The following is a 72,089-nucleotide window of genomic DNA, read 5'->3' as shown; positions in this document are numbered from 1 at the left end:
AAGAAGGTGGCATTCCTAGAAACAAACACCTTTGTTTCAGCAGGATAATAGAAATAATATCCGATTGAATTCTTCGGATACCCTACAAAATAACATAAGCTGGATCGACTATCCAACTTATCTCCCACTGTCTGCTTCACGTAAGCAGGACATCCCCAAATCCTTAAGTACGAATACTTAGGAGCTTTGCCATTCCATAACTCGTATGGTGTTTTGTCCACTGCTTTAGTGTGGACGTTGTTCAACAACAATACCGCCGTTTCAAGCGCATAGCCCCAAAACGAAGGTGGAAGCTCAGTGAAGCTCATCATGGATCGAACCATGTCCAACAAAGTTCGATTACGACGCTCCGATACACCATTAAGCTGTGGTGTCATAGGAGGAGTCCACTGAGATAGAATCCCATTCTCTTTTAGATAGTCTAAAAAAACGGTACTTAAGTATTCTCCACCTCGATCCGATCGAAGTGCTTTAATACTTTTACCTAGCTTATTTTCTACTTCAGCCTTGAATTCTTTGAACTTTTCAAATGCTTCATACTTATATTTCATTAAATATAAATACCCATACCTTGAATAATCATCAGTAAAGGTAATGAAGTAGGTGTGGCCATGTTGAGTCCCAACTCTAAATGGACCACAAACATCTGTATGGATCAAATCCAACAGATTTTGACTACGCTCAGGTTTCCCCTTAAAAGGAGTTTTAGTCATTTTTCCTTTTAGGCAGGATTCACAAGTAGGTAGAGAGTTAATATCAGACATATCAAACATGCCCTCTCCCACTAGCTTGTTCATCCTCCTTGAGGAAATATGACCTAGCCTAGCGTGCCAAAGGTTTGCCGGGTTTTTGCTATCGATTTTCCTTTTGTTTGTTGTTGCCGGTTTATCAGCATAATTTATTGGAACGTCTTTTAGTTTTAAGTTGTATAGATCGTTTTCAAGTTGTCCATTTCCAATCAAACATTCATTCTTGTAAATATTGCAAATCCCATTCACAAAATTGCAAGAATAACTATCTCTATCAAGCATAGAAACAGAAATAATGTTTTTAATCAAATCTGGAACAAATAAAACATCTATCAAAAACTTAAAATTGTTCTGCAAAAATGTCTCCTATAGCTTTGGATTTATCTCTGGAACCATTCCCGAGCCTTGACTGGGTCTCACCCATCCTTAGCCTATTACTTCTTGTCATCATTTGCAACTCATTGCAAATATGAGATCTACATCTGGTATCCAATACCCAAGAAGTAGTATTAAGAAAAACATTTTAATGTAAAACATACCCTTTGCAGTTCGCAACTGCTTGAGGTATTCCTTGCAGTTACGTTTCCAATGACCGGGTTTCTTGCAGTGATGGCAAACTTGTTTAGACTTGTCCAATTTTGCATGTAACATTTAGCCTTGAGATCATGGTCCAACCATTTCTCTAGTTCGGCCAACCTTTCGGCAGTTACATCAGCCGGGGCTGTTTTCGGAGAAGCCTTTTCTAACACTTTAGAAAATCTTTTCCGAACTTAGGACAATCTTAACTTATGGAATCATTCTGTATTGTTTGCGCCAATAAGTTTGTTTTGTTGGAGAATAGAAACATGTGGATTACTGAGATGAAACAGACAATTATCGATGATTGTTTAAGCAATTTACTAAGACATAAAATAGGCGAATTTAATTTTATGAATCTCACTCCCACTATTTTAACGATTTCACTACCCTCTAGTGAAAACGGGAAACTTTTTCCTTAGTGAGAACATGGAGTCCAATTGACAAACTTATGGTCCCGAATAACATCAGCCAACCATAATTCTCAAAAGGTAGAGCCCAATTGCTTCCAAAGCAACCCCCATGTGTTTACCTCATGTCCAATAAGGGCCCAATAATATGACGCCGTTTAAAGTGACATGTCAAGATGACCCATCAATATTAAGTTGTGATGGACGGTCGCCATGTGGATCCCCCAATAATATGAGCCGATTCCATGGGAGTTCCACCCAACTTACAACATTTGTCGATCCAATGTACAGCTTTCCGACGAACGGGCCCCCCCAATAATATGAGCCGGACCGTATCCGCGGGTAGCATCACATACATTGACCGTTGATGGAAGGTAGGAACATTTAAACAAATTCAAATTTCCTTTATTTATCTTGATATCAATTTTAAATCATATTTAAAATGAGGGATTTTTAATTATGAAAATTTGTCTCATCATTTTTCAATTTATTGTATGCTTGCCGGATTCATACAATTATGTCTAAAACATGCATACAATCATAATATCATATATTATATATAGGATGATCGATTCCATTTCTAATTGACTCGTGGTTGCCAATCACGGGTCTTAGTCCAATCCTAGGTAATATGCAGTATGCAATGCAATCCTATTACATTAGCTTCCAATTTACATTTCTTCGTCTTTATTGTCTGCTGGGCCCACCATCTTCAAATCTTGATCTCCCACTAAATCTAATGTATTTACAATAAATAGCAATGACAAGTAGGGGATACATTTTAGGGGTGGGAACGGGCCATAAACCAAGCCCACTTTTATTACATATGACATTCATATTGGGCCATAAACCAGGCCCATTAATAAAACCAACAACAATAAAACAAATGTAAATTCCTAACATACACCTACAAAATTGGTCATGGCAATCGATCATCCTTATCCAATAACATTTAATTCAAAATTAATTTATTGGATATCATGCATATGGCAATTTAAATTTAAACAGGATAAAATCATATTTTATATAAAATCATATTTTACATATAAAATCATATTTTACCTTTTATTAAATAAAATCATATTTTATCTACAGAATCTAATTTTATAGATAAAATCATATTTTACTTAATATATACATAAGATCAAATCTTATCATCAATTGTACCAAAAATAATTGATTTCAAAATTCAATTTAAGGATAAAATATTAAAATTTTCCAAAAATTCAAATTTATCCAAAAATCAATTTTAAAATTTTCGGACTCGAACAATTCGATCCGATACCTCGTGAACCAATCAAAAACAATTTTTGACCGGACCAAAAATAAAATTTTAACACATTAAAATTAATTTAAATAAAAAAAAAAATTTCCCGCGGGCCGCCCGGGACACTCCCGGGCCGGCCCGCACCCGTGGGCGCGGGCCGGGGCAGCCCGGCTGCCCCTTTAGGGCAGCGACAATCGCTGCCCTGGCGGCGCCGTGCGCTGCCCTGGGCTGCGCCGAGCGCTGCCCTGGCGGCGCTGAGCGCCGCCCCTGGGCGGCGACGTGCGCCCCCTTTGGGCGGCGCCGTGCGCCGCCGGGGGCAGCGACCGTCGCTGCCCCACCGGGCAGCGATCCAATCGTTGCCCCACCGGGCAGCGATCCAATCGCTGCCCGGGTTTTGCCCGAAAAAATTTTTTTTTTTTATTTAAAATATTTATTTTGTTTTTTAAAAAAAAACAAGACTCAAAAATTTTTGTACAATCGATTAATTTAATCGTTTGATCTGAGCAACCTAGCTCTGATACCACTGTTGGAAAACTGGCGTTCAGATCAATCACGATTGATACCCGGTGCAGCGGAAGTTTAAAAATTTTATTATGGAACAATTCCATAGTGTGGGTATCAACCGTTTAACGATTAAATTATAAGTGTGTGTAAAATTAAATAACTATTATTAAATTTTACCTTCAATCTCGAATCGAGATTCTGGACACCAACAGATTTAATCTGCTCTTGTTGTCTCTCCCTGGAACTGATGAATATTCTGTCCTTCAATCAGGTCCACGAATGGAGGTTTAATCCCTCTGATAGATTGCACTAGAAAATCTATCAGAAGTTTTCTACAAAGAGAATAAACGAATTTGATTCGCTATTCCAGACTGCAATTCAAAATCACAGACCGGAATTTCTCACGCAGAGAAGGGAGGGGGGCGGCCGAATTTCTTTTGAGAGAGAGCTAGGGTTTTCGATTTTCTGTCTCTCAAATTATGACCAGTTGTATGTAATTTCTATACTGCAATAACTTTTTTATAATGCAGGCCACTAACACCTTAGGGCCCATTAGTCATAAGTTGAGGCCCGACAAGCAAAGCCCGCATGTTCAGAAATTAATATAAAATTCATCGTGACTCCGATTGATGAACCGATTTCACCAATGTGCACATAAACCATTTCTGCACATTTTAAAGTCAAGATAAATTTTCCTGAATCCGAATTCAGTGGTTTCCAAAAATGTACATCCCTATGTCATTTTAGGAAATCCTACTCCCTTACTCTTATTTAAGAAGTCCAACTTCTTTATTCATTAAATTTAACTCTTTAAATTTAACTATCTCAACGGGGATTAAAACTCCATTACACTGTGTGACCCTCAATGGTTCAGGGATACAGCTAGCCGTGGGCTCACAACTCCTTGTGACTCGGAACAACGATTTCCGACTTGCCCAACGAATAAGCGCCTAGCAACATCGCCCCATGATTCCCTAGGTATCACTGATAGTGCCTACAAGAACCAGTAGATTTTGGTTAGCGTACAGTACGGTCCCTTCATCCATATATCCCGATCGAATCAACAACCATTGGTATATCGAGAGTCGCTCAAGATTCGATAACTATGCAATACATCTTGAAGATCAAATTAGTGACATCGCATGTGCTACTAAGAAACCATTTCTTAAATCACATCAAGTACTCTGGCCAGAGATTCGTCACACTAATATCTCCTCAGATCGCATAGGATATCCACACTCGCAAGTATGTGGTGAATCCTTGACAACAATGCATCGACTCCTATATGTGTTGTAACTGTACCCAATCCCGACACCTGATGACCCCCATAGAGTCGGTAAACGAGTCAAAGCACAGTACTAGCATATAGAGTCTCCATGATGTTTCAAGTAGTAAGGACTAATGGTGTACAACCAAAACCGCGGACTTTATCCACTCGATAAGTGATAACCACTTGGAAAGTCCGGATAGGGTAGTTCGATTATTCATCCTATGAATATCCATTTGCATGCTTCGAACATCTCCATGTTCCCTACCAATGAAACGTGGTACTCCGCATCGCAAATGCAAGTCTCAAACTCGAGCGATCCTTATCCTTATTATCGGACGGCTCAATCGACTAGGAATAGTTTAGAATATACAGTGACTATAAGATGTATTTCATGATAGACATCCCCATGTTCTACCACATCTTACATACACTATAGTATATTCAAGGTCTTTATCAAAACAACAATAGTATATCACAATATAACAATATGAAGAAAGATAAAGTCATTGCCATTAATAAAAGTGTAAATTATATTAAACAAAAGATTGTTTTTTACAAAGAGTCATCAAAGCCCATAGCCACAAGTTGGCTCACTGGGCACCCACTCTTTCAGAAAAACATAAAGTTATTGCATTTCATTCATTGGTTTGCATCATAAGTTACACGGGCAAGATCTATTCTACTACGCATTTCTTGGCACCAATTGATCATCCAAACACTTAGGGAGCCTTGACCATTGCAGACGTCATCCTCAAAGAATATGTTCTGCATCTCATCTCGCTCATTGAGAAGAATGAGAAGCCGAACTCCTGAAGATTTCAAAATGTCTCGAGAATTTTGAGTACCAAGCATGAACTTGCATCATCACATTCTTGCATGATTACGGCGACGCATTGCAGGAGACAATGGAGGAAGGTCAGCACGGCGAGGACAGCGTAGAGAAACAAGGAAATGCCATATCCTCATCCCTTGCTCGAAAACTCTCCTCATGTACAGATCCTTCCGGATCTCATACTCTTGCTCAACAGATAGAACATTGCTATTATTATTCATATTGGCCATTATCTTCTGATTGTTTTATCTTGTGGTTCTAATGTTTCATTTAGCTTTGTTTTTATAGGTACATTTCAAGAAAATGAAGGGACATCGATTGCGTCAACCTCACAACTGTCCAATCAATGCTTTTTATGGGCTGTTAAAACCAGTTCATATTCCATGTAGAAATTTGATCAGTCATGTAATTATTTCATAGACAGCATGTCCAATCACAATTATTTTTCTTTTATTTTCTGTGTGTATACATTATTTTGCTTCAAAATTTTCAAAATATCATCATTACCTTATGTCTACACATTTAATTTATTGTTCAATTTTTAGGTAATCTTTCTTCTGACTAATTGAATGTTTCATCCACATAAGGTGAAACGTTTATAACTTTCATCTGGTTCAACTTTATTTGATTTATTTAATCTTAGTTGGTCTTAAGTGTTGTTTAAACCTTTACTTTGAATTATTTGTGCTTACTTCACTTAGTTTCATCTACATATATGAACAATAACAAAAGATTTCAGCAAAATATTTCATTCCATAAACTTCGGGAGCTTACAAAATCCCACTGCACCTTACAAATACTTAACCTAGTCACCTAGAGTCTTTCTCATTGGACCCCAGACTCTCTTCCTCACATCAGCATCAAGACGCCACAGATTTAACCACTCTAGCAGGACCGGATCAATACGCCTACCCTTGAACTCACCTGAATTAATCAGATGAGTAAGGACCTTTACTTCCTTCCTGTATGTAGTGACCCTTACCCGGATCACCTACTAACAGAACTTTGGCATGCAATTAACTTAATTAAACAGATATCAGAATAAAACTGCGGAAACCATAAACATTATACAATCACAAGTAAAGGAATCTGTAATTTATCCAAATAATATACAACCAAATCGAATAGCTGTATCAACCTCAAAACAACAGAAGAGGGTGTCAAGAATCACAGAGTACGAGACGTGAGCATAAGACGATCAGTACGAGAGTATGAGTATACATGCATCCAAAGTGAACTCCCTATAAACTCGAGGTCAAGGATCAGATAACAGAGACAGACCGGGCCCTGGTATGTAGCACGTTGTGTCGTCGCTTCAGGAGGTGGCTCCCATACCATAATACAAGTGGATATGCCGGACCCAAATCGATGGAAGTCCAACCACTAACAGGATTGGGAAAAACCCTACTAACAGACATCTCGAAGGAGATAGCTCAGTATGCAAATGAATGCAGTATAAATCAATGACATATAAATCATGCAGTCACATAATACATGCATACTCAGTCAGGATATCTCGAACAGTACTTCCATACCTCAAAACAGTGCAAGCTCTACCAACTCTAGGTCCACGCCTATAGTCTGCTCTACACTGCCAAGTGATACTACCATCATTAAAGTGCTCTAAAAGCCTTAACTAAGTTATTGCATACTCCTAAATATTTATAGGAATCAAAAGCTATACCTTCGTCCGTCGTTAGCCCTTTGATGTCGATGCCTCAAGAACTTGGGCACAACTCTGCTACAACTATCGAAAACCTCGACAACACCCAGGTCAAGCCTAGGAAGGCTAGAACAACTCGAATACGACTAGATTAGAAAGGAAATGCGGAATTGGCAATTTGAAAATGAATTCTCGGCCTTCTATTTATAGACAACGATCGGAGCTTCCGATCCTCGATCGGAACGTCCGATCCTGCCATCGAAGCTTCCAAAGATCCTGATCTGCCACGTGTCAAAATATCACTTGTTGACTTCGGATAGGGGTGATCGGAGCTTCCGATCCTGATCAGAGCTTCCGATCTTGCCACACGCCATGTCTGACGTAATACCATCGGAGCTTCCGTTCCTGCATCGGAGCTTCCGATCCTGTTCGGAACTTCCGAACTCACCTTCGGAGCTTCCGAACTCTATCCAAGTAATTATGATTAATTTCTTAATTACTGATTTTGGTTACGGGCTACTACACTGTACATCAGAAAGGACACACCTTGATGAGTAAGAATCTCATCAACATTGATGGCACCCAGCAGCTCCATATATTTATCCTTGAGATCTTCCAGCTCGCAATCATCCTCATATTTGCGTGGAGGGAACGGAGCCTGGTGATAGATCCGGATCTACTCAACATTGAACCAGAGCCTCATCACCCATTTAAGGATGAACTCTTGCAACTCTTCTTTGAATTCTTCGATAGATAGATCAGAACTCATTTTCTCACTTATCATAATTTCTTTCTTTGAAAATGAGAAAGGCTACTTGGACCTTTCATCCGAGTGTCCTATTTATAAGGGATTTTTGTTTGTCGTTTTTCATTCCCGAGACTTTATTAAAATATTTTTTGTCGCGTGCTTGACATATCTCATCATCCGTATCTAATTTGAATTTGAATAGTTGCTTACGTCAATTGCCACGTATTTGGGATACTTAAACTTATCGGATTTACACTTCTTCAAACACTTGACATTTCTACTGAGCCCTAAATTCTTTTTTTTTTTTGCAAGAACAGACTACTCGCATTCGCCTCTTTGATTTTTTCAGGAATGAAATGACACCCATTACACAAAAAGTTCTTCTAGTTGATTTCCACTCCATATTTGATCTTACAGATCAAGGTATGGTGGACATGTTCAGAACAATTGAAGCAACTGGGCTGCGGAAATTTCTCGAAGGAGGGAAATCGCTCTACAAGCAGGCATTGCCCAAGTTCTTTCAGACAGCCAAATTTGAAGATGGTGTTATCTCTGCAACCTTGGGTGGAGAATTAGTCCAACTTACATCCGCCTTATTCACCACTTCATTCGATCTACCACGACAGGGATTAACTAATTTCTCGAAAATCTCTGCCAAAACGAAGCAACAGATGAAGAGAATGTACTACTTGATAGACAAACCAGTCTGCATTCCTTGCAAGAAGAAGGAATTGAAGATGGAATTCAGAATTTTGCACGACATTGTGGCAAAGTCTCTTCTGGCCAAAGCAGGTTCTTTTGATGCAATTACATCTGAAAAATTTGATGTTATGGTTGCTATCTCTGATGGTATTACTGTGAATTGGTCTGTCGTTTTGTTCAACATTCTATCTGCTATGATAACTGCTCCTACAGAGCAATCCCAAGGATTTGCAGTTCAGATCGGAGATATCTTGAATGATCTGAATGTCCATCTGGGACCCTCATCTTCACTTCATCCGCACAAGACTCTGAATGAGAGAGCAATTGAATTATACAGGGCTAAGCAATTAATAGTCTTCAAACGTGGTTCATCTCATTCAGATGAAATTGAAGACCTTACTCTTCCGGATGAAACCAAGCCACTATTAATCGAAGCAGCTAGAGAAGTCTCACCTCCCAAAAAGGCTATACCAAGGAGAAGTCTTCAGCAAAGAGAAAGGTAGTGTGACAACCCTAGTTCTAATCTCTCATTTAATCAAATCATCATAATTAATAGACACAAATCAAAGTCTAAACAAAATAATTTTTTATTTTTTTTTAAAATCAGAGCACCTCGCTCGATCGGTAAAAAGTTACCGATCGAGCGAGCACAAAGGCCCAACTCTCGGGTGCAACCAAATGGTGGCCTTGCTCGATCTGCAACAATTCACCGATCGAGCGAGCCACAATCTTCAAGTTTTTTGTCCCTGCAATAATGGCCTCGCTCGATCCGTGATAATTCACCGATCGAGCGAGAGCATTTTCCAGAAAAAGAACAGAAGAACTTTTGCTGTCAAAAACGAGTTCCTTCATGCATTTTTCATCCAATATCAACTCATACAAAACCTATTCAAATATCATAAGCCAACATGCATTCTCATATGATAAAGTTGATATAATTGAATCATCACAATGCCTTAAAATCATCTCAATATAAACTCATATAACATACAAGATTCATTGTTATAGAAAAGTCATTAAGCTACAACAACATGTTGTCTCAAGGATTTACACATCATCTCAAATCCTATAAACATCAACAAGACAACAACTTAATAACCAACAAGTCTTGATATAAGTAGCTACAACATGATCATTTTCTTGCAGCTAACATACTAGACAACTAAACTCGGATCACCACTCTAACTCTCACTCTCTGTTCTTCATGCTCGCTTCTGTCCTGATCCCGAACTACCTGTTGTCATGCACACATACAAACACAACAACAGCCGGATATCTTCGATGAGAAATACATTTCCCAGTATAAACAACATATAGCATGCTATCAAGTTCAAGTGTAATTACTATCATAATTAATTCATAAAGATATTCATGAACCACAATACATGCTATAATTCAAAGCATATAACAAAGCATGCTATATATCAAAGCGTAGCACAAAAACATGCTATGTTCAAAGCATAACATAGTCAGCCACACAAAGTCATCTATCAAATCTAAGTAGTGTCTTAGTCTTGACTCTACTTTTGTTTTTGTGTGACTTCTTGATCTTGATTCTTAGTCTTAACTCTAGACCAAGACTTGACTATTTTCTCAACTCTCATCTAGGGATCCCGGTTTGAATAAGAACGCAACAATCTCCCACCTACTCTCCCATTCGAGGTGGCGGTACGTTCTTATTCCCAAACTTTGGTCCACTATATCGATCTTTGGTCATAGGAGTCGATCTACTCCTACGCATATCGATACAAGTCCAAACATTCGGTAATTTGGCACATCTGCCTTCCTAAGACTTGGCACATCCGCCTTTAACTCTTTAAGATCTAGTGGCTTAACAAGATGCAACCAATTCTAGAAGCATTAATCTAAGCCACCTACAAGAGACAAGCTAATCTTGCAAGGAAAGGCAATAGACTTATCTAACTATGCCATCATCTATCTCATACAATTCATCTATCAATTAAACAATCAAGAACATATATCTATGGACTTGAAAATAAATCAATTCCAACAAGAAACAAATAAGTATGTGGTTTAGGGAAACTCAAGTCAATCTAACTCGAGTTATATATCCCGTGGTTCGATGTTGGTTTATACCTTTCTTGTCTTGGTTTCAAGCTCTTTAAAGCTATCAAACTCTGCTCCCAAATCTGTTCAATCCATATAACATACCCTTGTGTCAAAATCTGCTCAAACTTCAACCCAACTTCAAGGCAAAAAGGCTACAAACCTTGTTCTTTCTTCTACCGGTTTTCGAAGTCGGGATTCTCGATTTGACGTCTCTTGATTGTAAACTGAAATCACAGAATATTTATCAAGGAAACATCAGATTTAATTATGTTAATGGAAGCTCAAGTATACGAGACCCAAACAGTTTCAAATCCGAAACCGACGGAGTAACGGTACAAAACCGGTAACCGAAACTAACTTCTATCAACTCTAACATTCATATCAGCTTCAAATACATCTTATAACAGCTGAAGATCATCATATATCAGCATAATAAAAGGTTATAATTTCGAAATAAATGCTGGAAAATTCATAAGAATTGTATACGACATTCAATCTTCAATCCGATTGCGATATAACGATATCTAAAAGTTCAAGAACACACAACCATAATCACTTCTGATTCTGCCTCATAAAGTATTTTCGAATCAGACTAAATCTCATCAATACTTACATCAATAGATATCCCTTCTTGTGAGGAGTCCGGAACTCTTTTCGAAATTGAATTCAGACAACCGGAGCAAAAGTTATTAAAGATTGAAGATCAAGAATTTCACTTGGGAAGAAGGGTTCTCGATTTCTTGCTGAAGTTGCAGCTCCAATTCTGAAGAAATATGGTGAGTATACGTTTAAATTCATATTCAGACAAGTGTCCAAGTCACTTTTCTCATATTTTCACTGTGGCCCCTCAAGTCTTGCTTAATTGCAAATCGGTCCTCGGCAAATCTTTTTAATTCAATTTCAATCCTAAATAATTTAAGAATATTAGAATTTAATTCAAAACTCCAAAATTCTCAAATTAAATATACTCGGATTAAAATTAAATAATTTCCGGATTAACTCAATTAATTCCGGGCCTTACAATTCTCCCCCTCTAAGATCGGATTTCGTCCTCAAAATCTCTTGCAATTGATACGCACATAAGATTTAGAATAGGAGAAATACTGAATAAGAATTCAGATCATTCGAATAATTCAGAATAACACTGTCTCATATCAGATTCATCTTCTCAATATCTTCTTCAATTCTACGACGAATCCACTTATTCAAATCTGAGTTGCTTTTCTTCCTTATCAAATAGTCATATCATTTGCTCGACATAGATTAATGTCTTGTCAAACTCAATTCCATCTGACTGAAGTACATAAGCAGTCTCATTTTAATATGTCGCGAATATTAGATAGAAATGGAGGAAATAAAAGTCAACAGACGAGATTTCCTACTTCTTCAGAAGTGTCATCGGATTCAACAATTCTCGGAGATAATAGTCGTCGCTTGTTAAATCAAACAATACATTCGAAATCAAAGAATTTGCAAACATACTCAATCTCCCTGTTCAAAGCACAAAATCGGTGTCTAATCTGCGTATGTTTTGCTTCTCGATCATCAACTATCTTCATTCTGTTCTGAAAAAGCTTCTCGTTCTCTACCTTCATTGCGACACATAAAAAAAACAATCTGATAGTTGTTCCAGAAATTACCATCTCCAAGTGGAAAAATTAGGCAGCTAATACCAAATCAGGTATTAGGTTTCTGAGCATCTCCTCAACTTTTGAATAGTCAATTCAGACAATCTATCGATAAGAGGATGGTAGAATGGAATCACATACAACCAATTACTCAAAAATATCTGACAATCGATGCCACAGTCTATCAAATAAATCTAAAGTCTCTAACTCGATAATAGATTTTTAATACTTCCTGACATCTCATCATGTCATTAACTTCTTTTACAGCTATCTTCTCCTATCCGTAGCATAACCAATATTGCATATTCGTTTATTTGTCGAAATCTACTTAGGTAAATCGCAAACTCAAAACGATCAATAGCGCATCAGTACCATACAACTCAAAATAGTACTCTGACACATTAGATTTCAACATCTTTGCAACATCATCGAGTCATATCAATTCCAGAAGCAAACCCTTTTGGCAAATATGATATCACAATCTCATACCGATATAGATAGTTTTCAGAATAAAATTCAACGGCATTTAATCTTCTTTCGATTCTGAACTTCAAATATGTTCATAAAGCATTCAATTGATCTCGCTCAGTCTAATTAATTGACAGTTTAGGCTTTAGAACCAAGAATTCTATCACATCTGCATTCATTTCTCATCTGTTAGAATCGATAAATTCTGTAACTTCTCAAATCAATCAGCTAGTCAAGGCAAAAAATAGCAAGTCATCATTGTGGCCTTATTCAATTTTCTGATCATTAGCCCAAAATATCACTGATCTGTATTTCTTTCAATTCTTGCAGTTCTGTTGGTGCCATTCTAAAAGGTACTTTCGAATTCAATAAGATACCTGACATCAGTTACATATCGAAGTCAATCTCACAGACTGAAAGTAATCCAAGAATTTCATCTGGAACATATCAGTAATTACCTAACCATTGACAGATTAGTCAAATTTTGGACTAGCTTTCATCATATTTGTTGCATAATAAAGAATTCCCTTGCTCTATCTGCAATCATCGATTCACAAATAGATAGATAGATATCAAAGAAATTCAAAATTTCAAACTCTTATCGTAGAATTCCCATCCTTTTATCAATTCAGTTCTGAATCTCATACTTTTTGAATCAATCTACGACATCCTTTTACTTGGTTAACATATCTAAACCGATAATTCAGTCATAATCTTACAAATCAAGCACAATACAAACTCTATCTCTCACATTACCTTCAAACTGTAGTATACCTTTCCTGACAACTCTGACAGAAATAAGACCTCCACTCCTAAGTAAAGAGATCACAACTACAGAACATAATGGCTCAGAGGTAATGCAAGCAACATGACAAAGTGCTCAAACAGAACATATGCGAAGGATAGGTATCTCGCAATATAAAACTAGGCAATAGAACAATTACCTGCTAAACATCATCTGAAGTTTGTCTTTCTGATTGAGTCTCAGATTTCGAAGACTCCATACCTTGTGATCTTCGAGAGTCTCGTTGGGGACACACTCTTGCAAAATGGCCTGGCTGACGACATATGTTGCAATTACCAGAGACTCCTTGGCATTGCTCAGTCTGATGCCTTCCTCCACATCGATTACAATACACACCGGTATAATTGGAACTCACCTGTCTTCCACTAGAATTGGGGAAACTACTCTCTGTTTTCTTGAACTGTTTCCCTTGAGCTTTCAAAATTTTTTTCCTCCCTTTGTTGCTGCTACCGCTCTCATATCTGGGGAATGGAGATTAAAACTGAGCTGATTGTTGTGGCTGTAGTGGTGGCTGTGAGACAATCGATGTTCTTCGCTGTCTAAGTAATCCAGCCTCTGCTCCCTTTGCTTGATCAATCGCATCAGCAAAAGTATTCGGTCTTCCCGTGTTCACCAATGTAAACACATCAGAATTCAGTCCATTAATGAACTGATCAGCCATTGCCTCATCACTATCAGCAACATGTGGAGCAAAGCGTAGCAAGCTAGAAAACTTTGCAACATATTCTTCAACATTTAAATTCCCCTGATTCAGATTGGCAAATTCAGCACCCTTGTCTTTGCGATAAGATACTGGAAAGAAACATTGGTAAAACTCAGTTTTGAAGACTTTCGAGGTGATCACTTGACCTCGATGCTCCAAGGATCTCTTGGTTGTAAACCACCAACTCTTTGCAACTTCATGCAATTGATGGCCTATCAGTCTGACTCTCCGTTCATCACTGTAATCAAGAGAATCAAACAGCATTTCTATATCATCAAGCCAACTCTCACAAGATAATGAATTTTCCGTGCCCTTCAACGTTGGTGGTTTAAAAGACTGAAACCGTTTCAACAGTATTTCCATAGGTAAAGCTGTAACATTCATCAAATCATCGGATATAATGACCTGTTCTATTGTCGGTGCTTCTGGTGTTTGTGGCACTGTCGGGGCTACATTCACCTATTCTGGAAATGTCTGTGTGTCATTTTCCTGTTCAGGTTGAGGATTTTCCACTGTCTGTCTAGTAGTTGGTCGTCCTGGTTGTCGAGACATATCTGATTATCAACATGGTTAGGATACCATAATCATTAAATCTATCTCAGTCCTCCTCTGATCATCTTACCTCTGATCAAGACTCGGTTCTGATTAAATCGTAAATATATAATTGAGGTATTCAGATAGCACATGCTTCCAATCATCTCAGATAATCAGGTAGCATGTCGTAAACAACAGATCACATGCTTGTATCATGTCAGATAGTGCAATAAGCATGCGTCTTTAATCATTATAAATCGTACATTCAAATAAAATAAATACAACATCATGTAATAAAATACTTGAAAGTAAAACATGCTAACATTTATAAAATGTAATTCAAGCATGTAATAAATCATAGCATAATAAACAAGTAAGGAAGAAGACTCGATCTACCCCACTCGCTATATATCTTAGTCCAGAATTTTCTCGCTCTGATACCACATGTTGTGACGACCCGAGTTCTAATCTCTCATTTAATCAAATCATCATAATTAATAGGCACAAATAAAAGTCTAAACAAAATAAAAAAAATTTATTTTTTTTTTTAAAATCAGAGCACCTCGCTCGATCGGTAAAAAGTTACCGATCGAGCGAGCACAAAGGCCCAACTCTCGGGTGCAACCAAATGGTGGCCTCGCTCGATCTGCAACAATTCACCGATCGAGCGAGCCACAATCTTCAAGTTTTCTGTCCCTGCAATAATGGCCTCGCTCGATCCGTCATAATTCACCGATCGAGCGAGAGCACTTTCCAAAAAAAGAACAGAAGAACTTTTGCTGTCAAAAACGAGTTCCTTCATGCATTTTTCATCCAATATCAACTCATACAAAACCTATTCAAGTATCATAAGCCAACATGCATTCTCACATGATAAAGTTGATAGAATTGAATCATCACAATGCCTTAAAATCATCTCAATATAAACTCATATAACATACAAGATTCATTGTTATAGAAAAGACATTAAGCTACAACAACATGTTGTCTCAAGGATTTACACATCATCTCAAATCCTATAAACATCAACAAGACAACAACTTAATAACCAACAAGTCTTGATATAAGTAGCTACAACATGATCATTTTCTTGCAGCTAACATACTAGACAACTAAACTCGGATCACCACTCTAACTCTCACTCTCTGTTCTTCATGCTCGCTTCTGTCTTGATCCCGAACTACCTGTTGTCATGCACACATACAAACACAACAACAGCCGGATATCTCCGGTGAGAAATACATTTCCCAGTATAAGCAACATATAGCATGCTATCAAGTTCAAGTGTAATGACTATCATAATTAATTCATAAAGATATTCATGAACCACAATACATGCTATAATTCAAAGCATATAAAAAAGTATGCTATATATCAAAGCGTAGCACAAAAACATGCTATATTCAAAGCATAACATAGTCAGCCACACAAATTCATCTATCAAATCTAAGTAGTGTCTTAGTCTTGACTCTACTTTTGTTTTTGTGTGACTTCTTGATCTTGATTCTTAGTCTTAACTCTAGACCAATACTTGACTATTTTCTCAACTCTCATCTAGGGATCCCGGTTTGAATAAGAATGCAACAATCTCCCACCTACTCTCCCATTCGAGGTGGAGGTACGTTCTTATTCCCAAACTTTGGTCCATTATATCGATCTTCGGTCATAGGAGTCGATCTATTCCTACGCATATCGATACAAGTCCAAACATTCGGTAATTTGGCACATCTGCCTTCCTAAGACATGGCACATCCGCCTTCAACTCTTTAAGATCTAGTGGCTTAACAAGATGCAACCAATTCTAGAAGCATTAATCTAAGCCACCTACAAGAGACAAGCTAATCTTGCAAGGAAAGGCAATAGACGTATCTATCTATGCCATCATCTATCCCATACAATTCATCTATCAATTAAACAATCAAGAACATATATCTATGGACTTGAAAATAAATCAATTCCAACAAGAAACAAATAAGTATGTGGTTTAGGGAAACTCAAGTCAATCTAACTCGAGTTATATATCCCGTGGTTCGATGTTGGTTTATACCTTTCTTGTCTTAGTTTCAAGCTCTTTAAAGCTATCAAACTCTGCTCCCAAATCTGTTCAATCCATATAACATACCCTTGTGTCAAAATCTGCTCAAACTTCAACCCAACTTCAAGGCAAAAAGGCTACAAACCTTGTTCTTTCTTATACCGGTTTTCGAAGTCGGGATTCTCGATTTGACGTCTCTTGATTGTAAACTGAAATCACAGCATATTTATCAAGGAAACATCAGATTTAATTATGTTAATGGCAGCTCAAGTATACGAGACCAAAACAGTTTAAAATCCAAAACCGACGGAGTAACGGTACAAAACCGGTAACCGAAACTAACTTCTATCAACTCTAACATTCATATCAGCTTCAAATACATCTTATAACAGCTGAAGATCATCATATATCAGCATAATCAAAGGTTATAATCTCGAAATAAATTCTGGAAAATTCATAAGAATTGTATACGACATTCAATCTTCAATCCGATTGCGATATAACGATATCTAAAAGTTCAAGAACACACAACCATAATTACTTCTGATTCTGCCTCATAACATATTTTTGAATCAGACTAAATCTCATCAATACTTACATCAATAGATAGCCCTTCTTGTGAGGAGTCTGGAACTCTTTTCGAAATTGAATTCAGACAACCGGAGCAAAAGTTATTAAAGATTGAAGATCAAGAATTTCACTTGGGAAGAAGGGTTCTCGATTTCTTGCTGAAGTTGCAGCTCCAATTCTGAAGAAATATGGTGAGTACACGTTTAAATTAATATTCGGACAAGTGTCCAAGTCACTTTTCTCATATTTGCACTTTGGCCCCTCAAGTCTTGCTTAATTGCAAATCGGTCCTCGGCAAATCTTTTTAATTCAATTTCAATCCTAAATAATTTAAGAATATTAGAATTTAATTCAAAACTCTAAAATTCTCAAATTAAATGTACTCGGATTAAAATTAAATAATTTCCAGATTAACTCAATTAATTCCGGGCCTTACAGGTGGTGATTCATTCTTCTGACTCAGAGACTTCAGAGTCAGATCAAATGGCTCTTGCAGACATTATTGAGCGAAATTTTCAAATGAAACGGAGGACAATTAGACTTTCTCCTCGGATCCCTCTGCCTATCCAACCTGGACCATTTCCCGCTATTCCTATTTCTATGGTTGAAAGTGTTGTCCCTCCAGTAACTCAGATGAATATCACTACTCTTTGCTTTGGATTTTTCAAAAATCCTGATGATGTCTCAAATCCACAGTCAAAGACCCAACGACTAATTGATCTGACTGCTGATCGCATTGTCAAACATGTCGATATAAAGATGAAGATTTTTGACAAATGGGTATTTCATCACACTGAGGATCACTTCTCAAATATCAAGAATTTGAACAAACTGGAGAGCATTGCATCTCTTGAGGAGAGAATTCTTGAATGGGTTGAAACTCAAGTCATCTCTCGAGCTCTGGAAAGAAGAGAGTTTGTGAAACTCCGGCTTCAAGAAAGCATTCTTTGATCTCATATCCGAATACAGAGAGCAAAGCTCCATCCTAAAAGTTTGAATATTTTTGATATAACTGCCGCACTTAATCAACTAGAGAATGACGCTCATTTGTTTACTACAAATGCTAATTTAATGAGACAAGACTTTCCTCTGGAAGCTTCAATCAAAGCCCAGGCTTCTTCATCTGATATTCATTCTGCAATAGATGATTTAACCTTATCGGATGAAATTAGTCTGTCTGCTGATCCAATCTCACCAACCCTCTCACCTGTTAGAGTTGCTCCTCCTCCATAGAAGTCATTGATCATTGACGTTGCTCCCATAGATCAGTCTGCTCAGGAATTTCAATCCGAGGAACCACTGATTCCTTCTCACTTTGAAGATGTGTCAAGTGATCAATTTTTCAATACAGAACAGACTGACCTTTCTGTCCCTCCTTACTTTTCAATCAATGAAAGTGAAATAGAAGTACCACTGGCTGCATCAACTGTTCTCCACACCTTCCTAGTTGAAACCATTTATTTCTTTTGAAGAACAAGCTGCAAATGAATTGCCAGTTGATACTTCTGTTCCGGATGACTCCCTTATTGAAGAAATGATCATGGACTCTCCACAACGAACGAAGACCTCTGCTATTGATCCGCACACAACAATGGCATCATTTGTTCCAGTGGAAAAACAAAGTTATCACTTGTCTGAAGATTCTATGAAGATAGACTCTTCTGAACACTTGGTAATGGATCTGCCTCCTATCTTTGAGATAGTTAGGACTGATCTTATTCATAGTATATTCAGGCCTATTACCATCATGTTCAAAGACAAGTTGGATCTTCCATCTGCAACTCTCTCAGAGATCTCCATCACAGATCCAGATGAATCGTCAAGGCTTATGTAAGATATTGTTTTTACACCACCTACTGTTTCTGCTCCACTGCTTCAACTTTGTGCCTCCACTTAATCTGAAGCTGCAGTACCTTCCACCTCTCATCCAAATGAAGTCAGACCCGATCACTCTTTGTCTGAATCATTGGCTTAGCTGTCTATTATAGTCACTGAATTGCACGTTAATCAAATACAGACCTCTGCAGAACTTCATGATTTCAAGTCACACGTGCTGACAATGGTAAATAACATTAGTGAATCTGTTCTGAGTGTTCGGAAGAAACAAACTACAAAATATATAAATATTCTTCGAAAGTTTGAAAGTCTCGAAGCCTCCACTGAAGCTCACAACAAACAGATTCATGACATTTTTGGTACCTAACTCACGGTTATTCTGGACCTTTTATCTGAGAGTGTTGATGCCAAAAAGGGGGAAAAGGCTATCTCATTTAAAGCCAAAGGCAAAGGAAATAAGTAAAGACTATCAGATCAAATGATTGAGCAGAGTAGATCAGATCAATGAAATGATTCTCTTGGAAAATTAATTTTTGACAATTCTTTTGTCTAAAATTATTATTCGATCGATGATAAAACACTTTTGGAAAGCTCTTTGATCTATCATCCTTATCGAAATTTTATCCGAATATTAACTTGGTTTTGACATCACCAAAAAGGGGAAAATTGTTGGAGATCAAACTCTAAAGTTTTGGTAATAACAAGTCAAAACAAAACCAAGTAATAAAATAATTAAAGATCGAAGTATGGATATAAACTTCCAGATCAAATGCCCGATATCAGGATAAACCAATCGAAGTATAAACTACCAGATCAAGCGTCCGATATCCGGATGAACCAAGAAGACTTTCAACGGATTATACAGATCGATCCAAGACAGATCAAGTAGATATCAACCTGATGAAAGTCTCACTTCTAAGTAACCGTTGCTGAGGTTGTTGAAGAAAAAGACAAAATCATTTAATGATATTTTGAACGTTGATTTGCCTCCATCAAAGTCAAGATTTGTGAGCTATTTAATGAGATATGTTGGCGGCCCATTATCAGAGATTGTTGGCGGCTCACTGGCTACTTTTGAAGATTATAAATACTCGAGCATTTCAAAGATTCAAATACGAGACAAAGAGTGAAAAACACAAGCTATCAAAATCGAAGTTCATTCAAATTGAAAAGCCTTCACTCAGCATAACTCAGATACCCATATCATCATATCAAAGTCTCGACATTCTAAGTTAAAGAATATTTCAAAGATCGATCAAGTCCAAAGAAGGCACATACAAAATCTATCCATATCAAAGTCATTCACAACTATCCAGATCAAATAACCGAATCACATTTTGTAGCTTCATTGTGTAACTCAAAGCAGAGAGTTTGTTCTGCTTCGAGAGAGTATATTGCTAGGAATTCCTTTCAAATGATTGATTGGATTGGATTTGTACAAAGCCTTGTATAAATCAAAATCTTCTAGTGGAATCGTTCTGGAAACAAAAGAAGGGGTGACGTAGGAGAATTCATCTCCGAACATCCAGAAACAACTCTATCTCTTTACTTACTGCACTTACATTATTCTATCTGTCTTAGCCTTACAAGTATTCAATCTGCGAGGAAGATTTCTTCCGCCTGATAATTTCAGATCTTTCAAGCAGATCAAAGTTTTAAGCAACAAAACTTCTGTCTGATTTTCCCAAATCAGATCGAAGAAACTTTAAATTTCAAAATAGTATATTCACCCCTCCCCACCCCCCCCACCCCTCTACACGTATTTTCGATCCTAACATTATATATCAAAATTTTAATAAGAAAATATTTTTTCTCAAAATTTTTTCAAATAATAAATAATAAATATAAATGATTAATCTTAATAGTTTATTTGTGTTACGTAATCAAATAATATTTTTATATTATAAAAATTATATTATCATAAGCGTATGCATTATATATAATGCATAAAAATAATACAAACTAACAAATATTATTATTTTTAATTTATTTTGAATGCTATTATTTTTAATTTTAATAGTTAGTATAATTTATATATTATTTAAATATTCAATAAAATTTTATAAATAAAAAAATATTTATACTTTATTATTATTATTAATATTATTATTATTATTATTTCCGAGACGGCGGGGATGGAGATAGCATCCTCACACCCGCCCCAATATGCTTCGTGGTTTTAAAAATCCACGAACCCAAACCCTTACCCGAAAAAATTCCGTTATACCCACCACGTTTGGGTTTTTGCCCGCGTGTACCCGAACCTATGAGAAAATTGTCATCCCTGTACTTGGAGATAAACGTCAACAGAAGAAATTAGATTATTGAGGAATGACATGCTTCAATCCTGGTTCCTTTATTATTGCAATTAATGACTCTATAGTGATAAAGATATTAATCGATATATATATATATATATATATATATATATATATATATATATAAAGTTTTGCTATCCTGCCCACCCACCGTGCCCACCATGAGGTGACACTCAACTATTGGAAGCACAATTCATCACATCCAATAGTTGAGTGCCACCTCATGGTGGGAACATTAGGTGGGCACGATGAGTGGGCAGGATAGCAAAATTGTATATATATATATATATATCAAAACTCAAATGAAGAAACATGTGAGTCTGTTAACCCATCATGAACGATGGGCTCGTATAAGCCAAATAATGACTAGTTAACTATTGTGTCATTTTCTGCAGCTTGTGCAGACTATTGCACATCATGAGAGTCATTTGTGCCCACTGCCTTTAGATATAGAACCAAGAATCTTGAATTTTGATCATTGTCTTTACATTTACCCAACTCCACATACACTAATAAACTGCTCATTAACAACCATCACATTGAAATATGTAAAACTGACCAGAACTTGATAAATGGTTTTTTTTTTTGTTAAACACATTGTACTTGGATAGAGAAGAAAATGTGGTGTGGTGGGGTGGGGCGGGGACGTGGATGGGGAAGGCATCCCTATCCCCGTCCCCGAATACAAAACTCATCCCCATATCCACCCCATTTCTCGTTATTTTCAATTGAAGATTCCTCATCCCCATATCTGCGGAGACTTAATCCTCATCTCCGTCCTCATACCCGTATATATATATATATATCTGTGTGTGTATGTGTGTGTGTGTGGGTTCGTAGTTTTATTTTTATATATATTATTAGTCAAATTTATTGTAAAATACAAAAGAAAAAATTGTTGTAAAAATATAAATTTAACATTAATCACAATATCTTGAATAAGAAATATCTCTATCAATCGAGATTATTTTTTAAGTGAATGAAAATTGTTCTTTTAAAATAAAATATTATATATCAAAATTTTAGTAAAAAAATATTTTTTCTCAAAAAATTTTCAAATAATAAATAATAAATATACATGATTAATCTTAATAGTTTATTTATGTTACGTAATCAAATAATATTTTTATATTATAAAACTTATATTATCATAAGAGTATGCATTATATATAATGCATAAAAATAATACAAACTAATAAATATTATTATTTTTTTATTTTTTTAATACTATTATCATTAATTTTAATAGTTATTATAATTTATATATTATTTAAAGGTTCAATAAAATTTGATAAATAAAAAATATTTATACTTTAATATTATTATTATTATTTTTATTATTATAATAATAATTATTATTAATATTATTATTATTATTATTATCGAGACGAGTTCGGCGATAGAGATAGCATCTTCGTACCCGCCCCAATATGCTTCGAGATTTTAAAAATTCCCGTACCCAAAAAAGTTCCTCCATACCCACACTGTTTCGGGTTTTCCCCGCGGGTTCCCGAACCTATGGGAAAAATTGTCTTCCCTGTACTTGGAGATAAAATTCAACAAAATAAATTCGAATACTGAGGAATGACATGCTTCAATCCTGGTTCTTTTTACAGAGGATTACACTTTTGTAGCTTATAACCCTTATTCGGGGGAAATTGAATTAGGTCCTGCACAAGTAGTTAATTTGAGTTAGGCATTTGCGTGTTCATATTATTAATTTTCCGTTATTATTGCAATTAATGACTCTGTAGTCATAAAGATACTAATCGATAAATATATATATGAGTTTCGATCACATGAGAAACCATTGTCCATGTGATCAAAACTCAAATGAAGAAACAGGTGAGTCTGTTAACCTATCATAAACGATGGGCTCGTGTAAGCCAAGAAATCACTAGCTAACAATTGTGTGATTTTTTGAAGCTTGTGTTGACTATTGCATATCATGAGAGTCATTTGTGTCCACTGCCTTTAGATACACAACCAATAATCTGGGATTTTTATCATTGTCTTTACTTTACCCAACTCCAAATACGGAAATAAACTGTTAATTAACAACCATCACATTGAAATATGTAAAACTTACCAAAACTTGATAAATGGATTTTTTTTATTAAACAGATTGTACTTGGGTAGAGATGGAAATGGGGCGGGGCAGGGACAGGGATTCCTTCCCCATCCCCTTCCCCGAATACAAAACCGGTCCTCATATCCGCCCCATTCCCCGTTATTTTCAATCAGGGATTCCTCATCCCCATATCCGCGGAGACTTAAATCTCATCCCCGTCACCATACCCGAATATATATATATATAAATATATATGTCTTAGTTTTAATTTTATATATATTATTAGTCAATCTTATTGTAAAATACAAAAGAAAATATTGTTGTAAAAAATTTTGATTGTAAAACATAAATTGAGCATTAATCACAATATCTTGAATAAGAAATATCCCTATCAATCGAGTTTATTTTTTAATTGAATGAAAATTGTTTTTTTTAAATAAAATATTATATATCAAAATTTTAGTAAAAAATATTTTTTCACAAAATTTTTTCAAATAATAAATAATAAATATAAATGATTAATCTTAATAGTTTATTTATGTTACGTAATCAAAAAATATTTTTATATTATAAAAATTATATTATCATAAGTGTATGCATTATATATAACGGATAAAAATAATAAAAACTAATAAATATTATTATTTTAAATTTTATTTAATGCTATTATTTTTAATTTAAATAGTTAGTATAATTTATATATTATTTAAAGATTAAATAAAATTTGATAAATAAAAAATATTTATAATACAGAGTCATTAATTGCAATAATAACGAAAATTAATAATATGAATACGCAAATGCCTAACTCAAATTAACTACTTGTGCAGGACCCTAATTCAATTTCCCTCGAACAAGGGTTATAAGCTACAAAAGTGCAATCCTCTGTAAAAGAACCAGGATTGAAGCATGTCATTCCTCAGTAATCGAATTTCTTCTGTTGACTTTTATCTCCAAGTACATGAATGTCAATTTTCCCCATAGGTTTGGGGACCCGCGAGAAAAACCTGAAACATGGTGGGTATGGAGAAACTTTTTTTGGTATGAGTTTGGGTTCGTGGATTTTTAAAAATCACGAAACATACTGGGGCGGGTATAAGGATGTTATCTCCATGCCCAAACCCGTCTCGGTAATAATAATAATAATAATAATAATAATAATAATAATAATAATAATAATAATAAAGTATAAATATTTTTTATTTATCAAATTTTATTGAATCTTTAAATAATATATAAATTATACTAACTATTAAAATTAAAAATAATAGCATTATAAAAATTAAAAATAGGGAAAATTGTTTTTTGGTCCGGTATGTTTGATGCTTTGCGATTTCGATCCTCTATATTTTCATATTTTAGTTTTAGTCCTCTATCTTTATTTTTTTGGCAATGTTAGTCATTTTTCTGATGTAGCGCTGATGAGGCACTGATAGACCTATCAGCAAATTTAATAGAGATATTCGCTGGTTCAATGTTTTCTATACCCAATTTCCGAGCAAGTGAATACGACATCAAATTTATACTTGCTCCTAAGTCACACAATACATTATCAAATGAAAAGTTTCCTATTTGTCAAGGTATAGAGAAACTCGCTGGATCCTGAAATTTTTGTGGGCGCTTATTCTACAGCACATACGAGCACTCCTCATTCATTGTCACTTGCGTCAGATCATCTAGCTTCCTTTTGTTTTTCAACAAGTCTTTCAGAAATCGGGCATAATTCGACATCTGAGCTAACGCATCTGCAAAAGGTATGTTAATATATAGTTTCTTGAAAATTTCAAGAAAATTTTAAATTGATGATCAAATAATAATTGCTTAGCTCGCGGAGGAAAGGTGGGGCTAAAAAATTCTACATCAGCATTAACTTCAAATTTTGAAGTCTTACATTTCTTACCTGCTGTCTCGGAACTTTCAGCACCACGCGTATCCTCCTTGGATTCTGAAATTTTCGGCCTCTCCATAGTCCTCTCTTTGTCTCTATTCTCCGACTCCTCCTTTTGTGACCTTGTCACCACCATAATCACGTTCACATCCCGAGTATTTTTCTCAGTGTTGCTTGGTAGTGATCCGGATGCTCTTGTCGACAGTTGGGTTTCTATCTGAGTCATCTGAGTCTCCAACTTTTGCAACATTGCTTCTTGATTCTGCAGCCAAGTCTCAGTACCCGTAACATACTTCATCATAATATATTCAAAGCTCGACTTCTTCTCCACTGGCTTGGAAGTGTTGGCGGTGGGATCAACAGGTTTCCATGAGAAATTCAAGTGATTCTTCCAGCCAGGATTGTAGGAATTGCTATAAGTATTGTATGGTTGTCTCCCTTGGTTTCCTGCAAAGTTCGCTGCATCAACCTCAAACACTTTATGTTCTTCAGGCAGATTCACTTGAATTTGACTTGTTGGAGTTGTCTTCATAGAAGCCATTTGATGTGTAAGAGCATCAATTTTTGCATTCAGCGCTGTCAGTGCATCAACCTCTAGAACTCCAGCTTTCTTCTCTTTTTTCACGTTCGGCCATCCAACATTTCTTTCCGCCATATTACCAATAATCTCACAAGCGTCTGCTGGAGTCTTCCTGAATAGGCTTCCATTGGCAGCATCATCTAAATGGATCGAACCGACTGATCGGCTCCATTGTAGAATGTTTGAGTTTGTTGGCTCTGCGTGAGATTATGCTGAGGACACATCCTCAACATCTTCTTGAATCTGGTCCATGCTGAATGTAAGGACTCTCCCTCCTTTTTCTTGAAAGAAATAATGTCAGAAAATAGTTTCACCATCTTCTTAGGAGGAAAATGCTTTTTCAAAAACGTTTGAACAAGGTCGGTCCAAGTAGTAATAGAGCCCGCAGGTAGATCATCCAGCCATTCAAGAGCTTTGCCTTGTAAAGAGAATGGGAATAACCGCAGTCGCACTGCATCAGATGTTACCGCATTGAACTTGAAAGTATCACAGATAGACAGAAAATGCTCCAAATGAGCGTAAGGGTCTTCCATAGATGTACCCCCGAAGCGTGCTTGCAGCTGAATCATCTGTATGATAGAAGGCTTTAACTCAAAGTTGTTCAGCTCAACAGTAGTGCGAACGATGCTAGATCCATAGCCTTCAACTGGTGGATGAATGAGATCAAGAACAGTTCTGTTGTCCGCAATTTCTTCCTCTGATTCAGATTCTGACTCAAGCTCAAGATTAATAGCTTTCCTAGCTCTCGGAATCCTGCTGAGCGTGCGTTCGATCTCTAAGTCAAGCGGTATGAGATCTTTAGATGATCGAGTCCTATGCATGCACAACAAAAAGTACCTGAAAAGCACAGATAAAAGAAAATTTTCAGATTTCAAAAACTAATTAAATAAAATAAACTTCTAGTCTCAATTAAAATAAAAAATTTTGTATTACAATCAGTCCCCGGAAACGGAGCCAAAAACTTGACTGCTTAATTCGGTGTCTACTAGCAAGTATACTAGGTCAAGTAATAGTAAGTGGAATTTGAGTCCAAGTGTCGAACCCTCAGGGATTGATATTTTTTAATTACAAAAATATAATTATCTTAACTTAATCTAGACTAAGCAATGAAAGTGATTTTTGAAATTAACTAACAATTAAATTACAATTAGATGAATTAAAATAAAAACGCAGCAATAATTTTAAGGTTTGATTCAATGATGAGAACTTTGATCAAGGACACACGTAGGTATCGAACAAATCATGCAACAAGTAGTAAATTTAGGATCCAGATTAAATCTTAACTTACGACGAATTCTCCGAAATTATTTAATAGTCTATTTCTAGAATAGTTAAACCTATTCAAATATTGACGGCTTAATTATTTCTAATTAATTCTAATCAAATTCAAACGCATTAAGGAATTGTAAAAATTCAATTTTCACCTAAATCCGCACAATGAAATCGAATACTATTTCTAGTCCATTTAACCTTGTGTCGATTATTGAAGTGATCAAAATCAATTCCCAACCTGTTGACTCAGGATCAATTAACATGCAAGCAAATAACTGGCCAGATCATTCACAAGACAAATTTAAATCCAAAAATCAATAATATTGAAATAAAATCTGAAAATCCCAAACAAACATTCAAGTCTTCAACATAAATTTGTTCGGCCCAATCACGTGGCCTTGATCGAAAGAAAACGACTATTCTAAATCAAACATAGCCTAAAACTCAAGTTTTTCAATCCAAAACATGAATCACAAATCAAAACTAGGAAGGAAGAAAAATAATGAAGAAAATCTTCACTTCGAACTTTATGTAGCCGCCTCTCCTATGGTAGAACACGTCTGGAACCCTTATTCTGATGATTGATGACCTATTTATATGCCCCAAATCTCCACAAGATAGATTCCTTCTCTAACAAGAATTTCCCAAAATAAAATGTCTGTACGCCTTTATGCGCCCGAGCGAGACATGTTCTGTCCGAATATAATTTTTTTCCGCTTTTCTCGCTCAGGCGCATGAAAGTGCGTTCGAGCAGGACTTCTTCTGGAATTTTTCTTCATATGAAGCGCTCGCTCGGGCGCATGATCATGCGCGCTGCGAGACTTCCTCTGTCTTGATTTTTTGATTTTTTCCTTTTTTCCAACTTTTCTGCAAATAAACCAAGGGGAATGTTATGTAGACACAATGCATAAAATATGATTAAACTCACAAAAAACATAAGTAACACAACACAAATGCGTGCAAATTAACAACAAAATGAATATGCATACAAAACACATTTATCAGGCACCAATGCAGTGTTGATGTGGAGCTGACGTGTACAGTGCCACGCAAGCATTTTCGAAGAAAAAGGATTGAAATTGGAAAAAATTAAAACATGCAGGACTAAAACTGAAATATGAAAACATAGAGGATTGAAATCGCAAATTGACAAATATACAGGATCAAAATTGCAGTTTTTCAATTTATTTATATCAATTATAAAAGTGTGAATCAATGTCAATGTTTTTCATCGTGTATTTTCAACTTTGTACTTTGTTTGTGCACACTTATATTATTTTGTGAGGATGTTTTTGTAAAATCAATTATTTTGATAAGGTCTAAATTGACAAATGTGCATATTAGATAAGATTTCAGTTTTCAAAAATATTGAAATACCAAAATACTTAGTTTTTATTTTCTTGTAGATAAAGTGATCATATTTTTTCCACAAAAATCATAATTAAATTTTCAGTTTCCTAAAATATTGAAACTCTTAAATACTTTAGTTTTTATTTGTTTGTAGATGGGATGATCATATTTTGACAAAAAAAAATCTTATGTATTTTAATTTATGTAAAGACCTATATATTGAGCTAAATAATCATATCATAAGTTCATAAATATAACAAAATATCAGATTTGTAAACTTTATTAAAAAAATATATTTTTTCTTTTGGTAAAACGGCAAGCGCTCGGTCCTACAATTGGTATCAGTGTCAAGATCATGGGTTTGATTCTCATTGATTGCAAGAAGTGCAATTATTGGGAGAAAGATTGTTGGGGTGCAATAATTGTCCCTGCTGGTAGAGCAATCGAACCATGGTGCTTGGGCTGCTGTGCGATTTAAAAGATTTATTTTCACCATTACCACTAGCTATAACTTTTGGTAAAGTGGCAAGCGCTCCGTCCTACGTATATTAATTAAATTACACATCGGTGTTGAAATAAATCAATTAAAATGAAGTCTAGTTTTAATATAAAATAATAAATAAAGAACAGACAAACGCACACATATCATATATGTAAAAGTTGAAATTAAAAAAAAATAATTATTTTTCCTCCTCTTAAAAGCTAAAAACTATAAAAATTATTTTATGAGATGATCTTGCAATTAACGAATGAATATTTTACAAGACTTGGAGATGTATAAACCGAATATAAATTTCTGTAACTTAAAGGTACATGTTTTGAAGGTAAATTTTTTAATTTTTTTATAAAAAAATCTTTACAAAAATTATTTATAAACATTAGTCACTACTTCTCCTTATGACTAATAATAATAAGAAATGTTCAGCTCAAAACAACGATGTCGACAAAATTTGTGTAAGGGCATATTCAGTTAAATAATTAAATCATGAGTTCATAATTATATATTAAAAATATCAGGTTTTCCAACGTTGAGCTTCCGATCGTGCCTTCGGAGCTTCCGATCCGTCCAATTCCCAATTCAATTAATTAACATTAATCTTTTAATTACTCAATTAGGGCACGGGCTACTACAATCATGATATAAAAGTAAGTACAATGCATGTTTTCAAAACAAGGTTCATTTCGTCACTTTATAATAATTATAGAAAGTGTCGGAAAGAATCAATTGGCCTCCGTTGATTTTACCCTTACTGGGTATTTATAGGGCACCAAGTTGGTGAACATCCCGGTATTCTAGGGTAGTGGTCATGATGTAGGGACGTGGGCCACGTTCTGGTATGGGCACAACTTGAAAACATGTGAGAAAACATGTCTCTTGATTATCGATGGACGTGGTCCATGATGGATTGACTTTTAGTTTATCTGTTTTGTCTGGGAAGGGAAAACTTCAATGCGCTGGAAGTGTCTGGTATAAGAGATGAAGATAGATAAACCAGTTATGACTTTCCGTAAGTTAAAATTTACATGTTTTGAAGGTAAATTTTAAAATTTTTGTAAATAAATCATTCAAAAATTTAGTTATTAACATTACTCACTATTTGTTCCTATGACTAATATTAGGAAAAGTTCATCTCAAAACAACGACGACGTTCACAAACCCGTCTTGAACAGAAAAAGAAACAACAAATATATGGTATGAATATATTCAATTGTTTTTAACAAAACCATAAGATTGATATTATTTCTTTTATTCATTGAACCTTATAAATATATCTATGTTAATCAATCTACTATAGACTAGATAATAAATTCAAAAAAAAAAAGTCTAGAAGAATTATGGATGACATGTCTGACATCATATTAAAGATTTTTAACAAAATTACTTTGACGTATATTCTACAAAAGATAATCTGTTATTTATTATTTAAATTTATTTTTATCATTTCACGAGCAAAATTTTGAATATTTCATCATTGGAGCAAATATTTTATAAATGGCATTTATACAACATGAGATAGGAAATTACAAATGAGGATTTAATTTATTTTAACGTATATAATTCATTATTAACAAATATATATCAAATTATATTTCTTCTTGTAAAAAAAAAATTATATTGCTTCAAATCATACATATATGACATAAAAAATGCAAATCTATGACACGAATCATGTAGTAATTGCTCAAGATCAATATGCAAAACAATGAAACTCGAGCTGTAATAACTAGATAAGCTTTGATATTAGTATTGTGTCAATTTTTACATTATATTTATAGAATTACATGATTTATTCAAAAAATATTATCTTAAACTGTTAATTTAAATATATAAAAATGATGATCATAAATTATGACACTGAAATTGCAACGATTACATTGTTCGAAAAGATTGCAAATATTTTTATTGGTTGCAGTGTTTAATATTATTCGATCCATCATCAAGATATATAAATAATTTTTTTTCTTCAAAATACTATATAATTATTGACAAGTATTATTAAAATCAGTTTTATATATAGGACGACAACACTTGAATATACCACAAGTATTTAGAAGTGTAAGGAATAATTGGTTGCACAGAAAACAGATTCAGTTGTTGACATTAGAAGTTGACAATATTTTCAATAACATCTTGAGTAACATGCAGTAGAAAATAATAAAAACCTGAATGAAATAAATAAGCATTTAAATAAATAGACTCAGATATTAAATCAAGAGTATAAAATACTCTTGCAATGCCTCGGGAAAAAAATTTCTCTAGAAAAATAAATCAAACAATTAATAAAACCCTAAAACTAGTGAATTATTTTCAAAATCAATTTTTTCAAAACATGTGAGAAAACAAAGAATAAAACAACTCCTAAAATTCTATGCAAGATAGAATAATAAAACCAAAAATCAGAGTTGATCCTTGTCGACTAAAAACGAGAGCAACACAAGCCTTCAATCTTCATTGCCTCAAACTTTTCCAAGTTGATCAAGTAAACCACGAACAAAATCTAATATCCGAGCTTCAGAAATCTTCAAAGTGTGCACATATTTCTCTCAATCTCTCCTCTCTCTTGTTCGTCTCTCTCATCTATATTTTCTTCAATGTATACGTCTCTTATATAAAGAATTCAAAGAATCCTCCTTAGATTGTTTACTTGTAGGCGTAGGATTCTTATTGAATTGATCAAATCTAATCTACAAAGATAAGAAAGAGATCAATTAGATATGAGATAAGTAAGTATTATGATCAAGCACAATAATATCTCAAATCTACTTAAATAAGAAAATAAATAATATTAAGCTTTATATCCAAGAAATTTCAAGTCAAAGAAGGCAAAAGACTTAAATAAATCTTTTTAAATACTTAAGAAATTTTTTAGGAATAAATATTCCTTTCAATCTCCCCCTTTTTGCCTTTTTGGAAAAAACACATATAATTAAATCAGCACATACTACAAATCCCCCTTAATTTCAAATCTCCACCTGAATTTGAGAATATCTCCCCCTTAGTCTAAGCAAGGTGCTGACAGAGATGTTGGCAACATCTTTCAACAACACTTAAGATCAGAAAAACCAGAGTAGAGAACATAAACATATCAAATAATGACAAAAACAGTAGAGAGATTGAAGATAATCATTGATTATAATCAGAGAAAATAAAACATTATAATAACCCAAAAACAGAAAAGAAACTCAAAAACCAACTAAACCAAAAACAAAAAGAAAAAAACTAGAATTGATTGCTCTCATAGGAGCCATCATCATCAGCAGCAGCTTCAGTTTCTTCTTCTCCGTGTTCAGCTTCACCTTCTTCTCCCCCTTTTTTTTCCAGAAGAGGTGCCAACTCCAAGAAGACTATGGTAGTGAGTTAGCAAGGCCTCATAATAGGCAAGATCTGCGTTTTCTTGAATAATATTTTGCTCAGCATGCAGCAATTGAGCTTGGATGAAGGTGGTATTCACTGATTGAGCTGAGGAGGGTGGAACAAAAATGGTAGTGGTAGAGGAGGTGTTTGAAACATCTGCCACAACATCTCCAGCAGCAATATTTCTGACCAAGGAAGATCCAACTTCCTATTTCCTCTAAGTAATGTAGGTGAAATCTTCAAATCTTCACCCGGATCTTTAAGACCGTCATCATCATCTTTTTCAATGCCCTGAATTTCCATCATGCTATAAATAAGGGACTGATAAGGGAGCTTGAAAGTGATCTGGTTTCAGTCAGCAAAGGCCATGACTGTGTCAACTACAAGTCGGCCATAATTAAAACCGGATCCTATACCAATAGCATACAAGACAGGTGCCTGATGCTTGGTGACAACAGTAGAGTTCCCTGAGGGAGTCCAGGTCTTCACAGCTGTCTTGTGCAAAACAGAATAAAGTAATTTTAGCTTGGAAGCAGATAAATTGTGTGGATGAGCTGGAAATTTTGTAACACGTCCACCAATGATGACAGATGTCATCACATCCAATGTAGGCAACTCAGCAGCATCGACATTAGGAGACTGGAAAAATCCATTGATTACAGCAGGGCTAAATTCAACCAGTTGTCCCCTCACATGTACTTTCCCATACATAGCATACCTCAGATCCTTCACATCTTTAGTCAGATTATAGTAGAACTCCAGGACCAATGGTCTATAGTAAGGAACAACATACGTTACAGTGGCAGGCATATTCCGAAGTTTGAAGAATGTTACCATATTTTGGTCTTCATATGCAGGAAATTCAATGTTGTGTTCCGCATAAAAGTCACGATTGGCATAGTGTTGCCAATCGTTTGCAGCTTTATTAGTGTAGAATGAAGAAGAGTAGGAGCTGCTTATGTTGTAGTCTTCGGCCAAGGTAAAATCCAAGGTGTTGTCAGGGGTGTCAGCATCACCTTCCGAAACATCTTCTTCCTGACCATTCTCATCATCAGATGTCTCATCCTCGAGATCTTTCTCAATATCAGAATCTTCACTCGATTCAGAGCTAGAACTATCAGAGGGATGTGGAAAATTGTCAGCATATTCCTGCATCTTCTCCTCATCTGGTTCATCCTCTAAGGTAGGAGCAATGTCAGCAGGCTTCTGATCCTTTTATTTTTTCATCCCAGCCATGAACTTGGCTATTGAGGCTTCCTCATCATCAGAAAACACAAGAAGAACAGTGGTGGATGGTTCCTAAAAAATAGGAACAGATGCAGATGCATCTTTATTACAGCAACAGGAGAGGAAGTTTGAATCTCTGTGGAAGAAGACTCATTTGCAGTCGATGAATCACCACTTGATTCATTCTCAGCAACAAAAGGCACTGGAATAGCGGAACTTGGAGCAGCAGCAGTACCGGTGGTTTTCTTTGGACGGGCTTTCACCACAAAATCTTGATTGGCACTGTCATCTCCTGAATAGTATTTGGTATCAACCAATGATAGATGAGTTGACTGGCCCTTACCACGAAATCACTTAGAGCCAGTGTAATCGGGGTTATACCCAGCCCGTCACTTTGATCGGCGAGTCAAGGGTTTTTCGGGAAACACCTTGTCCAGGGTTGACAAATCTAGTAAATTATCCACATCAAGTTCGTTCCCAGGCTCTCCTGGAGCAATAGAATCCAAAGAAACAGGTTCCTCAGCAATAGTAACAATAGCTTGCTTGATCAGAGGGTGTGGTGACTGAGGTGTTGTCACACCTTGAGTAGCATCTCCTGAAAATCCCATCTCAGATCTAATATCATGAGAATCAAATTGATTTCCTTCCATTTAATTTTCGAAAGTGAAAACAATAAGAGATAAAATATTAGGGCAGGAGAAAACAGAGGCAGTGAGTGAGTAGAGGGAAGAAGAAGGCAAGATGAAGGAAATAATGTATTCTAAAAACAGATAAACACTTAATATATATCCCAAAACACCATCTTTCCTTATCAAAGTCAGAATTACAGCTCCTCCCAACAGTAAAAATTTAATAAAATTGAACGGCCCATTTTAATTAGGAAACAAAATAACTGATTCTCGGAAATAATTTATGCCCAAATATTTCACCAAATATTTCCAAATTAACTCCTCATCGATATTCAACTCCACTGAGACAAAATTAATCAGTATCAAAATCAAAATTTCAATGGATAGGGCACAAGTCTAAAACTTTTGTTCGATCGGAATGCCTAACCTTTCTGCCAAAAATATTCACATAAAAATAAATATGCATGCCCTAAATATGTATAAAACAGAGTGTGACATAAAAATAAAATGCAATTAGATGCAAAATTTTATGTTGACAAGTGAGGTGTTATCCACGATGTTGGCTACATCTTCCAGCAACACTCAAGTTTTCCAGAATTTTTTTTTAAACAGACAGCCTTAAAAGTTTCCCAACAGAAGTGGTATCCTGCACACTAAAGGAACGGTCTTCAAAGGACTCCTTTAGGTAAATTTTTTCATTTTCTTTTGAATTTCCATTAGACTTGATGATCAAATGAATTTTCATTGATAATTTCATCAAGCTGAGCTTTTGAATTTGCGAAATCACTGTTCACATGGGACAAGATTTTGGAATACACAAACATCCCCCAACTACTTAGTGATTTAGTCAGAGCTCCAATTAAGTAACAACTATTTGGCTGTAAAAATTATTTTGCATATAAACCTGAGTGTAGAATGGTCGATGGTTACAAAATACCAAACACATCACAAAAAAGTACGAATTCATGAATGCAACATGCCTAAAGATCCTAATGATGCACATGCATGAAAAGGTGTTGTCTTAGGTGTTGGCAACACTCAAGACAACATCTATATTCTGTGTATAATGCACACATGCTGAGAGACTTCCTTAAATAGGAGAATCTCTCGAAATACAAAGCTTTTGTGAATATATCAGCTAATTGGTTATTAGTTTCAACAAACTCAATAAAGATCATGCCTTTCTCAACCCAATCTCGAATGAAGTGATGTTTAATGTCAATGTGTTTAGTTCGAGAGTGTTGTACTGGATTTTTGGATATATCAATGGCACTAGAATTATCACAGTACACAATAGAAGTATCACTCTTAATTCCATAATCATTCATCATTTGATTCATCCATAGTAGTTGTGAGCAACAACATCCTACAACAACATATTCAGACTTGGCAGTTAAGAGTGAGACACAATTTTGTTTCTTACTATACCATGACACCAAGTTATTTCCCAAGTAGAAACGTCATCCTGAAGTGCTCTTTCTCTCATCTAGATCCCTAGTCCAGTCAGCTTCACAAAACCCTACCATATTTGAGTTGGTTTCTTTAGTGTACCACAAACCCAAGTTCAAAGTATCCGCCAAATATTTCAGTATTCTTTTTACTGCCTTTAGGTGTGTAACTTTTGGGTTAGACTGGTATCTAGCACACAAACAAACTCTAAACATGATATCAGGTTTAGTAGCACTCAAATATAAAATACTACCAATCATGCTTCTGTAGAGGGTGTTGTCAACACTTTCGGCAACATCTTCCCTCGACAGTTTTTCACTAGACCCCATAGGTGTGCACATGTGTTTAGGTTGTCATTAAAAAAAAAATTTCACCAAATTTTTAGCATACTTACTCTGACATAAAAATATACCATCATGCACTTGCTTTACTTGCAATCCCAAGAAATAAGTTAACTCACCAACCATGCTCATCTCAAATTTACAAGACATGCAATTCACAAATTCATCAACAAGTTTATCACTCGAAGCACAAAAAATTATATTATCTACATAAACTTGACAAATAAGAATATTACATTGAGACTTTTGCACAAATAAAGTCTTATCAACTTCACCTCTTTTGAAGCCAAAATTGAGCAATGACTTGCTTAACCTTCCATACCATGCACGCGGTGCTTAGTATTAAAAACTTTGCACAATTTTTTATAAAATTGAACATGCAAATTATCATCACAAAGATGGTTAATGCATATTAGATTTGCGGTAATTCCTTCCACATGAAGCACGTTGCAAAGCTTAGGTAAACCAGCAACATTAAGTGTGCCTTTTCCAACAATATTCCCCTTCAAACCTCCTCCATAGGTTACTTTTCTACTTTTCTGTTCAACATAATCAGTGAGAAATCTTTTGGAACCTGCATATGTCGTGAGCTACCGCTATCAAAGTACCATGCACTTGAAACATTAGTTTTTAAAGTAGTATAAATCATATAACAGTGAATATCGGCTTTTGGGACCCAAACATTTCTCACAGTAGATCTGTTCCTGGAGATGTTGTGAGAGGTGATGTGCAACACCTTAGGCAACACCTTCGATGCATATCTCTATATGTAGTATTCCTGCAGTCTAAAACAGTATGGTTTGATATGAACAGGTCTATGATATTAGTGACCAATAAACTTACATTTTCTTCTAGACATTAAAGGAGCAGTAGGTTGTGGCTTTGGTTTTGGAGGATCAATGGATGTGACCTTTTTGGTTGAGCTTCTTGTACGGATACTTTCTTTGACAAACACAGGAGTTTTTGAGCATTTACCAACCTCAAATTTGATGTTTTCAAAGCCTAGTCTAGCTTTACCATCTCTTCCCATCATGAGCAGCGAATCAAGTTTGGTTGTGCTTGAATTAAACTTGGAAAATGTGGCCTTAGCTCTTTCGAGTTCTTCCTTTACTTGACACAATTCCATGTCCTTCTTACTCAGCACAACTTCAAGTCTTGACACATCATCCTTCAAATCAGTATTTTTTTTGAAAGAATAGTATTCGATTTATTTCTTTCAATCCAGTCAGCATATAGCTCTTAATACATCATTCGAACATCTTCTATAGACTTTGTTTCATCACCTGCATCATGATTACAGTTGTCATTAGTAGTAGAAGAAGTTAAACATACTGACCTTTGGGAGATGTTGTGGCCAGGTGTGTCAACATCTAAAGAATTGACTTGAAAAAACTTCTTGCTTTCCAGTAAGGCTATAAGAGATGTGTGACTTTCTTCATCTTCTTGTTCTTCATCTCTTAAGATTCATCACTCAATGATGTGATGTAGCGACCCAACCCGAATCCACTACCTAATCAGAGTTAAGAGCATAATTAAGCACGCATTAAATAAATTATTGCGGAAGACTTAAATAAAAGCAGACCGGCAAAATAAAACCGGTTAAAAAAATTCGATTATACAACTCAATCGAATAAATAAGCCTAAAGTTCAAAAACCTACAGCTAATCATGCTGTCTTCACTGGTCACTGGCTACTACAAGCTCCTAGTGCTCAATCCTGCACCTACACCTGCCACGTCGAATGGGGTGTCCAGGTACATAGAAAAGACTGGACGTGAGCTCTAAGCTCAATACAAAATCACGGGTAAAACATACAAATATGATGCATGCAAATGACAGGGTATCCATATCTGGGATAACTGTATACAACTGCTCAGTAATGGCGCCTAGGACATGAGTGGTAAAACCCGGGGAGCAAAACCTGCGTACACTGATCATTCTTAACGGACGTAGACCGTGTCTTCCAGATGCCAGTGTCGGCTAACCCGTCGGTCGCGGGGCGCTCGACATCAACCATCCGAACAGGGCTGAGCGGCCCTACATGGCTCATCTCAAAAGATGGACAGGAACAATATGATATGCACATGCTGCATAATAATATGACACACAAATAAAACATATAAGCATGCAAAACCCGCTGGATATCTCAGTCAGTACTTACGTGCCTTATTACAGGAAGTTCCTAGCAGTCCCACTCTAGGTTCCAAGACTATCATCAACTCTACAATGAAATTACCCATGCATCATTAATTAAGCTCTAAAAGCCTTAACTAATATATTGCATACTACTAAATATTTTTAGGAAACCAAAGCTATACCTGCATCCGTCGTTTGCCCGCTGATGGCGATTATCCCGCAACTAGGGGCACACCCCTGCTGCAGCTCCACAGCCTCGAGCACGGCTCCACTACACGAGCACTGCTCTGCTACTATGTCAGACACTGTTCGACTATGCTAGAATATATTCCCTACTCGAACTCTAAAATAAGAGTACCCAGAGCCCTAAAATAGAGCCACGTGGGCAAAGGAGAGGAATTTGGAATTCGCACCAAATGAGGAGCTCGGACCTCATATTTATAGAACACGTTCGGATAATCCAAACTCGTGTTCGGGTCGTCCAAACCCGATCGGATCCTCCGATCTCTTCCTCGGGCCGTCTGAAGCCTGCCATGTGTCAACACTCACACATGCAACCATACACCTGTCCGGGACTACAAATCGGAGCCTCCGTTCTTCACCATCGGATCGTTCGAACTCTGTACGGATGATGTCACCAATGACATAATATTTTGGGACAGCTGGCCGCAGGTGTTCGGGTCGTCCGAACCCACTTTGGGCCATCCGAACTCTTCAGAGCCTCCGAAGCCTGGCTCCGTCCATGTTCGGATCCTCCGAACTTACTTCGGACCGTCCGATCCCTCCGGACCCCTTTCAACCATTTTCGAGTATTCTGGATCAATTTATGGACTCCGTTAACCCATTTAAAATTCCCTTAATCATTTTTTACTTAATCTAAACATGATTACATGAATATTTACACATTAATCGTTAATTCTGGATACGGGTCACTACATTCTCCCCCCTTAAACGATTTCTTCCTCGAAATCTAGGGCAAAACCTCGAGAACGTATTAAAAACCTTTGCTCGAGTGTCTGGTCGAAATATCTTCCGACACACTCAGACTTTTGTCGAATTCCTTGAAGGCTCCATTAATGATAAACCTCATTAACATTCTCCCAACTGAAGATTACTACACCACTGGTCGACAGTCGAACTCCTCAGGCCCTAGCATATCAAAACACTGATACATCTTCCCTTCTGACCACGATCTCCCTGATCACGAAGGATACACACACTCGATCGATCGAGATCATCATCCAGAGAGAAATCTTAGACTGAAGAAGACCAAGCCATAACCTGACTAGCTTACGACATTCATCGAATCACTAATCGAATCTAACCATCTAATGGTTCCAAAAATTCTCTGTGCTTAACACCTATAGTCAAGAAACACCATTCTCAACACTGTGCTGTCACAGCAAATTCCTAATTTCTCCTCAAGATAATCTAGTTGACACAAAGCTATACTCCAACGTAACTGCTTAACATGATTCCAGACTGGTCATCCTTCACATGCTCCACCGAAGCGAAACAAGCTTCCCAAAGGCAATTACTAGGAACTCAGACCATCCAGTCTAGTACCAATCATAGTTCATGTTTTCTTAGTGTAACTCAGCATTGTGCCCTAATGAAAACTATCATCGCTTGCCAATAATGATGCTAAGTCCTCTCCTTGCCATTGGCCTGCGAAGCCACGCGTACTCCAATGGAATTCATCACTCCTTTGATGATCTACATCATCTCGACCAAAGGTTATTCACCCATGAATTAAATCGATGGCCATCCTCCTGATAGTTATACCCACTTGCAGATACTGTACACATATCAGGACTAAAGCAAGCTCCCACCAAATGCTCAACTTGGACATTCCACAGTGCACAGACATATGGAAATGCTTCCTATTCCGTCTCGAAACTTGACAGTCATTGCACCTGGTATAACTCACATCGGAGTCTCTGATGACACCATCATGACTAGAACACTATCCGGTGAGCTACCAATTCCTTCGCTTGTTTCCCCTGTCAAGTTAACACTTAACTTGACCATACAAGTCAATTGTAGTCTTTCGGTAGATTCGTCTCTGGCAAACCTAGAGACTCCAAAGCATCACCTGCTCCGAGACTATACCAAGTACTCATCTCCTTAGCACTAAGCGACAAAATACTATCCCAAGTATTTCTCGATTGCTATAACCAAATCATCACTGATTGGATTTACCCTATCAATCTCATCGAACTACTGATGCTCGCACTCATCATATCAGACCACCACTGATCATCCATCCTACGTGGCTAGATCAAACTTGATTCTGTTGCCACAACGAACTATTTCCAAACACTTGGAATACCCAAATCACTCTGGTTTCAACACACCCATACTTGATAACCATAAAATAGCTATTAGTATCCTATCAACACAATCTCATGCCTTACTACTGACAGCTGCCTCGTATATTGAACTTAATCAACCTAACTCTGACAGAGTTAGCCAATTTCCACTAGTAGTCATTAGCACAAATCCCGTGCCACATCAGCACTACTAATTTCTGTTTTGTTCACCCAAGGCGAACATCAAGATGAACTAAGCCCAAGATTTGCTCGCGATCTATCAACCTAGACCATTTCCATCCCATGGAAAATCCTACGCTCAACCTCTGAAAATATCAGACCGTACTTAGCGCTATCACTGGACTCACTATCCTTGCCTTGTTCATTCAGGATGAACATCATGGCTCGCCAAGTCCAAGAATCATAACTAACGAATCCCAAAGATTTCCACAATCTTTGGACACGCTCCTGATTATATCCCTCGTTAAGATTGTGCATCAATTCAAGACTGAGGTAGCTTACCACGATAACCCACCTGGACAACCACCAAGGATTCATGGGTATAGGCCACTCTTCCCTCTCATCTCAAGTAGTCTTGTACAATCCTTAACATCTGATATAATCCATCACATATGAAATCAATCATCATGAAGCAATTCTCCTATTCGAGTCGAAGTCTCGAAACAGCATCCCATCCAGTATCTTGGATGACTCCTATCACAGGGAAACTCTAACCACAACTCTGATGAAAACCCCTAGCCATCGCTGGTAGAAGTCCGTCTATCTACTAGATCCACACGTCTAGCAGTAACCCAAAGGTTAAAACCTATCTGCTCAGAATACACACTCGTCAAGGAAATCCCTCTAAGACTGGTTCTCACAGCAGAATATTCCCACTAATATCTCTGGCACACGAGACGATATCGAACCATCGATATCAAACCTGATATCTAATCCAAGGCCATACCCTGTTGTGACTGTCGCCAAATCCCTAGACTGAGTAGCCTTCCCACCGCCATATCCTGAAGCACAAAGGCTCCCAAGTAATGCTGGCATAGGGTCGCGCCCCATCACGTCTAGTCATGGTCATAGTCCACAACTCTTGGCATATATTGGACCTAGAATCCTGATGAAAACCCATCATCACGAAGTCTCAACCTAACGAAGGTCAGACAACCTACTGTTATAAGGAAACAACCTAGAACAAAGCACAGATGTTCTAAACCGAACAATACCCTTAATGCCTCTAGATGAGTCCACTCATCGCTGACACTATCTTAGTCTTCTGACTAACTAGGTCAATCCTAGGAAAACTCCTAGACTAACCACAATTCAAACAATCACAGTCGGCCCACTCAAATCCCATGAGTTACAATAGTTGAACACTAATAAACTAAAACCAAGCCAACCTTCCGCACAATCATGCAATAATTCACGAATTGCTGGATAAATAGTACATGTATCATTTCTTCAAGTTATGTACAATTTCTTTATTACAATCTCATGTAATACAATTACAGTATTCCGAAAATACAATGTAAATGTACAATCATTAACTTGAAATGATACAACCAAAGTATGATGATTCATTACAACTGAAATACTTTTTAAAACTACAACAATACAGTATTTAAATCATCGTACTAGTCTTCTTTTATTTAGCATGAAGCTTCTAATCAATGTTGGAACACGTTTTCAGATCAATCAGATCTGATACCCGGAGCAGCGGAAGTTTAAAAATTTTTATTTTTTGATCTGGAATGATTCCAGATCATGGGCATCAAATCCTTACGATTAAAATTAAACAAGTAAAATAATAATAACAATTAATATTTTACCTCTTCAAGCTATAGCTTGATCTATGGACTCCAAAAGATTATATCTGCTCTTGTTGTAAAGCCCTTTCCGAACATAGAACAATCTTTAACTTACGGAACCATTCCGTATAGTTTGCGCCAGTCAGTTTGTTTTGTTCGAGAATAGAGTATAGTGGATTTCGCGAATTCATCATAATGAAATACTGAAAAGAAACAGACAATAATCAGTGATTGCTTAATTAATTTACTAAGACATAAAATAAGGCGAGATTAATTTTATGAATCACACTCCCACTATTTTAACGATTTCACTACCCTCTAGTGAAAACGAGAAACTGGTTTTCTTAGTGGGAACATGGAGTCCAATTGACAAACCATAGTCCCGAATAATATCAGCCAACCATAATTTTCAAAAGGTAGATCCCAATTGCTTCCAAAGCAACCCCCATGTTTTTTTACCTCGTGTCCAATAAGAGCCCAATAATATGACGCCGTTTATTGTGACATGTCAAGATTACCCATCAATATTAAGTTATGATGGACGATCGCCATGTGGATCCCCAATAATATGAGCCAATCCCATGGGAGTTCCATCCAACTTACAATATGTGTCGATCCAATGTATAGCTATCCGACGAACGGGCCCCCCCAATAATATGAGACGGACCATGTCCGCGGGTAGCATCTCATACATTGATCGTTGATGGAAGGTAGGAACATTTAAATAATATTTAAATTCCCTTTTGTTAATCTTGATATCAATTTTAAATCATATTTAAAATGAGGGATTTTAATTTTTAAAAATTGTCTCATCATTTAATAATTTGTATGCTTGCGGGATTCATGCAATTTAGTCTAAACATACATACAACAACAATATCAAATATTATATAAAGGATGATCGATGACTAGATCTTATCGACCCGTGGTTGCCAGTCAGGATTTTAAGTCCAATCCTAGGTGATATGCAAGTATGCAATGCAATCCTATTATATTGAGCTTCCAATTTACATTTTTTTGGTCTTTATTGTCTGCTGGGCCCACCATTGTCTTCAAATCTTTATCTCCCACTAAGTCTAATAAATTTACAATAAATTTCAATGACAAGTAGGGGATACATATTTAAGGGTGGGAACGGGTCATAAACCAGGCCCACTTTTATTACAAATGATAAATCAATTTGGGCTATAAACAAAGCCCATTAATAAAACCCAACAACAATAATAAAAACCAAATGTAAACAACCTAACATACACCTACAAAATTGGTCATGGAAATCGATCATCCTCTTATCCAATAATTAATTCAATAATTAAATCATTGGATAACATGCAATGACAACATAATTAAAAAGATAAAATCAAATTTTATCTAATATAATCATAAGATCATATCTTATCATCAATTGTACCAAAATAATTAATTTTGTAAAATCTAATTTAACGGATAAAATTTATAATTTTTCCAAAAATTCAAATTTATCTAAAAATCAATTTTAAAAATTTCGGGCTCAAACAATTTTGACCCAATGCATCGTGGACTAATCAAAACAATTTTCGATCGAACCAAAAACTAAAATTTCAAAAATTTAAAATTCTTTAAAAAATCAATTTTTAATTTTTCGGGCAGCCCCGCCCCCACTTGGGGCAGGGCAGCACCACGTGGGGCCTAGGCAGCCGGTCGCTGCCCCTGGGCAGCGGCGATGGTTGCTGTGGGCAGCGACGATCGCTGCCCGTGTTGCCCATAAAATTTAATTTTTAAAAAATTTTGTTTTGTTTTCCAAAAACCGAGGCCAAAATTTTGTACATTCGATAAATTTTAATCATTTGATCTGAGAACAACCTGTCTCTGACGCCACTGTTGGAACACATTTTCAGATCAGTCAGATCTGATACCCAGAGCAGCGAGAATTTAAAAATTTTTATTTTCTGATCTGGAACGATTCTAGATAATGGGCATCAAATCCTTACGATTAAAATTAAATGAGTAAAATAATAATAACAATTAATATTTTACCTCTTCAAGCTATAGCTTGATCTATGGACTCCAACAGATTAAATCTGCTCTTGTTGTAAATCCCAGGAACTGATGACTCGCTCAATCAACTCCTGATTAGGTCCACGAATAGAAAACTAAAACCCTCTGATTTATTGCACTAGAAATCAATCAGATGTTTATCGAAGAGATTTACAGATTTGATCTGTCAATTCAGAATGTAATTTTCCAAAAATCACAGACTGAATTTTCTCACAAAAGGGAGGAGGAATTCGAAAATTCCAAGCTTAGAATGTTATGAAAATTTCGAAAATTGCAAGTTCTATCTCCCTTTTCGAAAATCCCAATCATCTGCTATATATAATTTGTGTACTGGACTAACTTATATTTCTAATAGGACACTAACTCCTTAGGGCCCATTAGTCATAACTTAAGCCCAACAAGCCAAACCTGTTATTATAGAAATTAATATAAAATTCATCATGACTCCGATTGATAAACCGATTTCATCAATGTGCACAGAAACCATTTCTGCACCTTCTAAAGTCAAGATAATTTTTCTGAATCCGAATTCAGTTATTTCCAAAAATGCCCATCCCTGTGTCATTTTAGGAAATTACACTCCCTTTAGTTAAGAAGTCCAACTTCTCTTTCACCAAATTTAACTCTTTAAATTCAACTATCTCAATAGGGATTAGAAATCCATTACTTGTGTAACCCTCAATGGTTCAGGGATACAGCTAACCGTGAGCTCACAACTCCTTGTGACTCGGAACAACAATTTTCGACTTACCCATCAAATCATGGTAAGAGCGCCTAGAAACATCGCCCCATGATTCCCTAGGTATCACTAATAGTGCCTGCAAGAACAAGTAGGTTTTGGTTAGCGTACAGTACGGTCCCTTCAACCATATATCCCGATCGAATCAACAACCATTGGTACATCGAGAGTCGTTCGAGATTCGATAACTATGAAATACATCTTGAAGATCAAATAGTGACATCGCATGTGCTGCTAGGAAACCAAGTAACCTAAAGCACATCATGTACTCTGGCTAGAGATTTGTCACACTAATATCTCCTCAAATCGCATAGGATATCCACACTCGCAAGCGTGTGGTGAATCCTTGACAACAAAGCATTGACTCCTATATGTGTCGTAACTGTACCCAATCTCGACACCTAATGACCCTCATAGAGTTGGTAAACGAGTCAAAGTACAGTACTAACATATAGAGTCTCCATGATGTTTCAAGTAGTAAGGACTAATGGTGTACAACCAAAATCGCGGACTTATCCACTCAATTAATGATAACCACTTGGAAAGTCCGAATAGGGTAGTTCGATCATCCATCATATGAATATCCATTTGCATGCTTCGAACATCTCTATGTCCTATACCAATGAAACGTGGTACTAGGCATCGCAAATGCTAGTCTCAATCTCGAGCGATCCTTATCCTTATTAGCGGACGGCTCAATTGACTAGGAACTGTTTAGAATATACAGTGATTATAAGACGTGTTTCATGATAGTCATTCAATTCTACTATCACATTTTACATGCACTCTAGTATATTCAAGGTCCTTATCTAAACATCGTATAGTACGTCACAACATAATAATATGATAAAAGATAAGGTAAATGCAAATATAAAAGTGTAAATTATATTAAACAAAGATTGTTTACACATAGAGTCACAAAAGCCCTTAGCCACAAGTTGGCTAACCAGGCACTCACTCTTTCAATCTCCCACTTGCCCTAAAGCCAACTAGTCATACTACGTAGTCCCATTGCTTCGCGATGTTTGTCAAATAATGGTCCTGGCAAGGGCTTAGTAAATGGATCAGCGATATTGTCTGCAGAGGTCACTCTCTCGATAGTGATGTCTCCTCTTTCCACGATCTCCCGGATGATGTGGTATTTCCTCAGTATGTGTTTGGATCTTTGATGAGACCTTGGTTCCTTTGCCTGAGCAATGGCACCAGTGTTGTCACAATACACCAGGACTGGACCAACAGCTTCAGGAATTACGCCCAACTCTTGGACGAAATTCCTCATCCAAACGGCCTCTTTAGCAGCAGCTGATGCTGCAATGTATTCTGCCTCAGTGGTGGAATCCGCTGTGGTGTCCTACTTGGAACTCTTCCAAGAGACAGCACCGCCATTGAGCATGAATACAAATCCAGAGGTTGATTTCGAGTCATCCACGTCGCTTTGGAAGCTAGAGTCGGTATAGCCTTCCAATTTCAATTCTCTTCCACCATAAACCATGAATACATTCTTAGTCCTTCTTAAGTACTTAAGAATATCCTTCACAGCTTTCCAATGCATTTGACCGAGGTTGGCTTGATATCTGCTCGTGACACTCAGAGCATAGGCCACATCCGGTCTGGTAGATATCATCCAATACATGATACTCACTATGGCTGACGCATATGGTATGTGTGTCATTTTCTCTATCTTTTCGTCAGTCTTGGGAGACATAGACTTGGATAGAGAAACTCCATGGCACATAGGTAGATGTCCTCTCTTGGACTCATCCACAGAAAACCTTTTCAATATGGTGTCGATGTAGGTTGCTTGAGTGAGTCCTATCATTCTCTTAGATCTATCTCTATAGATCTGTATTCCTAGAATATAGGACGTCTCACCCAAGTCCTTCATTGAGAATCTACCTGATAACCATATCTTTGTTGACTGCAACATCCCTACATCATTGCCAATGAGTAGGATGTCATCAACGTAAAGTACTAAGAATGTCACAGCATCCTTAACCACTTTCTTGTATACGCACGGTTCCTCCGGGTTCTTGATGAAACCAAAGTCCTTTATTGTTTCATCAAATTTTTGGTTCCAACTTCTTGATGCCTGTTTGAGACCATAAATTGATCTATGAAGCTTGCATACCTTATGCTTGCCTCCCATGGATGTGAATCCCTCGGGCTGCATCATATAGATATCTTCCTTAATGTTTCCATTAAGAAATGCAGTCTTCACATCCATTTGCCATATCTCATAGTAATACCAAGCTGCTATGAAAATAAGGATTCTTATGGACTTGAACATTGCGACTGGTGAAAAAGTTTCATCATAGTCAACACCTTGTCTTTGAGTATAACCTTTTGCAACCAATCGTGCCTTGTAGGTCAGTACCTTACCATCAGGCCCAAGTTTTCTCTTGTAGATCCATTTACACCCTATTGGAACAATTCCATCGGGAGGATCTACTAAAGACCAAACTTGGTTTGTATGCATCGAGTCTATTTCCGACTGCATAGCTTCAAGCCATAAGTTCGAATCAGCATCAGAAATTGCTTCCTTGAAGTTTCTTGGATCACATCCAATGTCGAGTTCACTTTGATCCCCTTCAAGAAGCAGACCATATCGAATAGGAGGTCTAGAAGTGCTCTCGGATCTTCTAGGAAGAGGCGTGTCAATTATTGGTTCCAGAGGTGCGGGATCGTTATTTTGTATCTCGGGTTCTTTTTGTATTTCTTCGAGTTCCATCATCTTGTCTTTCTTATCAAGTAAGAACTCCTTCTACATGAAGGTGGCATTCCTCGAAACAAACACTTTTGTTTCAATAGGATGATAGAAATAATATCCGATTGAATTCTTCGGATACCCTACAAAATAACATAAGGTGGATCGACTATCCAACTTATCTCCCACAGTATGCTTCACGTAAGCAGGACATCCCCAAATTCTTAAGTACGAATACTTAGGAGCTTTATCATTCCATAATTCATATGGAGTTTTGTTCACTGCTTTAGTGTGGACATTGTTTAACAACAATACCGTCGTTTCAAGTAAATAGCCCCAAAACAAAGGTGGGAGCTCAGTGAAGCTCATCATAGATCGAACCACGTCCAACAAAGTTCGATTGCGACGCTCCGAAACGCCATTCAGCTGAGGTGTCATAGGAGGAGTCCACTGAGAGAGAATCCCATTCTCTTTTAGATAGCCCAAAAACTCGGTACTTAAGTATTCTCCACCTCGATCTGATCGAAGTGCTTTAATACTCCTACCTAGTTTGTTTTCTACTTCAGCCTTGAATTCTTTGAACTTTTCAAATGATTCAGACTTATATTTCATCAAATATAAATACCCGTACCTAGAATAATCATCAGTAAAGGTAATGAAGTAGGTGTGACCATATTTAGTACCAATACTAAATGGGCCGCAAACATCTGTATGGATCAAATCCAACAGATTTTGACTACGCTCAGGTTTTCCTTTGAAAGGAGTTTTAGTCATTTTTCCTTTTAGGCAGGACTCACAAGTTGATAGAGAGTTAATATCAGACATATCAAACATGCTCTCTCCCACTAGCTTGTTCATCCTCCTTGAGGAAATATGACCTAGCCTAGCATGCCAAAGGTTTGCCGGGTTTTGACTATCATTTTTTCTTTTATTTGTTGTTTCCGGTTTATCAACATAATTAATTGGTACGTCTTCTAATTTTAAGTTATATAGATCGTTTTCAAGTTGTCCACATCCAATCAAACATTCATTCTTGTAAATATTGCAAATCGCATTCACAAAATTGCAAGAAAAACCATCTCTATCAAGCATAGAAACAGAAATAATGTTTTTAACCAAATCTGGCACAAATAAAACATCTCTCAAAAACAACTTAAAATCGTTCTGCAAAACTAAATAAGCGTCTCCCACAGCTTTGGCTTCAACTCTAAAACCATTTCCGAGCCTCAACTGGGTCTCACCCATCCTAAGCTTACGACTTCTTGTCATCACCTGCAAATTATTGCAAATGTGAGATCCACATCCGGTATCCAATACCCAAGAAGTAGTATTAAGTGAAACATTTATTTCAATATAAAACATACCCTTTGCAGTTCGCAACTGCTCGAGATATTCTTTGCAGTTACGTTTCCAATGACCGGGTTTCTTGCAGTGATGGCAAACATCTTCATATTTGTTCACGTTTGAAGCCTTTGTCTTGTTCTTCTTCTTGGGTCCAGTTTTCTTGGGTGGGACAGAACGTTTCTTACCCTTTGCACTTGGTCCCTTCTTAGAGTTAGAAGATGAGCCTACCAAGAGTACCAGTTTATCCTTCTTTAATGTGGCCTCATATGTGACAAGCATATTGACCATCTCTTCAAGGGTGGCCTCTATCTTGTTCATATTGAAGTTCATCACAAAACCGTCAAACGACGAAGGAAGAGAGAGAAGTAATAAGTTCGCATTCAGTTCGTGCTCCAATGTCAGATCGAGTGTTACCAACTTTTCAATGAGCCCAATCATGTGTACCCCATGCTCACGGACTAAAGTCCCATCTCGCATGCGGCATGTCATGAGCTCTTTTACAGTCTCATAACTCTCGGATCTCGATTGAGCTCCAAAAAGTTCCTTGGGGGCCTTGTGAATGTCGCATTCACTGCATCCTCAAATCGCCTCTGAAGTTCATCAAACATCAAGGCCTGCATGTAGCTTTTGGCCTTGATATCATGGACCACCATTTATCAAGTTTAGCCAACTCTTCCAGACTCACATCAGCCGGGGATTCCTTCGGATGAGACTTTTCTAACACGTAGAAAGCCTTTTCTGAACTTAGAACAATCTTTAACTTACGGAACCATTTCGTATAGTTTGCGCCAGTCAGTTTGTTTTGTTTGAAAATAGAGTATAGTGGATTGCGCGAATTCATCATAATGAAATACTGAAAAGAAACAGACAATAATCAGTGATTGCTTAATTAATTTACTAAGACATAAAATAAGGCGAGATTAATTTTATGAATCACACTCCCACTATTTTAACGATTTCACTACCCTCTAGTGAAAACGAGAAACTGGTTTCCTTAGTGGGAACATGGAGTCCAATTGATATCAGCCAACCATAATTTTCAAAAGGTAGATCCCAATTGCTTCCAAAGCAACCCCCATGTTTTTTTACCTCATGTCCAATAAGAGCCCAATAATATGACGTCGTTTATTGTGACATGTCAAGATTACCCATCAATATTAAGTAGTGATGGACGGTCGCCATGTGGATCCCCAATAATATGAGCCAATCCCATGGGAGTTCCACCCAACTTACAACATGTGTCGATCCAATGTACAGTTATCCGACGAACAGGCCCCCCCAATAATATGAGACGGACCATGCCCGTGGGTAGCATCTCATACATTGATCGTTGATGGAAGGTAGGAACATTTAAATAATATTTAAATTCCCTTTTGTTAATCTTGATATCAATTTTAAATCATATTTAAAATGAGGGATTTTAATTTTGAAAAATTGTCTCATCATTTAATAATTTGTATGCTTGCGGGATTCATGCAATTTAGTCTAAACATGCATACAACAACAATATCAAATATTATATAAAGGATGATCGATGCCTAGATCTTATCGACCTGTGGTTGCCAATCACGATTTTAAGTCCAATCCTAGGTGATATGCAAGTATGCAATGCAATCCTATTACATTGAGCTTCCAATTTACATTTTTTCGGTCTTTATTGTCTGCTGGGCCCATCATTGTCTTCAAATCTTTATCTCCCACTAAGTCTAATAAATTTACAATAAATTTCGATGACAAGTAGGGGATACATATTTAAGGGTGTGAATGGGCCATAAACCTGGCCCACTTTTATTACAAATGATAAATCAATTTGGGCTATAAACCAAGCCCATTAATAAAACCCAACAACAATAATAAAAACCAAATGTAAACAACCTAACATACACCTACAAAATTGGTCATGAAAATCGATCATCCTCTTATCCAATAATTAATTCAATAATTAAATCATTGGATAACATGCAATGAAAACATAATTAAAAAGATAAAATCAAATTTTATCTAATATAGTCATAAGATCATATCTTATCATCAATTGTACCAAAATAATTAATTTTGTAAAATCTAATTTAACGGATAAAATTTATAAGTTTTCCAAAAATTCAAATTTATCCAAAAATCAATTTTAAAAATTTCGGGCTCAAACAATTTTGACCCAATGCCTCGTGGACTAATCAAAATAATTTTCGATCGGACCAAAAACTAAAATTTCAAAAATTTAAAATTCTTTAAAAAAATCAATTTTTAATTTTTCGGGCAGCCCCGCCCCCACGTTGGGCAGGGCAACACCACGTGGGGCCTGGGCAGCCGGTCGCTGCCCCTGTTGCCCATAAAATTTAATTTTTAAAAAATTTTGTTTTGTTTTCCAAAAACCGAGGCCAAAATTTTGTACAATCGATAAATTTTAATCGTTTGATCTGAGAACAACCTGTCTCTGACTCCACTGTTGGAACACGTTTTCAGATCAGTCAAATCTGATACCCGGAGCAGCGGAAGTTTAAAAAATTTTATTTTCTGATCTGGAACGATTCTAGATCATGGGCATCAAATCTTTACGATTAAAATTAAATGAGTAAAATAATAATAACAATTAATATTTTACCTCTTCAAGCTATGGCTTGATCTATGGACTCCAAAAGATTAAATCTGCTCTTGTTGTAAATCCTAGGAACTGATGACTCGCTCAATCAACTCCTGAATTAGGTCCACGAATAGAAAACTAAAACCCTCTGATTGATTTCACTAGAAATCAATCAGATGTTTATCGAAGAGATTTACAGATTTGATCTGTCAATTCAGAATGTAATTTTCCAAAAATCACAGACTGAATTCTCTCACAAAAGGGAGGAGGAATTCGAAAATTCCAAGCTTAGAATGTTATGAAAATTTCGAAAATTGCAAGTTCTATCTCCCTTTTTCGAAAATCCCAATCATCTGCTATATATAATTTTTGTACTGGACTAACTTATATGTCTAATAGGACACTAACTCCTTAGGGCCCATTAGTCATAACTTAAGCCCAACAAGCCAAGCCTGTTATTATAGAAATTAATATAAAATTCATCATGACTCCGATTGATAAATCGATTTCACCAATGTGCACAGAAACCATTTCTGCACCTTTTAAAGTCAAGATAATTTTTCTGAATCCGAATTCAGTTATTTCCAAAAATGCCCATCCCTATGTCATTTTAGGAAATTCCACTCCATTTAGTTAAGAAGTCCAACTTCTCTTTCGCCAAATTTAACTCTTTAAATTAAACTATCTCAACGGGGATTAGAAATTCATTACTTGTGTAACCCTCAATGGTTCAGGGATACAGCTAGCCGTGAGCTCACAACTCCTTGTGACTCGGAACAACAATTTCCGACTTACACATCGAATCATGGTAAGAGCGCCTAGAAACATCGCCCCATGATTCCCTAGGTATCATTGATAGTGCCTGCAAGAACCGGTAGGTTTTGGTTAGCGTACAGTACGGTCCCTTCAACCATATATCCCGATCGAATCAACAACCATTGGTACATCAAGACTCGTTCGAGATTCGATAACTATGAAATACATCTTGAAGATCAAATAGTGGCATCGCATGTGCTACTAGGAAACCAAGTAACCTAAAGCACATCATGTACTCTGGCCAGAGATTTGTCACACTAATATCTCCTCAGATCGCATAGGATATCCACACTCGCAAGCGTGTGGTGAATCCTTGACAACAAAGCATTGACTCCTATATGTGTCGTAACTGTATCCAATCTCGACACCTAATGACCCTCATAGAGTCGGTAAACGAGTCAAAGTACAGTACTAACGTATAGAGTCTCCATGATGTTTCAAGTAGTAAGGACTAATGGTGTACAACCAAAACCGCGGACTTATCCACTCAATTAATGATAACCATTTGGAAAGTCCGAATAGGGTAGTTCGATCATCCATCATATGAATATCCATTTGCATGCTTCGAACATCTCTATGTTCTATACCAATGAAATGTGGTACTAGGCATCGCAAATGCTAGTCTCAATCTCGAGCGATCCTTATCCTTATTAGCGGACGGCTCAATTGACTAGGAACTGTTTAGAATATACAGTGATTATAAGACGTGTTTCATGATAGTCATTCAATTCTACTATCACATTTTACATGCACTCTAGTATATTCAAGGTCTTTATCTAAGCATCGTATAGTACGTCACAACATAACAATATGATAAAAGATAAAGTAAATACCAATATAAAAGTTTAAATTATATAAAATAAAGATTGTTTACACATAGAGTCACAAAAGCCCTTAGCCACAAGTTGGCTTACTAGGCACCCACTCTTTCAATCAACACACGCATCAATGCAAGCATACTCTTGCTCAACCTCTCGGTATCTCTTCCTGCCAAGACTTCCGGAGAAATAACTCGATCTCGCTAACCAGCTATGCTTTGCATCAGTGCCTGTGAGTCGACCTCTTCTGCTCACGATCTACCGTCAGCTTTCTTCTTGTAACCAAATCATGCTTTTGAACATGAAGTTTCCCGTGTGCCTACCGAAAGCATCGATACAAGCATACCAGACAAACCATGTTCTGCATGAGTTTAATGACCTTCCGCTCGAGACCTTTCATATCCTAGGCATTCCCTGATGAATGTCTATCTGACAATCTCTCCAACTACGACAGGAGAATCTTTAGAGTAGTGTCATCATGGTACGGACTGTACAGATGCAAACATCAAGTAAGTCCCCACCAATCCTCTACCACTGACTCTGGCTTCCAGTACTCGATCCAAAGTTAGGATCCACATGAGTACAAATCTCGAAATCTTGGACACGATCCATCACTCCTGTCCGCACTTGCTGGAATCCCACAAGACAAATCTTCAGAAATATTGTTGATGATGATAGTCTTCGAGAAACCTAATCGCCGTATCATCACCTCTTCCAAGGTCTCATCAATCCTATAAGGATAACCCAAATTCTTAATACTATATCCCAAGTCTTTTGCATGCATGCTCTGATACCAATAAATGTAGTGACCCAACCCGGATCCACTACCTAATCAGAGTTAAGAGCATAATTAAGCATGCATTAAATAAATTGATGTGGAAGACTTAAATATAAGCAGACCGGTAGAATACAATCGATTAAACAAATTCGATTATACAACCCAATCGAATAAATAAGCCTAAAGGTCAAAAACCTACAGCTAATCCTGATGTCTTCACTGGTCACTGGTTACTCCAAACTCCTGGTGCTCAATCCTGCACCTACACCTGCCCCATCGAATTGTTGGAACACGGTCGTTCTCCGGATCGAAAAAGAAAGTGATACCCGGTGCAGCGGAAGTTTTAAAATTTTATATGGAACGATTCCATATGGGTATCAAATTCCTACGATTAAAATTGATAACATAAAATTTAAACAATATAAATTTTACCTTAAAATCTCGAAGCGAGATTATGGACACCAACAGATTAAACTGCTCTTGTTGTATATCCGAACTGATGAACGAACAATTCTTCAATCAGGTCCACGAACAGAAGTTTAATCCCTCTGATAGACTGCACTAGAAAGTCTATAAGAAGTTTCTACGATGAGATAGAACAGATATGATCTGTTAAATCAGTCTGCAAATTCAAAAATTCACAGACTGGATTTTCGAACTCTGTGAGAGAGGGGGAGGGGTCGGCCGAATTTCAAGAGAGGAGGCTCTCTAGGTTTTTGAAATTATGACCTAGGTGGTCTAATTTCTGTACTGCAATAACTTATTTATAATGTGGGCTGCTAACAGCTTAGGGCCCATTAGTCATAAGTTCAAGCCTGACAAGCAAAGCCCGCATATTCAGAAATTAATATAAAATTCATCGTGACTCAGATTGATAAACCAATTTCACCAATGTGCATAGAAACCATTTCTGCATCTTTTAAAGTCAAGATAAATTTTCTGAATCCGAATTCAGTGGTTTCCAAAAATGTCCATCACTATGTCATTTTAGGAAATCTTACTCCCTCTACTTTTAAATAAGAAGTCCCACTTCTTTATTCACTAAATTTAAGTCTTTAAATTTAATTATCTCAACGGGAATTAAAAATCCATTACTTGTGTGACCCTCAATGATTCAGGGATACAGCTAGCCGTGGGCTCACAACTCCTTGTGACTCGGAACAACAATTTCCGACTTGCCCATCGAATCATGGTAAGAGTGCCTAGCAACATCGCCCCATGATTCCCTAGGTATCACTGATAGTGCCTGCAAGAACCAATAGATTTTGGTTAGCGTACAGTACGGTCCCTTCATCCATATATCCCGATCGAATCAACAACCATTGGTAAATCGAGAGTCGTTCGAGATTCGATAACTATGCAATGCATCTTGAAGATCAAATAGTGACATCGCATGTGCTACTAAGAAACCATTTCTTAAAACACATCATGTACTCTGGCCAGAGATTCGTCACACTAATATCTCCTCAGATTGCATAGGATATCCGCACTCGCAAGTATGTGGTGAATCCTTGACAACAAAGTATCGACTCCTATATGTGTCGTAACTGTACCCAATCCCGACACCTGATGACCCTAATAGAGTCGTTAAACGAGTCAAAGCACAGTACTAGCATATAGAGTCTCAATGATGTTTCAAGTAATAAGGACTAATGGTGTACAACCAAAACCGCGGACTTTATCCACTCGATAAGTGATAACCACTTGGAAAGTCCGGATAGGGTAGTTCGATCATTCATCATATGAATATCCATTTGCATGCTTTGAACATCTCTATGTTCCATACCAATGAAACGTGGTACTCGGCATCGCAAATGCTAGTCTCAATCTCGAGCGATCCTTATCCTTATTAACGGACGGCTCAATCGACTAGGAACTGTTTAGAATATAGAGTGACTATAAGATGTGTTTCATGACAACCATCCCCATGTGCTACCACATCTTACATACACTATAGTATATTCAAGGTCTTCATCTAAACATCTTATAGTATGTCACAACATAATAATATGATAAAAGATAAAGTAATTGCCATTATAAAAGTGTAAATTATATTAAACAAAAGATTGTTTATACATAGAGTCATAAAAGCCCTTAGCCACAAGTTGGCTCACCGGGCACCCACTCTTTCACGAATGGGGTGTCCAGGTACACAAAAAATACTGGACGTGAGCTCTAAGCTCAATACGAAATCACGGGTAAAACATACAAATATGATGCATGCAAATGACAGGGTATCCATATCTGGGATAACTGTATACAACTGCTCAGTAATGGCGCCTAGGACATGAGTGGTACAACCCGGGGAGCAAACCCTGCGTACACTGCTCATTCCTAACAGACGTAGACCGTGTCTTCCAGATTCCATTGCCGGCAAACCCGTCGGTCGCAGGGCGCTCGACATCAACCGTTCGAACAGGGCTGAGCGGCCCTACATGGCTCATCTCAAAAGATGGACATGCACAATATGATATGCACATGCTGCATAATAATATGATGCACAAATGCAACATATAAGCATGCAAAACCCGCTGGCTATCTCAGTCAGTACTTATGTACCTTATTACAGGCAGTTCCTAGCAGTCCCACTCTAGGTTTCAAGCCTAACATCAACTCAACAATGAAATTACTCATGCATTATTAATTAAGCTCTAAAAGCCTTAACTAAGCTATTGCATACTCCTAAATATTTTTAGGAAACCAAATCTATACCTGCGTCCGTCGTTAGCCCGCTGATGGCGATTATCCCGCAACTAGAGGCACACCCCTGCTGCAGCTCCACAGCCTCGAGCACAGTTCCACTACACGAGCACTGCTACGCTACTATGTTAGGCACTATATACTGTCTGACTATGCTAGAATATATTCCCTACTCCAACTCTAAAATAAGAGCCAGGTGGGCGAAGGAGAGGAATTTGGAATTCGCACCAAATGAGGAGCTCGGACCTCATATTTATAGAACACGTTCGGAACTTCCAAACTCGCGTTCAGGTCGTCCGAACCCGATCGTATCCTCCGATCTCTTCCTTGGGCCGTCCGAAGCCTGCCACGTGTCAACACTCACACATGCAACCATACACTTGTCCGGGACTACAGATCAGAGCCTCCGTTCTTCACCATCGGATCGTCCGAACTTTTTTCGGATGACGTCACCAATGAAATAATATTTTGGGACAGCTGGCCGCAGGTGTTCGGGTCGTCCGAACCCACTTCGGGCCATCCGAATTCTTCAGAGCCTCCGAAGCCTGGCTCCGTCCATGTTCGGATCCTCCGAACTCACTTCGGACCGTCCGATCCCTCCGCACACCTTTCAACCATTTTTGAGTGTTCTGGATCCATTTCTGGACTCTGTTAACCCATTTGAAGTTCCCTTAAACATGTTTTACTTAATCTAAACATGATTACATGATTAATTACACATTAATCGTTAATTCTGGATATGGGTCACTACATGTGATCATCCCCTTTCAAAGAGTATTATGTTGTGAAAATTCCTCGCAAGCGTACGAGTGTCAAGTTTTAATATAGTGATAAAATAAGATATCGATCCCACAGGGAGTAAAATGAAAATATTCAATGCTTGTAATTAAAATATTCTAAACTTTATCTAGAAAATCAAACTTTCAGAAATTTTGCAGAAAAATAAAATAGCAATGAAGTTTTGATTAGATAACTAGGAGAATATAACATTTTAGCAAATATTAACTAGGAGAATATAACATTTTAGCATTCAAATTACTCCCTTAAGGGTAGAAAATAGTGTTTAGGCTATTCAGGTAGTCAATGTATGACCTTGAAATAATGACGAATGGAGGTTTATCACACGTTTACACGCATGCCATTCGATTTTTCATAAAGCTCAAACAAGGTACTAGGGATAACGAATAAATAAATAGGTAGCTTGAAAGGCTCAAACGAATTCAGAAAAATTGCCTAAATCATTCCTAATCTCAATTTTTGCCCGTATTTCGCCTCGAAGAGTGTCCGAACTAGTTCTAGACAAGTCTCAATCCACAATTAAATCATACAAATATCAATCAGTGCAGAAAAGACAATCATCAACAGTAAACGATGATTTTTAAACAAATTTCAGATTTTTCTGTACCTCAAAGTACTCATATATGTGTAGGCTCAAATAGGCAACTAAGGGTAAATTTTTTCAATGAAAATCAGGCCCAAAAATTCCAAACAATGCCTCAATCATATCCATGTCTGTATGTCTCAAAAATCAGATTCAAGTATTAATCACAGAGTATATAAAATTATTCATTCACTTGGTTCCATTTTCTCAAAAAAAATATTTGTCAGATAGGTAGACAATCATGGATTTCAGTTATAGCACAAAATATTTTTCATCATTGGCCATGCATCCATTTCTTTCTTGACTTATTTTCAAAACTCAACTCAACAAAAACAACAATTAAACTCAACAAAAATTTTATCTATGAAGCACACAGTAAAATTCAACTACAATATCAACCAAACAACCAAATCAAACACTGATTCATCCCCCCAAACTTAATGTAATCATTGTCCCTAATGATTAAAAACAATAAAAAGAACAAGGGACACGGGACGTGTACCTTCGACACCGAGCATGGCATCCTGATCAACTCTATCTTCATCACTAGTGCCATAGAAGGCACTCACTTCAGCAGGAGCATTGGAGAAATGGACGAAGCACCACATAAACGCATTGGAATCTCTTAGAAGCTCGATGGTGCATGGAAGAAGGGCCTTGGAGAGGTTGTTAGCACAAGATCTTGCGCTGCTGGTAAGCACTGTCGCGCATGGTGTGTTGCAACTGAGGTTTGAATTGCGCATGGAGAACGCAGCTGATGAAGATGTTTGCGCAAGAATGTAATTGCTATTGAAGATTCAATCACGCATGGTGCAGCTGTTAGCGCATGGAAGAAGGGAGTGGAATGCTAATGGAGAAGCTGCGCTGTTGGGGAGCTGGAGTGGCATGATAGCACACTGATGTGTGCTGATAAAGCTGGTGTGTTGCGCGTTAGCAGTATATGAAGCGCAAATGGAGAGCTTCCGGAGAAGGTGTGATGATGAAGCGCGATTGCTCTTGAGTTAGCGTAGATGGGACTATTTGCGCAAGGTAGTAGCTAGCTGAGGATGCGCGATAGCGCTACAAGTCGCGCTAATGGTGGGTGTTGGTAGCGCGATAGCGCTTAGGAAGGAGCTGTTAGGGAGCGCGACAACACAGGTGGGAGGGCTGCTGGGGGCGTGATAGCTCTAAGGGGAGCGCTGATGGGAAGCGCTCTTCATTTGCGCTTTAGCGCATGTTTTGGTGCATCTCGGAAGCGCGACAGCACATGACAGGTGTTGTTCAATAGCGCGATTGCGCAAGGTGTAGCACGGTTGGTATAGCTTCAGTGCGTAGAGTGTGCGCGGGCACGCATGAGCCTCTGTTTTCAACTCCCAACTTTGAGCGGGCGCCCTCAAATCTTGGGCGAGCGCGCATAAGCCGCTGCCAGAAGACCAAAATCCTGAAAAAAAATTCAAAAATTTTAAAATATTAGGCCTCCAAAATTCCCACCAATGCATTTAAAAAACAAAAATTAACTAAAGAACAAAAACAAAAAATAAAGCAGAAATTGAATAAAAAAAAATAAAAATTTGAAATAAAAAAAGCCAAAAATAAAATAAAAAAATAATAATTTTTGGGTTGCCTCCCAAAAAGCGCTTGGTTTAGAGTCGTCAGCCCGACTTTCACGGATTAATTCTTCCTTTTCTCTTTCACGCGCCAAATCAATTCCATGAACCGCCTTTTAAATTTTGCTCTCTTTTTCGTGGCCTTCTTCGATGGTAAATTCGGCGCTTCCAGCTTCTCAACCGGCTCAATCAAGAACAATTCATCGATGGGTGGGCTAGGTGTCTTCGTGAAGAATTTAAAAATCACTCGTTCGCACTCCACACCCATCGACAATTCCCCCTTCTTCACTTCAATTTTGGCATCCGCTGTGGCCAAGAATGGTCTCCCAAAGATAAGTGGAGCACCATGATCCGCGTCAATGTCCAAAATTACAAAATCCGCTGGGAATATGAATTTATCCACCTTGACTAGCACATCTTCAACAATACCCAATGGATATGTGATGCTTCTATCCGCCAACTGCAGTGAAATCATAGTCGATTTCATCTCTCCCAGCTCCAATGCCTTGTAAATAGATAATGGCATTTAATTAATACTTGCCCCTAAGTCACAAAGTGCAGTAGTAAAATGAGAACCACCAATAGAACAAGGAATAGTAAAACTCCCTGGATCTTTAAGCTTTTGTGGCATCTTCTTTTGTAACACCGCACTACTTTCTTCGGTCAATTTCACAATTTCATTCTCTAGCAGCCTCCTCTTCATGGACATCATCTCCTTGATGAACTTTGCATAATTTGGCATTTGCTCCAAAGCTTCAGCAAAGGGGATGTTGATGTGAATTTTCTTGAAAGTTTCCAAGAATTTGGAGAACTGCTCATCTAAAGCTTTCTTCTTGAACCTCTGCGGGTATGGGAGTGGAGGCTTGTACATCGGTTTCGGCTCAGTTTCAGGCTCCTTCTCTTTCTCCTTAATTTCCTTCTCTCCAATTACAGCTTTTTCAGTCCCTTCAAATGGCTGAATTTCTTCTCTATCCACTTGCTTCTCACTCCTCAACATGATAGCATTGCACTGCTCCTTGGGATTTACCTTTGTGTTGCTCGGGAACTGGCCTCTGTTATTATCCTTCAGTGCGTTCGCCAACTGCCCTATGCTAGTCTCCATAGATTGAAGTACAGCACCCATGTTGGTCATGTGCATCTCCAAGCTGTCAAGGCAAGACTCAGTTCTCGCCATCCTCTTACCTGATTCCTGCACAAAGTTACTAACAACGTCCTCCAAAGATGGCTTACCCTCACCCTTAATTGTGTTGTATCCCGGAGGAGGATTCAACACATTTTTATTGTTAGCATAAGAAAAATTTTCATGATTACGCATACTATGGTGATAAGTATTAGGAATAGGATTACCTCTGTGAGCTCCATAACCTCGGTAGCCATTAGGATTGATATAATTCACTTGTTCTGGGGTATATGATCCTTCAACTCCAGTTGAATCTGCAACATGAATCTTATTCAAAAAAGCTACCTGTGTAGTCAGTGTAGATAATTGAGCGGTGATTGATGTGATAGGATCCACAACATAAACTCCAGCTGGCTTCTTGACTCCCATACGCTCAGATGGCCATTGGAAACTATTGACCGTCATCTGCTTCAGCATATCATAGGCCTACACATGGTCCTTAGCAAAAATGGTACCTCCAGCTGCAGAATCCACATTCATCCTCGTAGGCGCATTCAGTCTGTTGTAAAACCACTCGATCTGTTCCCAATCTGCAAAATTGTGGTTAGGACAACGTCTAAGTAATTCTTTGTACCTTTCCCATGCCTCGTATAGCTTTTCAGTGTCCATCTGCCGAAAGGTGTTGATCTCTATCTTCAACTGGGTGGACTTGACAGGTGGAAAATATTTAGCAAGAAATTTTTCTGCCATCCCCTCTCAAGTAGTGATTCTTCCAAACGGCAGTGATTGCAACCAACCCCTTGCTTGATCCCTGAGAGAAAAAGAAAACAAGCGTAAACGAATAATATCCTCATATACACTATTAATTTTTACCGTATCGGTTATCTCCAAGAAAGTGCGTAGGTGTAGGTGAGGATCAGCAATGGTGCTCCCATTAAATTGGTTCTGTTGAACCATATTGATCAAGGCCGGCTTCAGCTCAAAATTGTTTGCGTTGATATTTCTACGAGCTATTCCAGAGTAGTGAGCTTGGATTACTGGCCTGAAGTGATCTCTAATTGGCACCAGGGGAGCTTATTGTGCTTCTTGTTCAGCCATTCTCTCAATTTATTCTCTTCTAGCTCTTCTTAAAGCACGTACAGTGCGCTCGATCTCCGGATCAAACAATAGAGAATTTGCACTTTGAGATCGTCGCATAAACTGCAATTAAAAATAAGAAGAAATTAATTAGTAACTTAAGAATAAAATAAAAAAACTCTAAATTAAAATCTAGACTAATTGGTAACAAGACTAAAAAATAATCAAAATTTACTCCCCGGCAACGGCGCCAAAAACTTGTTGTGAAAATTCCTCGCAAGCGTACAAGTGTCAAGTTATAGTGATAAAATCAGATATCGATCACACAGGGAGTAAAATGAAAATATTCAGTGCTTGTAATTAAAATATTCTAAACTTTATCTAGAAAATCAAACTTTCAGAAATTTTGCAGAAAAATAAAATAGCAATGAAGTTTTGATTAGCACGCACACAACTTTCAGATAAAATTCAATCAGAGAAAAATGGTCTAGAGGTATAGATTTCACCTGGTTTCAACAACAATCAATCCTAATTAATTTAGTTTCATGAATTCCAGTCAATTAATAGCCAAGAACACTTAAGTGTATTATTCCCTCTTCCGTGTGCCGAATAAAATATATCAACTACAATTCAATTCCAATATCCCTATTAAGAATCTACTTGCAGTGATCAATTCAAAACAATGTTCTTTTTAAAAGCTCTGTTAACATTATACACTCTCCCGAGCGATAAAAATAAATAACAGTGTATTTTTCAATGGTCCTATTCAAAATCTCCTTTCCCGAGTGCCAGATTTCAAATAAATATAACAAATCAATTATTGATCAGATAATTGAAAAGACAATCAATTCTAGAAAAAACAATTAATCTAGAAGAAACTCAATTTACTAAAATCAAAAATTCTTGAAAGTGTTTAAACCAGGTTCCATCCGACCTCTAGACTATAAAAATTAGTTCATAATAAAATTCTGAATAAAACAAAACATGTTCAGAAAATTAAAAATATTCAGAATTAAATAAAAGATAAAGGAAACAAATCCGTCGTCGACGCCGTGTCCGGTCTATCGAACTCCGTCTTCGTTCTTCAATTAAAGCACAAAATCCTCCCCAGGAATCGCACACGATCGACTTTGATATATCTGCACGTGTTATGGCGGCTCTCCCTTCTTGTCAGATAAGAGAATTCCTTTTATATCATGCACAAAAGCCCACTCAAAATCCCAAGGAAATAAAATCTTTCCTTCCCGATTAAAAATTCCAACTTCAGATTTCCGCGACACGCGGGCGCTCCACAATCCAAGCGGGTGCGCATAGGGCTCTGCCTTCAATTCTCTCGCCTTCCACTTGACAAGCGCGATAGCGCTTCTCTCCTCTGTTTATTAGCGCTAAGTTAAGCGCAGACCATTTGGCTCAATCTAAAAGCCCAATTACTCTTTCTTTCTTTCTCTTCTACTCTTTTTCTCTGTATGTTTCTTTTCTTCTTCTTTTCTTTTCTTCTCCTTTAATTCTCTTATTTTCTTCTTCAATTTCTTCTTTTTCTTTTCTTTTCCAAATAAATCCATAATTCCCTACGAACACAAAAACAACAAAACTCAGGCATAAATCTGCTCGAAACAAATATTTAACAATTAAAATCATATATAAATTAAGTGTATAAATTACACTTATCATATTAACACACTCATTTACATAATGTCCAAAGCCTTGACATGCATGACACTGAACAGTGTCTAACTTCTTTGAAACAGGTTTCTTTTTACCTTCCAACAACAGTCGAGGATTATGATGATCACAACCCTTTTTGGTGATTGATCTGATCCAGCAATTCTTAAGGGCTTGTTAGAAAATATTCGAGCCTTAAGTTTCTGGTCAGTCTTCTTAATCTCCTTCATCCTTTTCTGATAGTCATTGAACTTTTTAGTGATGAGTGATATTGTATCATCCTCAAGATCAAATTGAAGAACTTCTTGACGAAACTGAACATACTCCTCATATGAGTCATTTGAAGCTTGAAAGGCTATTGATTTTCCTTTGTCCTTCTTATGCGCCGTAGTATTCATCTCAAACACTTGAAGGATACTCATTACTTTCGTCAACTTCATCTTGGAAGTGTCCTTTACTTCTTCACGTGCCCAAACCTTTCCATTGAATCTCTCAGGAAATGACCGAAGGACTTTATTCACAAGTCTCTCATTGGAAATCGGTTCTCCAAGATTGAATTCTTCAGTAAATAACTCTTGAAGCCTTTGATCATATTCGGAGATTGTTTCATCATCACTCATACAAAGGTTTTCAAACTTTGAATTCAACAGCCCCATCCTTGTTATTTTGAAACTATCAGATCCTTCACAATGATTTTGTAAATTGTCCCAAGCATCCTTGCCAGTAACACAATAAAAAATAAGCCCAAACATCCTCATGTCCATGCTGGAGAATATGACATTGATAGCTTTAGCATTAAAGCTTGAAATTTTTGACTCCTCGGTCGGCCATGTGGTTTCTGGCTTTATGATGTAGTCACTATCTTTGTCCACGATCTTTGGTGCAGTCCATCCGATAAGTATACTCTGCCATGCACGTTCATCCATAGCTTTTATAGTGAAGCGCATCCTTGTCTTCCACAAGGCATAGTTCGTGTCATCAAGAACTGGAGGCTTCAAAAACGAGTTTGAAGTAGTAGATGAGTCCATATTATTCCCTGAATTAAAATAAACAAACCAGTATCAGTTCTTAGTGTATCAAGAATATGTCTCTGATGCCACTTGTAGGGAATAATTGGTTGCACATAAAACAGATTCAGATGTTATCACTAGATGTTGACAACATCTTCAATAACATCTTGAGTAACATGCAGCGGAAAATAATAAAAACACGAATGAAATAAATAAGCAACCAAATAAATAGACTTTGATATTTAAGCAAGAGTATACAATACTCTTGCAACGCCTCAGGGCAAAAATTTCACTAGAAAAATAAATCAAAGAGTTTACAAAATCCTAAAACTTATGAATTATTGTCAAAATCAATTTTCTCAAAACATGTGAGAAAAAAAGAATAAAAAAACTCCAAAAATTCTATGCAAGATAGAATAATAAAACCAAAAATCAGAGTTGATCCTTGTCGACTAAAAACGAAAGCAATACAAACCTTCAATCTTCATTGCTCTCAAACTCTTCCAAGACGAACAAGTAAACCACGAACAAAATCTAATATCCAAGCTTAAGAAATCTTCAAAGTGTGCACATATTTCTCTCAATCTCGGCTCATTCTTGCTCGTCTCTCTCGTCTATCTTTTCTTCAATGTTTATGTCTCCTGTATAAAGAAGCCAAAGAATCCTCCTTAGATTGTTTCCTTGTAGGCGTAGGATTTTTATTAAATTGATCAAATCAAAATTACAAAGATAAGAAAGAGATCAAATAGATATGAGATAAGTAAATATTATGATCAAGTACAATAATATCTCAAATCTAGCTACTTAAATAAGGAAAAAAATAATATTAAGTTTTATCTCCAAGAAATTTCAAGTACAAGAAAGGCAAAAGTCTTAAATATTTTTTTTTAAATACTTAAGAAATTTTTTAGGAATAAATATTCCTTTCAAAAAACACCAAATAAATAAGAATATGTATTTACTTTCAAAATAGACAAAATTATTGAAATAAAAGATGAAATGTTAACATTTGTATTAAAGAAGTTCAAAATCCAATCAAAAAATTTCGAAAACGATAGCATTGTAAGTTAAAAGAGATCAATATATTTCAAAAAAATAAGAAATTAAGAAGAAAAGGGGATGTTCAACAAATACATTTATCGTTAATATTGACATACAAGTAATGAATTATTGTTATTCTTGCAAGTAAATATTTTTAGAATAAAAAAAAACCTTCTAACAAAATAATAAAATAATAACGATAAAAAAATGCAAATGATTGATGAAGATAACATCACAAAAATTGCTATTAAAGATGATGATAATCAATTTTTGATTCTTTCATAGAAAATAAAAAAAAACGCATGGTATGAAAAAAATCGCGAAAGAGAGAAAAATCCAAATATAAAAGTAAAAAAAAAATTGACGCAATAATTTAACTTAAGGTTTAAAATGCATTATCTATATCAATTTTTTTTCATAAATCAATAGTTACTAAATAAGTAATCAACATATAAGATAGAAAAGTACAAAATCAATATTTAATTTAATTTGATTAATGTATCTCACTTATTAACAAATAAAATAAATCATATTTCTTCAAGACGTATTACATGAGAAAAAAATAAGACAAATACATGGTGCGAAACATGCCAGAATTTTGTTTTTATAAACAGACAGCCAAAAATTTCGCAACAGGTCTTCAAATGACTCCTTTAGGTAGCTTTTTTCCATTTTCTTCTGAATTTCCATTAGACGTTATGATCAAATGAATTGTTATTGATAATTTCATCAAGTTGACCTTCTGAATTTGCGAAATCACTATTCACACGGGAAAAGATTATGGAATACACAAACATCCCTCAACTACTTAGTGATTTAGTCAGAACTCCAATTAAAGTAACAACTGTTTGGCTGTAAAAATTATTTTGCATATAAACCTGAGTGTAGACTGTTCGATGGTCACAAAATACCAAACACTTCATAAAACAATATGAATACATGAATGCAACATGCCTAAAGATCTTAACGATGGACATGCATGAAAATGTGTTGTCTTAGGTGTTCGGAACACTCAAGACAACATCTATATTTTGTTTATAATGCACGCATGCTGAGAGACTTCCTTAAACTGGAGAATTTCTCGAAATACAAAGCTTTTGTGAATATATTAGCTAATTGGTTATTAGTTCCAAAAAACTCAATAAAGATCATGTCTTTCTGGACCAAATCTCGAATGTATTGATGTCTAATGTCAATGTGTTTTGTTCGAGAGTGTTGTACTGGATTTTTTGATATATATCAATGGCACTAGAATTATCACTGTACACAATAGGAGTATCACTCTTAATTCCATAATCATTCAACATTTGATTCATCCATAGTAGTTGTGAGCAACAACTTCCTAAAACAACATATTTAGACTCGGCAGTTGAGAGTGAGACACAATTTTGTTTCTTACTATACCATGACACCAAGTTATTTCCCAAGTAGAAACATCCTCACAAAGTGATCTTTCTCTCATCTAGATCCCCAGCCCAGTCAGCATCACTTAACCCTACCAAGTTTGAGTTGGTTTCTTTAGTGTACCACAAAACCAAGTTCAAAGTACCCGCCACATATTTCAGTATTCGTTTTACGGCCTTTAGGTGTGTAAATTTTGGGTTAGACTGGTATCTAACACATAAACAAACGCTAAACATGATATCAGGTCTAGTAGCACTCAAATATAAAATACTATCAATCATGTTTCTGTAAAGGGTGTTGTCAACACCTTTGGCAACATCTTTCCTCGACAGTTTTTCACTAGACCCCATAGGTGTACGCATGTGTTTAGTGTTGTCATTGAAAAACTTTTTTAACCAAATTTTTAGCATACTTAAGCTGACATAAAAATAAACCATCATGCATTTGCTTTACTTGCAATCCGAATAAATAATTTAACTCACCAACCATGTTCATCTCAAATGTAGAAGACGTGCACTTCACAAATTCATCAACAAGTTTATCACTCAAAGCACAAAAATTATATCATCTACATAAACTTTGAAAATAAGAATATTACCTTGAGACTTTTGCACAAATAAAGTCTTATCAACTTCACCTCTTTTGAAGCCAAAATTGAGCAAGTACTCGGTTAACCTTTCATACCATGCACGTGGTGCTTGCTTCAATCCATACAATGCCTTTTTCAACTTATAGACATAATCAAAATGATTTGGATCCTCAAACCCTTTAGGTTGTTTAACATATACTTCTTCATTCAAGATCCCATTCAAAAAGGAACTTTTTACGTCCATTTGAAAAAGTTTCATCCCCATATAACATGAAATAGCAAGCCAAAGTCGGACAGACTCAATGCGGGCTACAGGAGCAAAGGTTTCATCAAAATCCACCCCTTCAACCTGTGTATACCCTTGAGCTACCAACCTAGCTTTATTCCTTATGATGTTGTCTGACTCATCAGTCTTATTTTAGACAATCCATTTTGTTCCTATAACATTACCATGATCAGGACACGGAACAAGTTCCAAACATCATTCCTAACAAATTTTTCTAACTCTTTATGCATAGCATTGACCCAAAATTCATCTTTCAAGGCTTATTCAACCTTTTTGGGTTCAATGTTTGACCCAAAGCACGAAAATCTAACCTGAGAATACGTAGAGCTCTTGCAAATCAGTCCAACCATTTTTTTTAATCTACCTTCTATTTTCTTCGGGTTTTCATGTCTCCATGTACATCTCCAATGATCTGTGAAGTTGGATTATTATTTTGAATTTTTTTAGGTACATTCTTACCAACCTCATTTACTTCAGTTTCCTCATCCTCATTCTCGTCAGTGAGCTGTTCATCTTTCGTTTCTGGAGATTCTGTGGAAGTTGTTGTAACAGTTGTTTGTAACACCTTGGACAACATCTAAATTTCCAGAATTTTCAAGTAGATCATCAACCTCGTCCTTAGCAGTTTTCTTCTTCAGATCTGCAAAATTATCAAACACAACATTAATTGACTCAAAAATAGTCATATTACTGAAGTTAAACATCCTATAGGCTCGGCTATTTGATTAATATCCTAAGAAAACACATTTATCACTCTTTGCATCAAACTTAGCAAGATGATCTCTATCATTCAAAACTTAACATACACATCCAAACACATGAAAATACTTAAGGTTTGGCTTCTTTCCCATGAGAATTTCATAGGATGTCATAGTATAACCATTCCTTACATATATCCTACTCAAAATATGGCATGCAGTGTTCAAGGCTTCTGTATTTTGATCAGGGAGACCGAGTATTTCTGAAGATTTCTTCTTTCATAGGCACAGTCAGATTTGGGAAGAGAGGGAAGTTGTCTCCGAGATTCATCGGTCCGTACGAAATTTTGGAGAAGATAGACGATCTTTCCTACAGACTTGAACTTCCTCTATCTCTTTATGGTATTCATCATGTCTCTATGTTGCATAAATACCACCGAGATCCTTCTCATGTTCTTCAGCCATACGAATCAGAACTTGATGAGACGTTGAGCTAGTTCGAGCGACCGATACAGATTCTTGACCAAAAAGAGAAGCAGCTTAGAAACCAGTTGATTCCGTTGGTGAAAGTGCAGTGGAGTCAACACGGAGCCGAAGAAGCAAATTGGGAGACAGAGTCCGATATGAGACAATGATTTCCAGACTTATTTCTATGACGTGAGTTCTTATTTCAGTCTTTGGTTCTTTATTTTCTATCTTATGTGATTGAATCGTATTCGATTTCGAGTACGAAATCAATTCTTATAGGGGGAGAATTGTAACGCCGTGAAATTATCTTAATTGAGATTATTATTGATATTCTGAGATTATGAAATTTGAGGGTTGAATTGATATTTGATCAAGGACTGATTTGAAATTTTTTGAATAATTCAAGGGCTAAAGTGAAATTCCCTATTTTGACTTAGTCTTATTATTTGTATGGTTGAGTAGGCGTGTAGGTGGCGTTCTCTTCTTCATTTATTCTTCTCCCTTGGCCGATTCCACCATTGAAGCTTCCACCAAGCTTTTAGTTTTTCTGATTCGCTCGATCCGTCCGATAGAATTTGGATATGAAGAAATATTTGCGATCACATCTGCGAGTGCTTCGTTCTATCGTAAGTTTTATTTCGATCCAACATGTTTTTATTTTGAGAAGTTTTCAGAATCTGATTTCGATTGGATATTTTGTTCTTGAGCTGACATAGATTGTTTATTCCTAGATGGATCGGAAAAAGAACGACGTTCGTATTTATTATGAATTTTTGAAGCAAAATTCAAAAATAGAGGTTTGTGGTTTTGTTGATATTGAGTTGGATTTGGTGATTTGTTGATTTTCAGTTAGCCGTTTATTAGCCGTTATGCCACCGATTTGATAATTTCCAAGTATTGATTGAATTAGAGTTGAATTGAGTCTATTTGAATGATATTGAATTCTTATGCATCTCCGTACAGATTTGGTTGAAGGCTGTTGAGCTCAGAGTTGGTAGAATTTGAATCATCGACGAAGTGATCGTGAATTGGTAACATGTTTACCTTGTTGGTTTGAATTGAGTTTGGATGGATTTTGATTGTATCTTTGTCTTTGTAGCTCATCTTGAGTTGGAGCTTCGAATCGAGAAAAGGTATAAGTCGACATCGAGATGAAAAGGTCGATTACTCAAATCCGAACTGAATTTCAAGTTTCCCTGAAATCACATACTTGCATGTTATTTGAATTAATTGAATTATGTTTGAATGTATTACGATTTCATATTCATTCATCTTGAGCCGAATTAATTGATTTCATTTAGAAGTAGACGTTTTGGGAACATTATTAGAGTGGTCTTGGTTGTTTAGTTCTTCCAAGAGCTAGAGTGCTTCTTATAGTTGCTCTAGAGTCTAGGGATTGAGATATGAATCATTCACCTCGATTGGGAGAGTCGGTGAGTTGTTGTGATATTTTTTCCTCGGGATCCCAACCGAAGAACCGAGTTTTCCTTTGATTATCCGATTAGATAATCCCGAATTTTAAAGACATGCATTTCATTCTATTTCATCTTCGGAATATGTTGTTGATATATCATGATAATGATATGTTTTTGATATTGCATGTTATGTTGCTTTTACTGGGAATATTATTCTCACAGGAGTTATCCGGCTGTTGTCTTGTTTTTATATGTGTAATTGGCAACAGGTGGGGTAGGATCGAGTCATAGGCAGCATGGCTAGATCGGGTTGTGATTGATAGAAGTGGGGACTTGGTTTTAGAAGTGTACTTTGTATTCGAACTTGATTGTATTTTGAAATGTAGCAACTATGAACTGATGCATGTTCTAATTTTGAGTATTTGAACTACTTTATACCTTTCTTGTATTGTAATATGTTAGATGGATATTACATGTTATGGATTGTATTTGAGTTGTTGTTGGGAAATTTCAGATCTGCTGCCTTAGTTATTTTTCTGAGTATTGACAGGGCACGAACCCCGTGCCACATCCGTGCATGGGTTCGTGTGCCCTCTGTTTTTTTTATATCAGTTGTATTTAACATGCACGAACCCCGTGCCACTTCCGTGCCTGGGTCCGTGTGAGATCCTTGTTGAGGCAGAAAACCCCTTATTTTTAACTTCTTGCATGGACCCGGACACAGAGGTGGCACGAGGTCCGTGTACCTGCAACTTTTGAGTATCGGCTTCAGATTAATGCACGGACCCAAGCACGGAGGTGTGCACGGGGTCCGGGCCTGTTTTATATAAAAAAAATTCTTTGCTTATTTCTGCCTCGGTATTTGTAATTGTTCGATTGATTTATTTTTATTAGATGATTAGAACCGAGGTCCTCGAACATCAAGTCCATATGTATAATATTAAGATAGTGTGTTGTCTTAGATGTTGGAAACATCTGGTGCGACACCCTTATCTGCTTCCCTTTTTGACATGTTTCACACACAGATGGAATTCCAGATTTTAAATTAGGCATACCTCTAACAACATCAAGTTTACTTAGGTTCTTTAAGGTCTTGAAATTTGCATGACCCAATTTTTGATGTCAGAGATCAAATTTTGTCACTTTTGTGTGCCTGCAAGCCATCTCTTTTCCAAGTTGTTAACAGTTATCGGATGACCTTGTACCTGTCATTACACACA

This window comes from Henckelia pumila, chromosome 1 (genome assembly GCF_033568475.1).
Source record: "Henckelia pumila isolate YLH828 chromosome 1, ASM3356847v2, whole genome shotgun sequence".
Classification (NCBI taxonomy): Eukaryota; Viridiplantae; Streptophyta; class Magnoliopsida; order Lamiales; family Gesneriaceae; genus Henckelia; species Henckelia pumila.
Note: the sequence above shows the minus strand (reverse complement) of the source record.